Raw genomic sequence first — 65,950 nt, 5'->3', positions numbered from 1 at the left:
TCATAGAATAATTTTAAATCAACACAGAAAAGCCTCAAATTGGGCTTAGAATCGGTGACTTCGCATTTATGGAGATGAAACTGGCCACATAGAGTTAGCAATTTTAATCTGTCGTCCATCTCTTTTGACCTGGAGTCCCAAATAAAAAAACAGTACATAGAATATGAAATTTCTATTTCAAAAATAAATAAAAAATGTGCGGTAAGCAGAGAAAATAAGCCAGGTTACTTCTTTCCAGAACTCCTTGCCATAATCACATTATGAGGTCAACTTTAAGTATAGCAATTCCTTTAACATATTAACATATTTTGTTTCCCCAAAAATTTGTTTTATTTATTTAATTATTTATCTCCTCGCACATTTAATTATTTATTTGTAAAAAATTTATTTATATAGTTATTGATATATATATATATATATATATATATATATATATATATATATATATATATATATATATATATATATATAATATTTTTTTTGTGGACTTATTTATGTATTCATTAATTTGGGTATTTAGTTATTTATTTATTTAATTATTCATAATCGCAGGATAGCCTAATTCAACATGAAACGCGGTCATCCGATGTGCGGAGCCAGACTGTTTGCATTTCATGATAAATAAGTAATGTTACACTAGTAAAACCATTTAACTCCAATTAAACAGGCTAAATAAATTAAATGTTCAATAGGCTTACTCATATCGACATTCGGTTACTAACCTCTCGTGTTGCGTAAGCTAGCTTACAAACGGGAACCCAATGTAAAACGCCGTGCGTGCTGAAGTGCCCACACATGGCCCCAAGGGTGTGAATTCGGAGAACCATATTAGTGAGTGAAATTCAGACCAACGAGTAGTGGGCCTAAAATATATCATAATCCTTTAGTTATAGGAACAAGTGCTTAGCACATAATAACAGACAGGAGGGACCTAAGTCGTCCTGAACTGTATTGCAACTGACTATAATAGCCTGTCAGATAGGCATTAGACAGAAAATAACTTAGCCTGCAGAGCAGAAACTTCCAGGTTGTAAAACCTTATAAATGTAGACGGAGAGGCCAAGCCTGCCGCCATACAAATATCCTGAAGTTAAACCCCACTGGACCAGGCCCATGAAGAGGCCACGCCTCTGGTAGCATGGGCTCTGATGCTTAAGGGGCATTGAAGTCCCTTAGACCTATAAGCCAGCGTGATAGAGTCAACTATCCACCTGGAAAGACTCTGTTTTGAAGTGGCTAGCCCTTTGGTACGGCCACCGAACGAAACAAAGAGCTGTTCTGACTGCCTGAAAGCAGCATACCGCTCGACGTAGATTCTCAGCGCCCTAACCGGGCAGAGAATATTCACGCCGTCCTCGCCATCAGACCCCGGAAGGGCTGACAGTGAAATGACCTGCGCTCTGCACGGAGTGGAAAGCACTTTAGGGACATACCCATGCCTTGGTTTGAGAATAACTTTGGAGTCTTTAGGCCCAAACTCAATGCACGTAGCACTCACAGAGAGCACATGCAGGTCACCCACTCGCTTGACTGAGGCGAGTGCCATAAGAAAAGCGGTTTTAAATGAGGGGCACCGCAAATCCACGGACTGTACCGCTCGCCCTTCATAGCATCTAGGACTGTGGAAAGGTCCCACACCGGAACCATCGGGGGTCTAGGAGGATTTAGTCTTCTAGCCCCTCTCAGGAAGCGGATGATGAGATCATTTCTTCCCAAAGATTGGCCATGCAAAGGTTTTGTAAACGCTGCTATGGCTGCAACATATACTTTGAGCGTGGAGGGGAACAAGCCCTCATCCAGAAGCTCCTGCAGGAAGGAGAGAATCTCCGGGACGCCACAGCTTTGTGGGTTTACGTTATGAGCCATGCACCAGCCGGAAAAAACTGACCACTTTGAAGCATAGAGCCGTCTAGTAGAGGGCGCTCTAGCCTGTGAGGTCATATTCAGCACTCCTACTTGGAGACTAGTGGGTACCCGTTGATGGTCCATGCATGCAGGGCCCATAAATCGGGGCGCGGGTGCCAAATCGCGCCCCTGGCCAGAGAGAGGAGATCTTTCCTCACTGAAACGGGCCATGGGGCTGTGCTTGCTAACTGCATCAGCTCCGGGAACCATGTTTGGTTCCTCCAGTTTCCCTGATCCGCTCGATCACCTGTGGTAACAGCGCTATAGGGGGAAAACACAAAGAAGGGGGCGGCTGGGCCAGCTGTGGGCCAGCGCGTCCCTGTCCTTTGAAAAGAATTTTGGGCAGAGCTTCGTTCAAACGTATGAGATCTAGGATGGGTCTGAGACCGCCATCCTTTTTGGGGACAAGGAAATACCTGCTGTAGAAACCTGCTTCGCTCTGGGTCAGAGGACCGATGTCTATAGCCCCCTTTTTCAGCAGCTTCGCCATTTCGGCATGGAGTAGATGTGCTACTTCCTGTTTTACCGTGGTTTCGACCCTGGCCCGAAAGCGCGGGGGTCTGCGAGCGAACTGCAGAGAATAGCCTCGCTTTATGGTGTTCAGTACCCATTGTGAAACGCGCGGGATCATTTCCCATGCTTTCATACTTAAAGCTAGTGGGAGAATAATGTCTGGGCTCTGGCCGCTGCTGTGAATGAGTGTGTGTCACTGAACGGGCCATGCTTGTGTGTAGGGGTGAACACTGGGAAGTGGGCACATTTCCTACATTTATAACACCTTCGGCGAGAGCCGGACAAACAGATATAATGCTCTTTTTGAGATTTATCTGGGTAGCCGTGAAAACGGCTTTTGAGTACAGGCGAGCTGGTCGTGTGACGGGATCGTTGGCTGCAACGAGGGCAAAGTGGGTTTGGACTACCATCCCGCGGAGGGTGGGCATAAATGTGTGGCTATAGATTCCTCAACCGGAGGAATGGAGAGGTAGCCCTTGTCTTTCGCGCCGTCGACAGTGGAGAGCGTCGAAGAGACTGTAGACCACAGCCTGGCAGAAAATGGCACCTTCCAGCTCTTAGATAACTCTTCGTGGAGTTCCGCCAGGAAGGGAGCGGGCCTTGTGTGAGGCGTCGAGCGTCGATCGGGCAGAAAACAGCTGTCCAGCCTGCTGGGTGCGGGCTGCTCGGGCAGCGACCAAATCGAGGCATTTGAAACAACGCCTAGCTCTTTTAGGAATGTGTCGCGGGGCGAACACAAGCAATGGAAGAGGATATGGGTGCCGGAAAGCGCAGCAGAAACGGCGATGAAGCGACGAGAAGAAGTCGGCTTCTAGGTCTGCAAGGCAGATGGCTCGTCCCCCTGAAGGCCCGTCGACGGTGCGGGCTTCTCCAGAGAGTCAGCGATGTGAGTACTTCGCTGAAGAGGTGAAAAATCAAAGAACACCCTATCTGGACTTGGCTTATATAGAGATAAGCCACGCCCATTCTGGCGGGACATGACGCGCGAGGGCGCCCGCACCCTCATTGGTGCTTACCTCACGAATAGGTTGCAGCAGTTGCCGCAGAGCAACCAATAGGTGCGCGAGCTGCTTCGCCTAGGTCTGCTCTGTGCAGCAATGCGTTTTAAATTATGCAAAATTAAGGAAAATTTTTTTGCTTCAGTATTCTCGAGAAAAGGAGTTTTTCCCATGGCGTAAGCTAGCTTACGCAACACGAGAGTACTCTCGTAAGAGAACTGCTGAACATCTGTAATAAAAATATGCTGAAAACCGAAACTATAGCAAGTGACAAACGAAACGCTGCTCATTGGTTTATTATGCTGCTGTTACAGAAATTTAACAAATAAATAAATCGGGCTAAATAAATAAACAATCAAACGATGAACTACAGTAAAGTCCAATAGGACATAAACTGTTAGTAAACCTAATAGTTATTGTGTTTGCAGATTGTAGTTCTATAATTTCGGTTATCAGACATAATGGGCGATTTTTTTTTTCTATTTAGGATCTACAGAAATCTATTTTACAGTTGACGAGATCGAGTTGGCGACCACTGATATAGTATACCAAAGTGCTGTAGCCTAGGCCTATGAAAATGATAAAAGATGAAAACATAACAAACCCAACAATAAGTTATAAAAAAGCAATAGCCTATATCAAGTGTCTTCCATATTTCTATCTTTGTGGGGGCATTTGGCCCTCAAAATGTGGGTTAAACAAGTTAATTGTATGAGGTGTGATTTGTGCGCTTACTTTGCAAACTTACCAATCATCGTGTCGATCGTTACATACCATGACGTGATCAATGACGTGTAATCAATGACAGCAGTTCCCAGAGCGACAGGGACCCCGACCCAAGATTTTGTTGGACCTGGATCCTCGGAAGCCTTCCTAGCCACGGTGATAGGAAGGAAAAGATGAGATTTTCACACATCTCCCAGTCCCCTCTTTAGTACAGGCGGCTGGGAACGTCAATATTGCAATAAACGAGTCTGTTTTAAAATATGCACACCTGCAAACAAATGCCGTTTTTTCGGCGACCAAAATAAAGCATGAAAAGAGAACTTTTCTGTCTGTAATAATGGTAGGCTGTGTGCCCACTATAAAGTACGCACCCCTGCACATAAGCACTGTTCCCACAGTATCAGTTTTCCCTCCAGCTCACGCTGGAGATGTAATAAATGTAGATCGTGTGCCCACTATGAAGTATGCACCTCTACACATAAACACAGGCCCCACAGTGTCAGTTTCTGAGGCGAAGAGGGTCGACCTCTTCGCCTCAGAAGACAACGCTCGTTGCCAAACATTTTTCTCCAAAGACAGGGACGCGCTGGCCCAGAACTGGCCACACCGCCCGCTGTACGCATTCCCGCTGGTCACGATGCTACCTCAGGTCATTGAACGGATCAGGTAGAGCAAGTGTGCAGTGCTCTTGGTAGCCCCGCTCTAGAAGAACCAGTCATAGTTCTCCGAGTTGACTCAGCTGCTGGGATCAGCCCCATGGCCGATACTGCTGAGGAGAGACCTCCTCACGCAGGCGAACAGGAAGATCTGGCATCCCCGTCCCGACTTGTGGGTCCTCCATGTATGGACCCTCAACGGGTATCCGGGAACCTTCCGGATAAGGTGCTAAATACCATTAATGAAGCGAGGGCGATTTCAACCCGGCGTCTTTATGCTCTAAGGGTACTTTCCTTTCTACCATAGCTTTTGGACGCGGGTCGCACCCCTTCCAAGAAAGTATATGTGGCGGCCATAGCAGAATTTCACACTAACGTGGCCGATCACTGGAAAGCAACAACCTAGTCGTGCACTTCCTCAAGAGGGCCAGAAGCCTAAACCCGCCTCGACCCCCCTCTATACCTCCGTTCAGAGCGCTCTTCCTTCGTCGTAAGACGAAAGAGACACGAACCTACTCTGCCCTGTGCGGGCTCTCAGAGTGTATTTGGAGCGTTCTGCCCCCTTCAGGCAGTCGGAACAGCTCTTCGTATGCTTCGGAGGCGGTCTGTCTGGGTCACGAAGCAGAGACTGTCAAGCTGGATAGTTGATGCTATCTCGCTGGCTTATGAGTCTAAGGGCCTCCGTTGTCCAATAGGCATCAAAGCTCATTCCACGAGAGGCATGGCCTCGTCGTGGGCATGGTCGAGTGGAATACCAATTGATGATATTTGTGCGGCGGCAGGCTGGGCCTCATCGTCCACATTTATGAGGTTTTATAATATGGAACTTCCCGCTTTGCAAGTGAGGGTTCTTTCTGTATGAATAAAGTGTTAAGCACATTTTCACAATTATAAGGCCAGATGTCTGTCTGGTCCTGGGTAAACATGAACTGCGGTTCTATATATCATATAAGAAGGAGAATGGCCCCTTATTTTTTCCCTATATAAGGCTCATTGCTGAACTGGCCATATTAGGACTCATAACTTTACTCTTCTATGAGCCTTGGCCCTAGGCTATAGTATGGGGCGAAGTTTTAAAGCACGCACAACGTTTTGAAAGGTGTTCCCATAGTGTAAGCTACTCACGCAATACGAGAGACCTCTCGAAAGGGAACGTCCCGGTTACTAACGTAACCTTGGTTCCCTGAGAGTTGGGAACGAGTATTGCGTAACTCGCCGTGCTACTGTGCTTTAAGCGCAGCATAAGCCAATGAGCGAGCTAAGGCGCTCAGCTGTATGTCTGGGTTAGGGTTAGGGTTAGGCTCAGGAACAGACACCGGCTCAGGAACAGACACCAGAACAGGAACAGCCACAAGGACAAACACAAACACAGAAACAAACATTGGCTCAGGAACAGCAGACACTGGCTCCGGCTCAGGAACAGCAGACACTGGCTCCGGCTCAGGAACAGCAGACACTGGCTCCGGCTCAGGAACAGCAGACACTGGCTCCGTCTCAGGAACAGCAGACACTGGCTCCGGCTCAGGAACAGCAGACCCTAAAGGTCTGAAGGACATCTCCAGGATCCGAGCTAGAAGCTCTAAATATCAGTGCCGATCAGTGCCCCTCCGGCCACGAGAATGGGCATCTCCCGAACTGTCTCCAACTGGGCAGACGCGGCGTGAGCCGTCTCTGCCCGGGCAGATGTGGTGTGAACCATCTCTGGCTTGGCAGACGTGACCTGAATAGTCTCTGACTGGGCAGACGGAGCGTGAACAGTCTCTGACTGGGCAGACGTGACGTGAGCAGTCTCTAGTATGGCCTGAAGAACGGCGGCCTGCTGGGGCACGGCCTCCAGGCACTTGAGGAGACTAGAGGTCTTCCCCCTCCTCCGCCATCTCTGATGGCAATGTGCCGATTCTGTGCTAGACGAGATCAACGGCGGACGGAGTTCTGGGCTGGACATCACCCAGGTGTCCAGCCCAGGGTCGAGGAGTGATTGAAGCGGAGAGTGGTTCCAGAGCTCACCTCTGGCACCTCCTCTCCTGCGCGGATTCCCGAAAACCTGGCCAGATGAGTTCCCTCAAACAATCCTCCTCTCTCGAAGGAAGGGGCCTCGGGGGACTTTCCCGCCACGGTCTCCTCCGTGATGCGAGCCCACAGTGCAAAACAGTCGAAAATGTTCATTCGAGGGGGCACTTCTCCAGATTGTGACCGCCACCCCTCGGTGGCTTGGGAAGAGGCCCGGAACCCCATACTGCTGGAACTATTCAGGACGAAGTCGTTCTGTCACGGTACACACACAGATGGACAGGTAAGTTCCAAAAGCAGTAATTTATTAAAGGTAATCCAAACTCCAAAGTCCATAATATCAATCCAAGACAGCACAAAACAGAAACAGGCAGACTACAATGTGGTGTGACGAAAAACAACGACTCCGTAACAAACACTAAACAGGCAGGGTATATATACACACAGAACATGACAATCATGATGGGGAACAGCTGAGTGCAATGAACAGTGATGAGCGCAGACAAGGATTGTGGGGAATGTAGTTCCAAAAGTGAATGACACAGTGGAGAAGGAGGACCTCTAGTGGACACCAGGGAACACAAACCCAACACTGTGACAGTTATGAAGATTTCATTGATTTACATTACAAGGTAACAGAATTTTAGCTTAGCTTTTGTCCGTATAATAATGATCAGCAGTGTTTTTTCCTCCTCAAGTGTCTTTTTCTCCTCCATATTTTCCTCCTCCATATTCTCACATATTGTAGGAAATAAGCCAAAAAAGCCTGATCTTTACAAACCATAAAGCACATACACTCTCTCTATCTCTCACTCTTTGGATTTTTTTAATCTAATTATAAGGGTTCAATAAACTGTTCCATTTACAAAACATAAAGCACACATGCAATCTCTCTCTCTTTAGATTTTTTTTCCCCCATATTTTGTTTTTACATGTCTGACTATTATTTCCGACTTTAAAGGCTTAATGTATTAATGAATTATAACCCTGTATTGAATTTTACTGGATTACACTGGGTTTTTAAATTACAGTGGATATTTTTAACATCAAGAAAGGCTATATATGTTATTACCTTGCTTGCACTTTTATAAATTAATTTGGTCCGCAGGTCGATGCTGCATTTCTGGCTTTTCTACTTTGATACAAAGTTGTAAACACGTAGATGACGTTGTACCACATGGAAAGAATAAAGTTGTGAGTTGTGACTATTGCTTTACTGATTTTATGTGTTTTATTATAACAAGAATATAAGATAGCACTTTTCTTAGGCCTATTTGTTTTAGGAAATATGTGTCACAGCTAAAGTTTTGACTCTCTGTTCTCCCTGGCGCTGTCTAGTGCTGAAACAGGACACGCTTAAGGAACATCTAATGTTTTTAGGCTCGTCTAAATAGGCATAGACCAATGGTAGTTAATGAGATGTAAAGAAACCTTCGTTTATATGCAAATCTGTTCATCTGTTGTTGGCGCAAAGTAGGCTATAATAGCACACAGGTCAGGGTTTCAGAATCGGGTTTTCAACAGGCTGAACAACGAGACAGCACTACTGCCCTCCTGCGTAACAGCTGCATCGGCACAATAGCATTCTGACTTTCAGAGGCTCGAGAAATTTCGCCCGTTTTCAATATTGTTTTCCGGCCACCTCAATGCTCCAATGGTCGCGCAACTGCAGGGACGTAACGGTGACGTATATACTCCCAAAGTGGTATTTTAAACAGTCGCTAAAGCGTCCCTTTTAAACGAGGTACACCAGCTTTTCGATTTGGGCAAAACCATTTAAAGATTGAAATCAGACAAATTTACCAACAAAACAGGCATCAAGGCAATAATATTGATAAATAACAGTCTACATGCGACAGTGGTTGAATTTGAAATTCCTAAAATAATTTGAAGCTAAATAAATAAATAATTACTTAAAAATAATATTAATGGTAATAATTTTATAATAACATAAAGTAGCCAAATAGTACACATAAATGAACAAATCTGCACAAGAGGAATAGAAAGCTACAGGGCAGTCAATTCATTGAAAAAAAGGTTCCAAATACCTACATTTATGAATGAAGTCCGAAAAGGTTGTTAACCAGATAGTGTTGTGTACAATTTTTCTTGAGCATACAAAATTTAACTTGTGCTAAAGGGTTTACATGGTTACATGCAGGACATTTTGCTGTTCAACTGAGACCCGAACAGCTTTAAATATAGTTACAGTATAAAAGTGCTCAGTTGTTTCAATGCCATTCTCACAATTTAAGCAAAATAATTTTCATTTTTGGGTGAACTATCCCTTTAGATGTGACAATTTATATTATAATACATTTATTTAATGGCACTTTATGACATGATTCATCATGCTTGATTTTGTACATTTGCACATTTGTACATTTCATTTAGATTAGACCATACATATATTGATATTGTTTATACTGTAAATGTGTTTTAAAGAGAAGAATTACCATTAACAAAAGAAATGCATGAGAAAATGTACATGAATGACTGAAAAACTCACAGGAATGATTCAATCAAGGGTTGTCAGACAGCCATTGATGCTTGTATAATTCTATACACCTCAAGAAAATGTTCAAATTATGTTTTACAGGCTCACAACATGACTGTTGTCGGAAACTACACTAAAATGTTATAAATATTTGATGTAACTACTTTCAACAAACAGAAAGCAATCTCAACAATCAGATATTCATTTGTTTATTTTGGATTGTTGACTGAGTGAGCTGGAATATTTGTCTTTTGTTGCCATTGTTGTGCATGCAACCGATCACTATTGGCTTTTGAAATAGCAATTATATCACTTACTTCCTTGGAGGCTGTGCTTTTGAGGTCTCGCCACAAACTATCAAATTCCCTGGACTGCCTATAATTTTGGTGATCCAATAAATCTATGATCCATGAACCCCCAAGAACCACAAACAAATCAGAGTAAATCTGCTGAAATGTGATGGAGATTTTGTGGAGAAACTTTGGAGTTTATGGATTTCTGTTCATGCCAATCCACAAATGAGGCTGACCCATGTACAACCACGAACACTTCTTTTCATTTTTTCTTCCTTTTTAATGTATTTAAAGCACAAGCAACTGATTTAAATAGACTACTGAAGCAGTTTTTACGATTGTTTATAGATAGCTTAAAGTAGGCTACAGCCTATTAATTAATTTTCAGTAATTCAGGTGGTCAATACAACTTTCTTCAGAAAGAAACTTGTGACAAAGACCTGGCCTCAAGTATAAATATTTCGGTTATATATTTCACTGTAAAACCACTGCAAGCAGGAACAATAACCTAAAATATTGTGTTATGGCCTTGTTAATGTGTGACATAAAAAATGCTTTACTGTCCCTTTAAGTCTGCGCTATTGTCATTGGTCAATGAGCATCTGTATATCGTGTGCGCTTGTGCAGGTTCATTCTATTCCAGGGGCGAGTGTTATTATAAGGCCTAGAATTGAATGCATCTGCATTGAATGAAATAATACTCTGTATAATTAGATATCGTAACAAATGTTTATTTGACGCGTTACTTGCAAACAACCCAATCCGGATAAAAATGGCTGAATTACCGATGGGGAAAGCGGTCACCGCAGGGAAAATAGCAAGCAATGTACAAAAAAAAATTACCAGGGCTCAGGAAAAGGTAAGTCATTTTAATCATTAGATACAAATTTAAATACATCATCTCTCTCTACGCTGATCTCAGTGTTTTATAGCCTACCTTTCAGCACCATGAAACATTTAAGGCCGTCAGTGTTTTGTCCTCTATTAAACGTGCAATGTGCTAGATTCGATGCTCATCCATTACTAGCAAAAAGCCTTCTAAAGTACGCATTTGCCTGGTATATAGTTGCTAATATTTTAATACATTTATGGATTTTGCTTTGTTGAAGGCGCAAGCTCGCTGTTTATGTCATTGCAGTGGGGCTGCTATGGAAACAAATAGAAAGCTTCGCCTGTTACACTGGATTTGTGCATTCGCTTGAAAACCACGAATATCAGCTCTATGTGTGTTTTAAGCTCAAATTAATCCATTTATTGCCTCTGAATCCTTGCATAGCTGTTTTCGTACAAAAGATGAGCGCGGCGGCGATGTCCGATTCGTAAACGAATCGTTCTTTAAATAGAATCTCTTCATTGAATCGGTTCCCAAAACAAGTACGTGCACGAATTGTATTGAAGCGGATCCTGAGTCAACATCAGCACACCGAGAACGGTCACTTTCAAACATGTCAGATTTTTAACGAGCCGAGAACTATATGACAAATGCTATAAGTGAATGTTAGTATTTTGGTATGTTTAGGATTGAATGCCATAGTTTCTATAAGCTGAATCACGGCTACTACAAACTGAACAGATGAATTACAATAAAAAAAACTTTAATACAACTTAATCGGGAGAGACGTAATAAACAGCGATATGTGTCTACATATGGCTTTAGTGAAATGTTTTAGAACATTTTACGTTGGGATGACATGGGCCATGTGATGACGCAAATACGTTTTTAAACGGTTCTTCGAACGAACTGTTCGAAAGAACCGATTTGCGGAAATGAGTCAGACTTTTCAGCTGCATCACGCACTGCTGCCCATCGTCCTTCATCACTTTGATACCTGCGTCCTGACATTTGACAACTCTGTGTTAAATACTCCAACAGATTTTGAAGACTATTCAACTCAAAAAAAAAACAAAAAACTTAAATTGTGGTTAGGGTTAAGAGGCCATCTGGCTTTTTGCAAATTTATTAGTTGTATCCTACCTAGAATGATGTTTGAACGTTATTCGCACCAGCCGTTACTGAATAAGGCGTTCTTCTCAGAGACAAGAAAATTAGATATTCGTGTAAATTTGTCTGATAAACAAATATTCCAGTCAGCCAACATTTTTGAGCAATAGATATGGCACTGACAATGTATTTATAATATATAGACAGCATATTAAATGAAGTACGTGGTCATAGTACTTCGTCTGTCAAATGAGAGCAGAGTAGTCTCTCGGAAAGGAGGGAGAGAGACCGGATCCTTTATCGAACCATTTCGGACATTGTCAGAAAAGCGGTGATAGCCTACTAAATTGATATTTAACAGACATCTTGCAGACGTAAACCTACGTGTGCTATAGACTATATTATGAGAAAATGTAAGTTTTTTTATTGTATTTTTGTATTTTTTATTTATTTTTACCTTGGATGCATTTAAGCCTAAAGGAGACAACCAAAACAAAATTTCATAGTAGGACAATTTACTTGTCTCACTTTGTCTGTCGCTGTCGTTTACAATAGTCTTCTATGTTGTAGACACATTTACAAGATAATGTAGTTTTTTTTAAACTATGTAGTTCTACTCAATGAAAATATGCTATATTTGTATAGGGGTTCTGTTTTGTCATTACACACTGAAGACAACAGTTTCTTAATTAGATATTTAAAAAAAAAAACAAGCAGTACACAATAAGTGTTTTTCACAATATATGAAAATGGTCAATAATAAAATCATCTTCTCTCAGGTTCTCCAAAAGCTTGGCAAGGCAGATGAGACTAAAGATCTGGCATTTGAAGAGGGTGTGATCAATTTTAACAAACAGCTGGTGAGTGTTTTTCTTTTCATTATTTTTCTTCTAAAGCAGTATAAGGGGATTCTTTGGTATTATGCCTTCGGTCTGTGATTGTGTTTCACTTTAGTGTCATGTGCTCACATAGGTGGAAGGTACCAAACTGCAGAAAGACCTTCGGGCCTATTTGACTGCAGTAAAAAGTGAGATTACCAATTGATAAAATTACACACTTAAAATGAACATAAATTGAATTTGTTGTTTTCTTACCCTTGCTGATCCCTTTCTCATGGTTTCCCCCAGCCATGCATGAATCTTCTAGACGTCTGTACGAGTGCCTGGATGACATGTATGAGAATGATTGGTATGGAAGAAAGGATGTGGATTCCATCTGTGAGGTTATTGTTTTTATTCTTTTAAGTATTTTTTAGTAAAATGTATTTTACACTTTTATAGTAATTCAGGTCATTGTCAGGAACTGTGTTGTGAGCAAAGTATACATTTAGACAAACATCTTTGGAAAGAATAATGCATGTTCTTCTGTTTGTTTGTTTTAAATCAGATGTAAGTTTAAAATGTGTAGTATTTCTTCGAAAATGGACTAAAATATTTAAGACTCATTCTGCACAATTCAAAAAATGAAAATGCCCTCCCCCAATACATCTTAAATTGCCTGAACTTTATTTTTCAAAAGAAAATAAGACCATTTCATGAGATCTTTAATGTAAAGAGTAAACCTAATGATGGAGAGTGAAATTCAATTTCTTTAACACTTTCATTGAGGGCAGATATTGTACATGTATCCACTACAGCTTTTCTTCTTTCCATTTTGATTGTTTTAATATCACACCCATCTGTCATTTATTTCACCATGCTGCCAATACAGGAATGAATGTGTCGTCTTTTCTCAGAAAATGTCATTGCCTAAGATTTTTTAATGTTTTTTAAAAATCTCTCATGCTCCTTAAGGATGCACTTATTTGGTTAAAAATGCAGTTTAAGTAGTAGCATTGGAAAATATTATTACAATTAATATTTGTGCTATTTGAATATATTATAAAATATAAATGTAAATAAAATAAATAAATAAAGGGATTTTCAGCAGCCATTCCTCCAGTCTTCAGTGTCACATGATCCTGCAGAAATCATTCTAATATGCTGATTTGTTGCTCAGGTAACATTTCTTCTTATTAAAACAGTTGCACTTGTTTTTAATTTAAATTTTTTACTGTCAGTTCGAATCAATTTAATGCATCCTTGCTGAATAAAAAATTTAATTTCTCTTAAAAAAAAGTTACCGACTCATTTGTGTAATGTAGGTGCATCCATTGTAAATGTCTTGCATGTCTACCATTTTTATTTGATTTCTTTCTATTTGATTGCTTTCTTTGAAAAGAATATTAGGAGTAAGGAAACAGATATGGGAGGTAATTCACTATAAATTAGATTTCGACCCATCTACATCTCCATTGTTTAGTCTCTAGTTTATAAACATGTAAATGCAATATAGTTTTTCAGCACAGTAACTGCAAGAAACAACACAAAAAGTGATACTAGATTTAGCTTAACTAGTTTTATAACTGATCCAGCTGCTCTGTAGTTGTCTCTATAGATAGTACTTGTCTGTGGGAATGTGGGGGTGTTCAACAAAATGTATTTAAGATGGTTTTGTACCATTCTGATCTTTTGTGTCTATTGTTGTGTGTATAACAGGATTCAGACCTCCTTTGGACAGACTTCCATCAGAAACTTGTGGATCATGCGCTTATATCCATGGACACCTACCTGGGCCAGTTTCCTGACATCAGAGTACTAAGATCCCATGATGATGTTGTGGTTTAGCTTGCATACCATGCTGTGAATTTCCATTTAATATCTGAAAAATTCTTTCTAGGCCCGTATTGCGAAGCGTGACAGGAAGCTGGTGGACTTTGACAGTGCACGACACAATTTTGCTGCGGTAAACAAAGGCAAGAAAGGAAAGGAGGGGATTAAGATCACCAAGGTATGGTCCTTCGTTTTCCAATAATATTTCAGTGCCAAAAAATTAAGGAATAAAATCCAAGGCATTTATTTTTGATTGTTCTCACTTGTTTTGTATATAGCCGGCTTCCTTGCTGGAGAGGGCCGCCCCGGGTTGGGCTCAGGGGATCCTGTCCGCCCATAACGTGGCACAAACCAGCCTCTCCAGGGGTCAGGTGACACACTATAACTAATGCTACTATATTCTGAGCTGTGAAAAGAGCTAGCCAATATTTTGATTCCCTCTCCTTCATTCAAGAGGACAATATCATCTTGCCAGGCCAACACAAATAAGAATCTGGTTCTCGCTTAGTTAGATAAAAGGAAAATGAAATGAAATTCCATGCATATTTGGGCCAAATAAATGACAAATCATACAGGGTAGGTGAGGCAATTCATCATGTTTGATTTAGCTGTATTCAGGTCAATCTTTTTCAACAGCTAAAGCCTTGTGGGTGAATACGATTATTGAATTTCATGTCATGCTTTGATGTAATTTTATGTGTTTATAGGCAGAGGAAGAGCTGGAAAGGGCACAGAAGGTGTTTGATGAAATTAATATAGATTTGCAGGAGGAACTGCCATCTCTGTGGAACAGGTGTGGATATATTACTGTTTACTCTCACAGATCTTCTTTGGATTTTTTGTCAAACACATTTCACTACTGGTATTTACTGTCCACATTGCAGCTTAAGCCGCGGTCACGCTAGACTTTGAGCACACAAAATTTCTACGGACACTTCAACTGTCGTGATATGATGTCAAACTCTGGTGTACATAAACTAATAAATCCCGACGTGTTTCCCATTTTTTGTGCCATTTGCATCAGACATTAGCCAACGGTCCCTGGGCATGACGTCTGAGACTAGGAAGAACCTGTCTGACCGTCATGTAAAACAACCTACATCAGGACTGCGTTTCCCAAAAGCATTGTAAGCCTAAGTAGAACAATTGCCACCAATTGGCTCTACAATCAAATTAGGCTCACGATGCTGTTGGGAAACACAGCCCAGATCATTTTCTTTATGTGAAATTTATTGGCAGATAAATGTAACCCCAATAATAGACTGGCAATCAACAACGCATTCAAATAATTGCACAAATGTGCAAATATTGCAATAAGTGGAGTATGTGTCTGTTTTTTAATTATGTAGAAGCCTGACGATCTGATTGGCTCTTGCCATTTTTGTGTGCGATATGCACCAGATTGTTTGTAAATGGTCCATGGTTATACCATCTTAGACTAAGATCTGTTGTCATCTTATGGGGGCTGAAATTGTGTCTGCTTTCTTCCAGTCGTGTTGGCTTTTATGTGAATACATTCCAGAGTGTGGCTGGTCTGGAGGAGAAGTTTCACAGAGAAATGGGAAAAGTAAGTGTAACAAATCCAGTGCAATACCATTAAATGACAGATCATTATGGTTATGTTTTGTATATAACTTGTTTAAAATTTTAATATATTTAATACATAACATGTTATTTATTCCCGTGATGATGAAGCTGAATTTTCACCATCATTACTCCAGTCAATGTCATTTAATTCTTTAGAAATCAATATGCTGTTATACTAATATTCTAATATGCTGATTTGCTGCTCAAGAATCATTTCTTATTATTATCAAAGTTGAAACTGCTTAGTATTTTTGTGGAAACTGACACATTTTCTTCAGTATTCTTTGAAAGTTTGTTCTCTCTCTCTCTCTCTCTCTTTCTCTCTCTCTTTCTCTCTCTCTCTCTCTCTCTCTCTCTCTCTCTCTCTCTCTCTCTCTATATATATATATATATATATATATATGCACACACTCACCTAAAGGATTATTAGTAACACCTGTTCAATTTCTCATTAATGCAATTATCTAATCAACCAATCACATGGCAGTTGCTTCAATGCATTTAGGGGTTGTGGTCCTGGTCAAGACAATCTCCTCAACTCCAAACTGAATGTCAGAATGCGAAAGAAAGGTGATTCAAGCAATTTTGAGCGTGGGTCTGAGTATTTCACAATCTGCTCAGTTACTGTGATTTTCACGCACAAACATTTCTAGGGTTAACAAAGAATGGTGTGAAAAGGGAAAAACATCCAGTATGCGGCAGTCCTGTGGGCGAAAATGCCTTGTTGATGCCAGAGGTCAGACGAGAATGGGCCGTCTGATTCAAGCTGATAGAAGAGCAACTTTGACTGAAATAACCCCTCGTTACAACCGCTCGTTACAACCGAGGTATGCAGCAAAGCATTTGTGAAGCCACAACATGCACAACCTTGAGGCGGATGTGCTACAACAGCAGAAGACTACAAATTGTCCACTACAAATTGGAAAAAGAGGCTACAATTTGCAAGATTAGCTCACCAAAATTGGACAGTTGAAGACTGGAAAAATGTTGCCTGGTCTGATGAGTCTTGATTTCTGTTGAGACATTCAGATGGTAGAGCCAGAATTTGGCGTAAACAGAATGAGAACATGGATCCATCATGCCTTGTTAACACTGTGCAGGCTGGTGGTCGTGGTGTAATGGTGTGGGGGATGTTTTCTTGGCACACTTTAGGCCCCTTTGTGCCAATTGCCAGCATATTATCATTCCAGTAGGATAATGCACCATGTCACAAAGCTCGAATCATTTCAAATTGGTTTCTTGAACATGACAATGAGTTCACTGTACTAAAATGGCCCCCACAATCACCAGATCTCAACCCAATAGAGCATCTTTGGGATGTGGTGGAACGGGAGCTTTGTGCCCTGGATGTGCGTCCCACAAATCTCCATCAACTGCAAGATGCTCTCCTATCAATATGGGCCAACATTTCTAAAGAATGCTTTCAGCACCTTGTTGAATAAATGCCACGTAGAATTAAGGCAGTTCTGAAGGCGAAAGGGGGTCAAACACAGTATTAGTATGGTGTTCCTAATTATCCTTTAGCTGAGTGTAGCTGAGAGAGAGGTAATAGTGATTGTAAAATATTAAGGAAAAACTTCTGCATTTCAAAAGATGTTTATTTTCTATTTCATTTTTTTTCTAACAGATCAATCAGAATCTGAATGATACACTGGATAAATTAGAAAATCAAGATATGTCCAGGTCAGTCAAATTTCTATAATGCAATATACATAAAGTTTCATTGAGAAGCACTGAACTGTATTTACAGAAAAAAAAATTACACTTGATGGTTCATTTTTGTTCATTTTGCATCATAATGGTCTCTAAATTGTGCATATTATAATAATTAGTATTGGTATAATTACACTCTATACAGTGTATATACAATTAAATTAATGAACAAACCACAACACCACTCTCACAGAAAAACAGGTAGCCAAGGGGTGAGGACATCAACAGCCCAGAAGAGGTAACAGGGGTAGCCCTAGAGTGCTGTTTGTGTGAGGGTGTGTTTGTGTGTGTGTGTGTGTGTGTGTGTCTCTGCATTCCGTCTTACTGAAGCTTTTTCGTGTCTTCAAGTGTAGCCATTTCCAGCAACAGTTTTGCATTTTGCAACTATGTGTTTTAGATGATGCCTTCACAGTACGTTTGAGTTCACTGCATGAGCAGAATAACTTTGCACAGGAAGCAACTGCGTCTCAGTCTGCATGAAACATTTTTTTGTAATTGATACTATCTTCCAGTGTAGTTACAATATGTCAGATCTGGCATGGAAGTATCCCAGATAGACGTTTGGCCACATCTAGGGCTTGTAGTGTGAAGCCCTGGTTCTTGGATTGAGCCAAATGAAAGCATGACACAGATGAGCTCATCATAGCCATGTGACTGTATTTAGATCATTATCTGAATTTTTAGCTCCAGTGAAAGAACACAAGATGCCAATCACACATTGAGCCCAGGAGGACCGCCAGCCATCCCCAAATCTCCGTCTAAGGTACTTTATGCATTTAGAAATCACCATGGCTTTTGTATTTGCAGTGTACGATAATTCTGCTGACACCTGTAAACAATATTGCAGTGATTTCTCATTTCTCATGGTCAAACATATTTCTTATTTATATGTGTTTCCAGCTAAAGCCAGCTGTCCCCCCGCCTCCTAAAGCTACTCCATCAAAGGATCTGAAGCAGGAGAGTATTATCAATCTATTTGGTGAGGCTGCCACTCCGAACATCAGTGTCACTTCGCCAACACAGGTCAGCAGTAATTTCTTCTTTTGTAATCCTGATCTCCAGGCTAATACTGCTACATATGATGGTATCATGTGAAGACTAGCTTTCAATTCATGAGATGGAATTTGAATTGCAGGATGTTGAATTTGAGTTGGAATGACAGGGATTACTATACTTAAATTCAATAAATGTTGATGGTATAAAGAAAAGCAGGTCACTTATCAGGTATTCTTTTAGATGGTTTCCAGCTTGTAGCTTGCTTAATGTTTGGCTACATTTGAAGACTTCAGGGTAAATTGGAAGTGTTCATCCACCATGGTTATAAAATGAAATTACTACGCAAAGATGCACTAGTCCTTAGCACCTAAGAGACATGTCCGTGAAAAACAAGAAACAGTTTATTTGTGAGGAGAACAATCACATGATTATTTTCTAAAATCAAAATAAAACTGAACACCTCAATATTGCAATAAATCAAGGTTGACACAACAGCCTCTTAAACATCTACAAACACTCAAGTCTCAGTTAAGCACAAGTGCTCAAAAAGGGCATAAAGTAAACCAATATACTTAAAAGGTAAGTGAGAAATAAAATAATGTTGAGTAAAATTAAATTGTCAAAGCCTACTTGCACTGGACGGCGATTCACAACTACTTGCTAATGTACTTGCATTTGCTTAAATAGCCATGTTGACTACATTGGGTGAACAAGGGCTAAAGGCACAATATCCTTCAATGCCCGGTACATGGCGATATCGCTTCTCTTGTAGCAGAAATAAAATGCAGCTGAAAAAGTTAGGCACCATGCAAAATGCATAACTCATCACAAATGTTTTGGAGTAAAGAGCACATTGTTCAGATATTTATTCAAAAAGGTTGGCCTTGTCAAGTAGAGAGTAAAAGTTGCTAGTATCTTTAATCCTAAGAAGTAGCCAAAAATCGAATTAATTACAGTAACTAATTACATTTACTGAAAAATACTTTACACTCTTTACACCACTGCAGTATGATGCCCCAGCCACTGCTAATCTGCTGGATATGGATCTGGACTCACTTCAGGCCGCCACCACCCCAGCCGCACAGGTCTGACAGAATTAAAAGAACTTGAGCTAATAGATTTAGCTTATTACGGTGTTGTAGTACTCGAGTCCAGAAAAGACCGGACTCAGACTCAAAGATCATATTTTCTGACTAGTCGAGACCAGCTTATTTAAGTCCAGTCCAAAATCTCTTAAAATATGGTCTTATCCAGACTTAAGTACTATGACACCGGCTTATAGTTTATTTTATGCATTATAATGTCTTTGTATGTATATAAGTATATGTCTGCAATGGAACTTCAGTGTAAATGCCTCTTAGCCAAATGGACAAATGGACTGTTTTGTCCAGTCATTAATTTTGCTGTGTGTGTGTGTGTGTGTGTGTGTGTGTGTGTGTGTGTGTGTGTGTGTGTGTGTGTGTGTGTGTGTGTGTGTGTGTGTGTGTGTGTGTGTGTGTGTGTGTGTGTGTGTGTGTGTGTGTGTGTGTGTGCATTTTGACAGAATTGGGATCCATGGGAGGTGAGTGTGATTGTTTACTCGAAGTTGTAGTGTATACCAGCATATATAACCTTTCCTTTTAATTCAGACAGATTCTTAAACTACTTATTTAGCTTTTTCTGAAAGCCATATCATTTAGTATATTTAATGGTAAGCGAAATTAATCTGCCTTTGTCAAACAGTTGCGAAACAGCTATTCCATTAAATTTCCTTTCACTCTTAAGCTTTCTTAAGTCTGTCTGTCCTGCTTTAACTGTCCATGATATTAATGTTGCACGTCCCACATCATAGTGTGTTCGGCTGAAGAAATGTGTGTTTTACACTCTCTCTGGCTCCTCATTCTTTCTCCACTCCGGTCATGCTTTACCCGGCTCCCACATGCCCCCTTCCCATCATTCCCCCTCACTGCCCTACTTACCCCCCCCCTGCCACATGTAGCATACAGAGAAGGAAGCCGAGGTACCTCAGACATGGGACGATGATGGTCCTCAGACTGTGCACTCTGGCTGGGGTGATGATGGTACCCAGGCTACCTGGGATGATGATGATGGTAGCCAACCTGTGCATGCTCCGGCCACATTCCCCACCTGGAATGATGATGAAGGCTCTCAGCCTGTGCAGGGGAATGACATTGATTCTACCCAGCAGGCCGAGGGGTGGGACAAGGATGGGGCTCAGGTACAATCTCCTAGAGCTAGCTGACAGGAGCTGAGCTGCGCTGTACTGAGGTCCTGCTGCTGTTGGCATCACTGGATGAAAGCAAGAAGATGCTTAGCATGGCAATTGGGAGAATGCTGGTAGCAGCACTAGTAGCAGTAGTAGCAGTAGTAGTAGTAGTAGTAGTAGTTGTAAATGCTTCAACTGGGTTTGATATGTTATGAGAATAGCTGTGTAATCTGCATCTTTTTGTTCTCTCTTTCAATTCTCGGCTCTCTCTTGGTATTTCTACCTTTCATTCTTCTATATATTGGCCCTCTTCTTCTTTATCTCCTGGTCTTTCCTTTTTGCAGGCCACAGAACAGGCAGTTGTTACAGAACAGGCTGTTGTTACAGAAGAGGCAGTAGCCGAAACTGTAAGTTATGTAAGTGAACAAAATTAAGCACAGCATATGGAAGCAAAATACTCGTAGAAAAATCTGATAATAAAACCCAAGGCAAGAGACTAAAGGACAAACAGGAATACTATGTGACCCAAAATTTAAGGAAACATACACTACTGTTCAAAGGTTCGCAATCAGTTAGTAATTTTTTTTGTAAACAAAAATGTATACTTTTATTCAGCAGTGATACATTAAATTTATCAAAAGTGACAGTTTATAATGTTGCAAAATATTTCTGTTTCAAAAAACTGCTGTTCTTTTGAACTTTCTATCCATCAAATAATCCTGAAATAGATCATGGTTTCCACCAAAATTTAAGCAACAAGACTGTTTTAAACATTGATGATAATACGAAATGTTTCTTAAGCACCAATTGAACTTATTAGAATGATTTCTGAAGAAAAGATTACAGGGATACATTACATTTAAAAGTGTATTTAAATGGAGAACAGTTATTTCAAATTGTAATAATATTTCACAATATTACTGTTTTTGATGAAATAAATGTAGCCTTGGAAAAAATCTTTCTGTGAGAGACTGAAATAAGTGCTCCAACACTTTGGGTGAGCCGAGTTCAAGTTCCAGCTCAATGTCTTTTCCCAGTCCAATTCCCCTATCTTGTCTCCCATGATTTTCTGTCTGTCCTTCTACTGTCCTATCTAAATAAAAAAAAGCCTAAAAATATTACCAAAAAAAAAAAAAATTATTTCCTACCCCAATCTTTTGAACAGTAGTGCATGCTGATAATCAGGTGAGGGCTCCCTCTGGTGGACCGAAGGAGTAGCTGCAGCTCCACCATCTGACCTAAAGACATGAAATGGTACATTAGGGACTCTTGAGCGTGTCAGGCACAAGTGGAACACTTTCTTGTTTTGATGGTAATAATTCATATAATGCGATGAAAGCTATAAATATATGTCTTTGCTTCCAGACTGCAACAGTGGCCACAGATAGCACAGAGAGTGTAGAGATGCCAGAAGCCTTCCTGTTCAAAGTGAGTAAATTATGTTTTCATTTAACTAACAATGGTCTGTTAATCAGAATTTTAAGCAGAAGAAGTGAGACATGTATTTTTGTGAACATAGGTGAAAGCAATGCATGACTACAATGCCAATGACTCCGATGAGTTGGAAATGAAGGCAGGAGATGTGGTGCTGGTAGTGAACTTTGAAAGTCCAGACGAACAGGTTCGTATAGTTGTTTAATTTGTGATCTCAGTGGTGTTAGTTATGATCACCTAACTGACTTTGCGCTTACAGGACGAAGGGTGGTTGATGGGAGTCAAAGAGTCTGACTGGATTCTGCATAAAGATCTTGGGAAAAAGGGAGTCTTTCCTGAAAACTTCACCCAGAGGATGTGAGCGCCTGTGATCAGCTTGATCTGTGACACTGTTCCCCCCTTCTATATTACTCCTTTTTTCTTCCTTTGAAAATGCAGACAAGATAAACTACTTTACCAACAAATGCACCGCCACTGGCTATCTGCTGGTTATGTTTGTAGAAGTTGTTTGCAGGTTAGTCAGTGCGTTGGTTTGGGTGTCCTCACTCATATTTGTCATGCTTTAACTATAAGAAGATTGGATCAACCTTTGACAAAATAAGTGATAGTATTTTTTCTAGCCTTTTCTAATAGAGGGAGTAACATATCCAAAGTAAGTCCTTGCTGTAAATGTTTTTAGACTAGCCACTCTTAAGCATTGTCCCATTGTGAGTGAAAAAGTTTTAAGTCATATCTCATGAACTCACAGACTGGTGAGAAAAACAGATAGTCTCTTAAATCTGATACTGAGGACTATTTGAGCAGCATGATATATAATGATGTCACAAGTGGAAACAAACAGTATTTCTTTTTGAATGGTGAATACCCAGCTAACAATGATGTGTTCTAAGAATGTTTTGTAAGTGTTCCCATATATATATTATATAACCAAAAACATTTACGTTAGATGCGATTAATCGATTTGACAGCACTAATACACACACGCACACACACACACACATTATATAAACACAAACTTTTATTAGATTTGACAACACCAATATATTTTTGTCTGTTTTTATATATATATATATATATATATATATAATATAATAAAACAATTCTTGGTTATGCCAACATTAAGGGAACATTCTGGGAACTTTTCATTTAAAAGTAACAAGTATAACGTTTAAAAAACATTAGATGAACGTCTAACTGAAACGCTTCCGGGATAACTTTGAAAAAACATTCTGTTAACGTAAATGGAAGAATGATTGTTCATAACTTTAGAGAACTTTCCAGAATGTTAGCCAAAAGTTCTGAGAACGTTCCCTGTTAACTGGGTAATTGTTTCCATTTCTTCACGGGAATGGAGTTTGACTGCTCTGTCAAAGATCTACCAGCACCATTTCTGCATGTTTAAATCAGGAACAAACTAAAAAAGTACAAATAAATCAAACTAATATAGTTAAAGGAGTATTTTTTCCATCTCATTAAGAAACAATGACCATATACACTCGTTCCATATGCAGTTAATGTTGACACTAACAAGGCTGATGTATTTAACCCCAGACTCTTGCTCAGGTTGAATGTTAATGAACCTGTGTGCTGTTTCTGACCCTTAGCTTTACTCTATACGCGATATATCACTGTCCACAGATGTTTTTGATAAAGCCATTTCCGATATTAATATTTGATTAATACTACACTGTGCAAACGCAGTCATACACATGATTTATCTCGGTCATTTAGTAAAATGCAGTTTATATTCCGTGAAGGAGAATTTCTTAACATGTAATGCAATAAGCTCTGCACAGATTTTTAATTCTTTATTAATTGTATTCATAGACGTGTCGGACATTTTGGCAAAGTGTGGATATTATTAATGCTCACTTGTGGGAGTTTTAATAAAGTGCAACATGCAAAAGTGACTCAGAATATGCATAATATGACTTCAGTCCACTTACACTGTATTTATAGTTTTATTTTTGTACATTGTGAGACAAATGCGAGTTAAAATTATTCTATGTGCCATGAACACTGGCTTATAACTGGGGTCTTTCTCAGTATTGTAAACTCTGGTCTTTTCATGTCTGATCAGAATTTACCATCCTTCCCATATAGCAACAAGAGCAGAACAGGTTTAGTGTATCTGAGGTTATGAACTTTGATGAGGACCGAACTTAAGTTGGTATGGCAGAGATATCGATTCTCCAGTCATCTGTTGCACTGAATAAGAACTTGTTTGCTTTTTGTTTGGTTTGTTTGTTACTCCTGAACTTTCTCTAATTGGATGTGTCATGTGACCCAAGCTTTCGGGGGAGTTCTTGCCACGCTTCACCAGTTTTGAGGCAAGTGTGTGTTTGCTTTTTGTACCCTGTACTGAGAAATCAATGTGATCAGTATAGAGACTGATTACTGAGTTATTCAAGCTGCCAATTCATCTTTAATGACCTCTCGCTCAAGCTCTTAATTAAATCGAAAGTCCCCAGAATGAGTGGGCAAACACTTCCCCCTCCTGTATTTGAGCGCAGTTATGATATTTGCTAGCGTTGTTGCATTTGTAGCCGTGAACATTGTGTAGTTTCGTTGGGTTTCGTCACTAAAGATACAAATTCTCTGAACATATCTATATCTGTAATTAGTGTGAATGTGAACGAGGCATGCTTAAATCCATGAGCAGTGTGTCTGTGTGTAGTGACTTGATGTTTTCTTGCTGAGGTGGCCTGGGATACCAGGGTCACTTTACGCCACTGTAAGCCATGAGTGTATCATTCTACAGTCCTGTATCCTGCTGACTCACCTATGCTAATAAACATGGATTTAATCCTGTAAGTTTTCCACTGTTGTGTCTCGAAGCTGTTCACATTTAAATACACTATGCTGCAAAAAACGAACCTCCTATTTTTACCTTACATGTGCTTTAGTATGTCAACAAGTCAAAATAACAGCACTTCTGTGAGGTTTAACATGTACTTTAAAGTAAAACTTTTTATTTTTTCCATTATTATTATTAAGTGCACTTTTTAAAAGTGATGTTTAAAAAAACATAGTGAGTGTACTCGTTTCAAGTACACTTAAATGGTCTTTTATTAATATTATATTATCTGCAAGTACTGTTTTTTTAAAGTATACTTTTAAGATTTGAAGTGCACTACAAATGCACATTCAATACAATTCTTTTTCACAAGGGTATGTTTAACAGTGGATTTACAGTGGCAAGCATAATCACTCATTTTCTCCAGAGGTCCTATCAGCTTCCCAAGCAAAGCTGTTGCAATAATCCATTGTTATTTTAAGTCAATAGGAAGATAATGATTGAAAGAAGTAATGCTGATGAAAAACTGCATGTTGCATAACTGTGTCAAAGGCCATCATATGAGGAGGAAGTGGGAAGACAAGAGGAGAAAGCTTACATTGTAAACAGTGGCGGGCCAAATAGCATTTTAAGGAAAGACGAAGAAGGAGGAAAGAAAGTCAGAAATAATGGTCAGGACTGATAGATGTAAGAAACTGTGTACATGTAAAGAGAAACCTTTGGACCCGGAAAAGCCTGGAGGAATGGAAAGAATAGATGTGGATTGCAGTCCCTCATTATTGCTGAATATTGCCCTTGCTCTCCAAGTAAGTATTTTTCTTTTACAAGTTGATAAAGTCATATAACACTAGAGTACAATTAAAGCATGCTCTTAAATTCCTGCGTGGATGAACAAATTGTTTTTTTAAACGATGTCAATCTTGAGCTCTTTTGGCAATATTCTGTCATATTTTATAAATGGTGACATTTTAAAGTCATAACCTACTACTTAAATGTAAAGTTATCAAAGCAAACTTAGTGAACATAGCAAAAAAAGAGTAAAAGTCTGTTCCCCCCCCCCTCTGTCTCCATGCAGCATGTGTTGGTGCTGTCCTCTCTCTGTGCATTGGTTGTTAGTGCACTAATTCAGGACGTAGACAAGGAAAGAATAGTGGCCTACGTGCTCTTTTACTCAGGTATAGCTACACTACTGCAGAGCTGGATTGGATCACGGTGAGGCTACATTTACCTTGTTGCTTTCCATTTAAGTTGATACAGTTGTACTAAGGTACAAAACAATCTACAGGATTAAGTCCAATGTTTCCTCTGTTCTCAGTTTGCCATTGATCCAGGCTCCATCTTTGGACTTTCTGATCCCTGCCCTAGTGCTGCTATATGCTCAGTCAGGTCAGAATGGTTGTGGCCAGAATTAAAATGAAGTCAAAGACAATCTAATAATGTACCCAATTAAACACACTAACTTACCCAATTAAAGCTACAGAAATGATCATTGATGCTCATTTTATATTTTGCTTGTATATAGCACACTTGTACATTCAAATTCATATATGTATATATAACATATAATTCATATATATAACCATTATTCCAGTCTTGAGTGTCATGTGATCCTTCAGAAATCATTCTAATATGCTGATTTGATACTCAGTTACTATCAATGTTGGAAATAGTTGTGCTGCATAACATGTTTTTGGAACCTGTGATACTTTTTTCAGGATGCATTGATGAATAAAAAGTAAAAAAAAACAGCAATTATTTAAAATAGAATTTTTTTTTAACAACATAAGTCTTTGCCATCGCTTTTTATCAATTTAACACATCCTTGCTAAATAAATGTATTAATTTTTTTCACAAAAAAAAAATTACTGACCCAAAACTTTTGAACAGTACTGTATATTGTTACACAATATTTCTATTTAAAAAAAAGACTGTTCTTTATAACTTTTTATTCATCAAAAAAATCCAGAAATAATCATAGGTTATAAAAAAATATTAAGCAGCACAACTGTTTCCAACATTGATAATAAATCAATAAATCAGCATATTAGTATGACTACTAACGGATCATGTGACACCGAAGGCTGGAGTAATGGCTGATGAAAATTCAGCTTTGCAATAACAGGAATAAATTATATTTTAAAGTATATTCAAATAGAAAACCATTATTTTAAATTGTAATAATATACAATGTACTAATAATTGTAATAATATTCACAATTTTACAGTTTGCATAAGAGACTTCTTTCAAAAACAGTAAAAATAGTAATGTTTCCAAATTTTTAACCGGTACTGTATGTATATATATATATATATATATATATATATATATATATATATATATATATATATATATATATATATATATATATATATATATTAACGTATCTTTATTTTACGATCTGTGTACTGTTGTAGTAGTTGCTGTTGTTTCTGTGCACTGTAAACTTCTTGTCACCAAGACAAATTACTTGTGTGTGTAAACATACTTGGCACTACATCTATACATTTTGATTCACATTCCGAAATCTGATTGTAATGGTATTGTGTGGTAGGGACTCCTGTGGCCTGCAGGGGTCAGTGTATTGAAGCAGAGGAGCCTGTGGCCCCAGCACACACAATAAGAGAGGTAGAGCACAGTGCTGTCCGTGGTGCTGAACATTCAGACCACCCCTCCATTGTCACACTGTTCTGCTGTACTGCATAGTAACTTCAGCTTCCACTTACCAAAAAGATTTTTATTTATTTTATTTATTTATTGATACATTCATATTTCATCTTGATCATTTCATATCATCTCGATTTGTGTGTGTTTGTTGGTGCTTGTCCATGTGTGTGTGTGTGTGTGTGTGTGTGTGTGTGTAGTTGAGAGGCATGACTCTGGTTACAGGTATTGTGCAGTTTGCCGTGGGTTTGACTGGTCTGAGTGGGTTTGCTTTGGGACGTTGTGGACCATTAGTTCTGGCCCCTGTCCTTTGCATTTTGGGATTTTCCATCTACAGGGAGGCAGCGCTGCTCTGTTCTGACCACTGGGGCATGGCTGCACTGTAAGGACACACTTTTCTGAGGTCTTTCATATGGTGTACTCGAGTGACTATATTATGTACTTACATAAAAAAAGAAAAACTGTTCAGTACAATATACTTATTGTATTCATGTTGTATTGCAAAACACATTTGCTGCTATTGAGGTGGATATGGTAAGATTAGGGACAGGTTTAGTGGTATGGGTAGGTTTAAGGTTTAAGGGTGGGTTAAGGTGTAAGGGAAGGTTCAACAATTTAAGGATGTAATTACAGAAATAAATTACAGCTGTAATTACATGCAGGTAATTTTAAAATGTAAATACTATGTAAAAACATGTATGTACACAATAAGTGTAACTTTAATTTAAATGTTAGTGCATAGTAGTCAAAAACACCTAATATAAAGTGAGTCCATTCAACTTTTATTTTGTTTGTACTGCAATCTGTCTAGGAAAGAAATAGCAGTGTATAATGTTATTAATTTGTGGTTATTTTTTATTGAGTAATTGAACAATATAGAGATATCCTGTATGTGATAATAATTCAAGGTTAAATCAGAATAGTTCCAAGAATAAATGTTTACTCAATGTGCAACATGGATACACAAAGCACTCTAAATACAAATATCTTCCTTTCTTTTTTTTAGGGCAGTTATTCTTCTAGTGATCCTCTCTCAGTATCTGCACTCCTTTCTGCGGCTGTCTGTGTTCTCGGTCTCCAGGAGACTCTCTGTGAGTTACATCAAGGGATGTTGCTCAAATTCAGAATGACTTAAAGGTGCACCAAGCAATTTCTGAGAAACACTGTTGATATTTGAAATCAACCCAAACAAACACACCCCTCGCTTCATTGCTCCGGCCCCAAAATTCATGAACACGTAAAGCAAGAGTGGATGTCTCTTTATCATAGGGCTGGGCGATATGGCTGAAAACTGTCTCATGATATAAGTGTTTAATATTGGTCGATATTGATAATTATTGATATTTTTTATGAACTATTTATATATCGGTATCGTTTTATCGCCCAGCCCTACTTTATCATAGCTAATTTGATCTGAAAACAAATTTAAGATGGTGAACGAACGACAAGGAAGAACAAAAAAATTAACATACAGTACACAGGAGTATATACAAGCAAGAGTTTGTTGTTATTCGCCAGCAGCACACCAGCTCCAGACAAACAATGACACTCAAAACTGTCCTGTACAGTTAACATTACAACTACAGCCTCAGCGTCCATTTTCAGGCCTTCCCGCTTGCGTCTCTCCAGCGCTGGAAAGCTTTTCTAATACTAACACGGGGCCTAAAGCTCTTGCCCGGTCAAAACCCTCCTTCTTCAAGGTTTATTACTTTGACCATTTCTTTTTTGTAATGTCTCTCAGCCATCTCTCTTTCTACAGTCTTTCTTCATATCTCCCTCTTGCTCACTCTCTCCTCCCCCATCATGAATGACACGCCCCCCTACTGCTGATTGGCTCACTCTTTCTCCTCCCCCACCATGACTAGACACGGCCTCTCACTGCTGATTGGCTCACTCTCTCTCCTCCCCCTTCATGAGTAGACACGCCCTCTACTGCTGATTGACTACAAGTGTGTTGTGGCTCTCGGTCCGATCAACTTACACCGGTGTTTCCCAGAAATCGCTTACTGCACCTTAAAGGCTGGAATGCACTACAAGACTTTTCAAATCTGAACAGATTTTAAAACACTAGGCATTATACACTTGGTGACTTTGTAACAGAGAAACACTGGTTACAGAGAAAAACTGGGCATACACTAAACGATTGAGGATCACACACTACCAGACTTACTGTTCGCTCTGAAAACAACAAACGGATGGAAAAACACCATTCTAAAGTTGGTTAAAAATATCATACTTGTTTGATATACTGTGACTGGATGGATTCATAGTCTGTTCCCATCATACACTTTGTAATTTCCTGGGAAATGAAACCTGGCTCTGACTTTCGGCCACAAGCATCGACCTGTCCAGAGTATAAATCAGAGGGAAATTCTGGGCAAAAGTCGTGTAGTGTATTCAAGCCTTTAGTTTGACTTTGAGAGCCTTTGCGGCACGTGTTTCTTCACAGTTGTGTGACTTTCCACAAAAGAGAAGTTTGCTGTCTCTTCCAAAACCAGTGTAACACAGACACCTTCACTCATGATATATGGGGTTTCCTGTTGCACTGGTTGTCAAGCTCTTTTACCGCTTTTAACCTGCACATTAGATTGATGTTTTGCCTGTAAGAAGATTATGTCATTGATCTGGGCAAAGTTTCCCACCAAAGAGGTGCGTTGTGTTACAGTGATCTTTGGCTAAAATGTTCTTAATTTAATATGGGACTGAATGTTGTCAAAGGTTATGGGAAACAGTTCTAGGATTTTTATGAGTGATCGTAAGCTCGTATTGGAATCTTGCTTTTGGGAAATTCTTATTGGTTATTATTCTGTGAAGTGTCTGACTGTCTGGTTATTATTCTCATCCGAGTCTGTGCAAATCTATTAATGTGGGGATGTTTGTGTGCAGCCACACCTAAAAATTTATGAATTTGATGTATTTATCAATGTTAATTTATAAATATAAATGCTAATATTTATTAGAAATGAACATGAACTTAAGATCGGAATATATTAATGGAATATATATAATATAAAACAGATTTACATTTCTGTTGAAAAGTTTGGGGGTCAATACGTTTTTTAAGGAAATTCATACTTTTATTCAGCAAGGACGCAATAAATTGATCAAAATGAACGTAAAGATATGTTATAAAATATTCCTATTTCAAATCAATTATGTTCTTTTAAACTTTTCATCAGAGAATCCAGGGTAAAAATGTATAACAGTTACCAAATAAATAAATAAATAGGCAGAATTTATGATTATAACAGTAAGAAATGTTTCTTGAGCACCAAATCAGTATATTAAGCATATTTCTCACCAAGGATCATGTGACACTGAAGATTGGAGTAATAATGCTGCAAATTTTGCTTTTCCATCACAAGAATTAATTACATTTAAAAATATATTCAAATATGTTAAATTAAATTGAAATTGTAATAATACTTCACGATATTTCTGTCTTTACTGTAATTACATCCGATAAATGCAGTCTTGGTGAGCATCATAAAGAGACTTATTTAAAAAATATTTAAAAAAATTACTGACTCCAATCTTTTGAACTGTAGTGTACATTGCATTATATATAAAATTAAACTATGTGGCATCTGCAAATAAATTACCTTTTTTTTACTTCACTACAGACATTTTTGCAATTAATTTAAAAAATGTTTAGTCTATGTATGTAAATCAATTACATTCATGCACTAATGAGTCTAAATACTGTTGTGGTTATTAACAAATACAGTATATTGTTCCTGCTCTTTGTGTTCGTCCTGTGTATATATATAGGTACTTCTATCTGTGATGGTGAGCTGGGCCGTTTGTGCCGCACTGGTGCGGTGGGGTCACGTCCATCTTACCTCTGTGACCCAGATGCTCTCAACAATCAGAAACACCACCTTCATTCAGTCCACCAACAGTCCACATTCATCTGACTTTGTCTTTCCTAATATCTCTGTACCCTGGCTGGACTTTCCTCTTCCTGGTAATATGAATGATGTTTTTTTTTCTCTCTTTTTTTAGTTGCCTTGAAGGTATTAACAGTGAAACTTTGTCATGAGTTTCAAATTTTCCTTCTTCTTCAGATGTTTTTTGCTTCTTGTATACTTTCAGCCTCATCACTCCCTCTGCTGTCTGGAAAGAGCATTGCAGCAGGAGTGGCTGGAGGCCTGTCTGCAAGCATTAGCTCTCCAGCTGTGTACGTGATGGCAGCTCGGCTCCTGAAGGCTCCTGTGCCCCCAGCACATGCCTGTAACAGGGGCCTGTGTGTGGATGGCATGGGAAGTGTGATCGCTGGCCTGATGGGGGCGCCACTAGGACTGTGCAGCAGTGTGTCTAATGCATGTGTTATTGGGCTCAGCAAGGTAAGAGTCTGTTGATGCATTTCACACTGGTATTGTGATTGCTACGTTTGCCTAAAACGATCAAGTCTTTTGCTGTTTATTACAACATCTCTTAATTATCCTTATGATGTGTTTTTCTCTCACAGTCTGGGTCCCGGAGCACAGTGCAGCTCGCCGGGGTGTTGTTGTTAATTCTGGGCGTGTCTCCTCAATTAGCACAGATGCTCTGCTCTGTCCCTCTGGCCATACATGGTGATTGTTCATTTATAGTTTACTCAATTAAATGGTAAAAATTGCTGGTAACAGTCAGGGGTGCGTTTCCCAAAAGCATTGTTAGCCAATGGTTGCAAGTGCCGTCGTAGTAACACTGTAGTTGTAGTTGAGGCCTGAAGGAGTTTGGTTGGTGTTGTCGACGACATGTCGAGAAGAGCTGAAAATCAGGGCGTTTTGTGTCCGACACACGCTGTAAGCAGTAGACCAATCACAACAGACTGGACCATCTGGCCAATCAGAGCAGAGTAGGCTCTCGGAAAGGAGGGGTTTAGAGAGACTGAATCTTTTATCAAACTGTTTCAGACACTGTAAGAAAAGAGCTGATGCTACATTGTATATTATGAGAAAATAAAAGTGTTTTTTGACCTTGGATGCATGTAAACCTATTGTATGTAGGGTGACCAGACGTCCTGAAATCTAAGCTGCTGTCCCGAATACCGAATCCGGCCCTAATTGTCCCGAAAATTATACTAAAGCAAATTCTTGAGTAGTTATTGTCTGATAAAACATTAAAAACTGCCCGTGGAGGTTGAGTCGTCCTGCAGCCAGCCCCCGCCGGCTGCTTATTGGCTGCAGCATCTTTTTTGTTTCTTTTTTTGAAGTTCTACAAAGATACTGTAGGCACGAATTTAGATATGCATTGATAAGCTAATTTTCATTCATTTGTGTCATTGACATGGCTGGTATACCAGAACACTCCGCTAAAAAGCAAAAAGGTCTCTTCAGGTACCGGGAGGAGTGGGTGGGGAAGTATCCATGTATCCCTAGTAGGCCTAACCACCAAACCCCCACCCATCCATGCCCCGCCGTAATGCGAACACCTTCCCCAATTTCAGCCAATCTCATCTTGTCACCCTAATTCTAGGAGACCTCCAAAACAAAATTATGAACCTTTAAAAAAGCATGGTAGTAGACTTTAATAGTTGTCTGGCACTTTATAGCTTTAAAAGCGTGGGCTTAATGTTTGCTTGTGCTCGTGTTCTCTCAGGTGCTGTGCTCAGTGTGACCTACACACTTGCTGTAGCAACAGGCATAACTTATTTCCAACATGCTGACGTGGATTCAGGACGCAACATTTTCAACATCGGCTTCACAATGTTTATGTCATTAGCCCTGCCACGCTGGTTCAGACTTCACTACAGTTTTATACAAACAGGTGCTAAAACCACAAGAGTGTATTTTCTCCTACTGTGTGTAGTGTTATTGTTACTCCTAATTTTGATTTGTTGATTTGGACATTTAATTGAAAGAATTTTCATCTTCTTGTGTTCAGGTGTGGCCAGTGTTGACGTTCTTCTTCAGTCTTTTTTAACCTTACCAGTTTTCTTTGTGGGGGTTTTGGCTTTTCTACTAGAGCACACTGTTTCAGGTAAAACAACAGAGAAATGCACTACAATTCAAAAGTTTGGGGTTGGTACAATTCTTGGAAGTTTCTTAAGCTCACCAAGGCTGCATTTATTTGATCAAAAACACAGTAAGAACAGTAATATTCTGAAATATTATTACAATTTAAAATGCAATTTATTCCTGTCATGGCAAAGCTGAATTTTAAGTCTTCAGTGTCACATGATCCTTCAGAAATCATTCTAATACGCTAATTTGGTTCTCAAGATACATTCAATTTGATGCATAAAAGTATACATTTCTTTCAAAACGGTAGTGTGCAGTGCATATTCAGCACAAAAAAATAATCTTTGTTTTAATGTATGTGATTTTTTGTCATTCAGGGACTTTGTCTGAGAGGGGTTTGGCGAGACATGACGTTCTGTCTCTCGCTGATCAGCAGCAGGGATTCATCCCAATTCCAGACGCCATGTACGACCCGCCTCGGCCTGTGATGAAAGTGCTGGAGCTGACCGGCTTTAAAACCGTCCTCTTCTGTGCCTGCAGAAGCCCAGCTGTTGAAGAGGTGCTGGTGACAGTACCAGAGATGTCTAGCTTATTACCTGACAAGGATGCCCGTGTTGGCAGTGGCTGAATTCCTGCAGCTTAGTCCATATGTTATTTTCATTTTCAAATGTTATTTATCTTGTCTTTTTCTGGTTTGGTTTTTATAAATTTGTCAATGACTGGTACAGTCTTCTATGACTCAAAGGCTCCCCACTGTCCAACACAATTTTTGATTAATTTATTTAAGTCATTTTTATTAAGTTAGATTGTTTTAACTTATTAATAATAATATATTCATTTGACATTCCCTGATTGAGAACTACTTATTAATAATAATATATTCATTTGACATTCCCTGATTGAGAACCACTGTATTAAAGGATTTGTTCAAACAAAAATGAAAATTCTGTCATTAATTACTCACCCTCATGTCGTTCCAAACCCGTAAGACTTTTGTTCATCTTCAGAGCACAAATGAAGATATTTTTAATGAAATCTGAGCAATTTCTCTCCCTCTGTTGAGAGCTACGCAACTTCCACTTTGACGCATTAAAAAAATCATAAAGAGAACGTAAAACTAATCCATATGAATTGAGCGGTTTAGTCCAACTTTTCTGAAGAGACTCGGTCACTTTATTTGATGAACATATTTCATTTAGGCTTTAATTTAAAATTAAGATCAAAGTGGTAGTTGCATAGCTGTTCATGGAGAGTACAGAAATGACTCAGATTTTTATTAAAAATCTCTTTGTGTTCCGAAGATGAACGGAATTCTTACGGGTTTGGAACGACATGAGGGCGAGTAAATGATGACCGAATTTACATTTTTGGGTGAACTAACCCTTTAATACACTATACATTTTTCTTCTTCTGAGAGCAGAGCAATTTTGTCAAGAGACAAAAAAAAAAAGACAAAGGCATATATTTCTGTAATCTTTAATTCTGAAAAATAGATCTTTAAATAGTTTTACAAATATTATATAATTTCTGACATCTTTAAGTAAAATGTAAATAATGCCACAAAACAGATAAATACAGTAAGTTGTATGGGAAATACAATGAGTATTACTGCATAAAGCACACATAAGGACTACATAAACTGGCATAAACTCTTATAACATTGCTACACATTGCACAGTAATTTCTTTGAATGAAGCCTTCATAAAAGTACTCAAAACCCTTATGTATGCTAGATGGAGAAATACAGTGTACAATGTGACCATTAAATACTTGATTAAGTTGGGAAAGACACCTCTACCTTTACAGTGCGAAACATGTAAATGACCATATGAATGAACGCAAGACTGTAATTATGCACCTGAAAGTATTTTCCTGATGTTTTAAAGGCCTAGTTTTAACCCAGTTGTAAAGTAGGTGTGTTTGTGTGTACCTTCCAGCCTCGTTTCTTTTCTAACACAACTTCCTCCTCCGTCTCAAACCTTATCAGGCCGCGTTGGTCTGATCTGATCACCTGTGGTTGAGTCACTGCATACCTGAGTAAAGAAAATTCATCTATAGTTTCCTCACTTCAATGGCTATAACTATGTGTTTAGTGAGTGTGTATGTGAGTATAAGAGAGAAAGAGACTGAATAAGAGATTGTGTGTGCGTCTTGATATATTCGTGATAATGTTCCAGTGTAGGCAGTATAGTAAACCCATTGAAAAGTGTTAAATATGGGTTTTTAAGATCAATTTTTTCACGTCCATGTCCGCTTCCTCAAATGAGGGTCGACCCACAGAATAGCTGCATCCTTCTAGTTTTTCCAGGTTTCTAGTCTATTCAGGGTCATAAATGACATTCGTCATTTCGTTCTCTTTTAGATCCTTCCAAAAACTTCATCTAGTGACATTCTCATTCCTCATGCTCGTTTCATCTGTCATTGTCCATCATGCTCCAAGGATGGAAGTGTGTTGGATCTAGCACATGAGTCCCAACCCAGTGCAGCAGTGAGGAATACCAGTGTATCCCCACAGCCTGATGTCCAACTGGCCCTCCCCAGTTATAAAGTACCCTGAGTGGACCAAAAGCCCAGTGAGCCAGCCAGTGCTGGTCCACGGCCGCGTAGCAGGAGGAGACGACACTATTGACCACCACTGTGCCATGGCGGGTGAGCGGAGCGAAAACGCCCTTGTCCTCCTGTATTTGGATCCTAGTGACCCGGGACAGATATCCCTCCTGTCCTGCTCCTCGTGTGGACACCACACACTGACCCGGCAGCACATTACTAGCAAATACAGATTTCAGCTCTGCACTCAACACAGGCCCTGAGCAGTTCCCTTCTGATACAAACAGGAGATGGGCCGCCGTCAAGCTCAGTTTAGCACCAGAGTCTGTCTCGATGGTGTAGAACTGCTTCTCTGCGGAAGGATCGCGATCCAGGAAGGCGATGACTTCGCTGTAGATGAGCATCCCACTACCGTCGCTTTCTGATGATGCGAGTACTTTCTCTCCAGGCTGTAAGCGGTCCATGGTCTTCACACTTCCGTCCTCAATGGTGACAAGAGCCGATCCGGGAAAACAACCGCCGGTTTTAGCAGCCACAGAGTTCTCTGAAATGCACATAGAGAGAATATAATGGTTGAAATGAGCGATAAAATTGCGTTTTTTGCTCTAGTGCAACTCCTTGATGGCATATGTGCACAGTAGCCTAAGACAATTCCAAAGGTCATGTGTTTATTAAAGATTAAGTTTAGGCTGTTTAAATGGCACAATACCTTCTTCAGATTAATCTTCAATCTTTAAAACGCACACACCCAAGCACAAACACATTCCCGCTCTCATTGTAAACCCATAAAAATCCAATCCAACTGAAAGTTGCAGTGGCAAAATAACCTGGCGTGTGTAAGCAAACATTTCAAGCGCCATCCTTCAAGCTAATTCGTTTTTGCTTTTCGCACGACTCCAGTCAGTGGGTAAAAATGCAATAAAAGCTAATAAATAACCATCTCGGCTCTATGACTCCTGTCCGAAACAAGTGACTGGGGTCTGGAACTACGCAATGCACTACAAAAACCAGTATGAGTCTCAAGTCTCCGTGGAGTCCTACACAAATATTTGGGAAAGGTAAGTACCAAGGCCAGGTGATAAGACAGGCTGAGATAAGACATCTGAGAAAGGGGACAACAGAGTTGCCGTCTGGAAAACAAAGAAGTTGGTTAATCATTTCTTAGCACTTTGGCAGCCAAGCCAACTTCTTAAGGCATATTCTCTATCTTTCTTAAATACACAGATACATATTTTCCCTTACGCACTTCATAAATATATATATAGATAGATAGATAGATATGTGTGTATATGTAGCCTATGTATATGAAAAGATGGTTTTGTTTATCTCTGAGCTTTGCTTCATTTTGCTTTATGTAAGAATGTGATTTTTCAGGCACTTACCTCAGTGTAAACATAAGGAAGAACTGTACATGAAGTATATGAAATATATTATATATATTTTCTGGTAAACTGCACATTTCTTGTTTATATTGAGGTCAGTGCCTGAAATCTGGCAGTAACTGTTGAAGAAGCCAGCTGAAGAACACACCTATAGGACTTTGATAAAGCATAAGCAGACAAAAGGTCTTGCTTGTGTTTGCATGCTCTATCAGACAGATAACAGAAGTGCCTCACAAATGTCCACACACGGGTCCCATTCCTCTCTAGCTGTGTTGAAATACTCTACAGACCAAAAAAAATAAATAAAAAAACGGACATTTTAGGCCATAAATCTGGGTCATAGCCAGGCCCAAAACGAATCTACAGAATTTACATTCTGTGGAATTTTGTGAAAAATATCACATTGATGAAAAACAAGTTACAAATAAACCATAATAAATATTATGAAGGAAGATAATTATTGCTGTATTTTTGGCACAGATGGGGGGGGGGGGGGGGGGACGTGTGTTATATTATGTGCAATTTTGAAAATTCAATAAGTGTTGTAAGGATGAGAGTTGACTGAAAATGAATCTTTCTTAGATTCTAAACTGGAAACAGATATTTTAAACTCATCTTCAACTAGAGCACAAAAGCCTGATTTGCTGTGAAAAAGGTATTTTTTTTACCATCCAAAAAAATAAAAAGATAATGCAGGTCAAAAGAGAAAACTGCCTGAAGAGACAATGAAATACTGAATGGGTGCACTTCAACTTTCCTGGTTGTCTGACCAATAATTTGGTCTCTGGTGACTCAGGTAGAGGTAGGTGTTTAAGGTTTAATGATGTGGTCTGTTACCTGTACCTTCATCCCAGGTCTACCACTTATCTCACCCAAGTTAATGAGAACTGACCAACTTAACCACAAAAGGACACACCTGATTTAACTGCACACTGAACGCATATGAACCTTTCAGTCAGGAGTCTCTTTATAGTTCAAACACCATAGATCAGACTGGATGCTTTTCTACCATCAGTCATAAACCATCAGTTTCAAGAACACTCTGGTACTCTGGGTTCGGTGCCCTCCCCCCGGACAGCACGCCAAATACGCATTAAACTTTACTCCCTCTAATTGTATGGAAGTGTGCACTCGTGAAATTGCTTATTAATGAAAACCGCTCAAGATAAATGAAGTCCATGGCTGAATGTGAAATCATATTATTCTACACTCTTGAAAATAAAGGTTCCAAAAAGGGGGGGGGGGGGGGGGGGGTCCCAGTAATACCATAGAAGAACCATTTTCGGTTCCCCAAAGAACCTTTCAATGAAGAGTTCTTTAAAATAACTATTTATTTCTTCTATAAAAGAATCCTTTTCCTCTGTAAAGGGACTTTTGTGCATTGGAACGTTTCCATGGATGTTAAAGGAACAGTTCACTTCAAAATGAAAATTCTGTCATCATTTACTCACCATTAATTTCTTTCAAACCTATATGAATTTCTTACTTCTGCTGAACACAAAATTAGATATTTTGAAGAATGTCGTTAACCAAACAGTTGATGGGCCCCATTGACTTCCACAGTATTTTTTCCTACTATGGGAGTAAATGGGGTCCATCAACTGTCTGGTTACTGGCATTCTTCAAAATATCCTCATTTGTGTTCAGCAGAAGAGAGAAATTCATACAGGTTTGAAACAACGTGAGGGTGAGTAAATGATGACAGAATTGTAATGTTTAAGTGAACTATTCCTTTAAAGGTTCTTCATGGAACCATCAATGCCAATAAAGAACTGAGTGTATATAGTACATTGGATTCACATATTATTTTACATATGGTTAAGTGGCATATAGTTGTAATGTAAATAAACAGAGTGGATTTCCATAGTCTCAGCCCTACCTGACTTGACGCTGCAGTGGATGTGAGCTTTGGACTCATAGTTGACCCAATCAAACCCGGCCTCCACCGCTAGACGTGCCAACATGCCATATTTACTACGGTCACGATCTGAGGTGGTGATATCGACAGCTCTTCCTTCATAATGCAGTGACTCTTCAAAGTGATTGCCATCTTCATCCCAACCCTCGGTCACCCTGAGCTTCACCCCGGGCCACATGTTCATCACAGAGATAGCCAGAGAGTTCAGCTTATCTTTACAACGCTGTGAATGCAACAAGGAAAGAGGTTTAGACCTGGATCACACAAGTGGAAGATGATGGCGTGGAGTTTTGCAAGAAATACGCAAACAAGACAAGTTATAACTCCAAAGGGCAAAACAGACTGAATGACAAATAAACATACATCACAGGGCAAAGACAAAAGAGAGGAAGAATTGATACAAATGACAATGAGTGCTGTAAAAAGAGAACACATTATTCAGAGCTCTGCAATTTATACTGTAAATGGTCATGGATCACCTTTTAAGCAAGGTGAAGTGTACAGATATAAAGCCACAAATATTATGTGAAATAAATCAACAGGCTTATCTATAAATCGTATTTACATAAAGATGCATTTGATCCTTTTTAAGTAACTTTTTAGATATTATCATGAGTGTATGTTTATGCTGTTTTGTGTCTTCCTTGCGAAACTTTATTTCCACTGTATTCGCAGCAATTAATAGGTTTGCATTTATAAATTAGCATTTGTGCATATATACTGTAGAACTAATTTCTGTAGTCCTACTTTTTCCACATTAACATGTCAGACTATATGCCACAGTTTTTGTTTTTAACCCAGGCACCTCTCTTTTATGCCTGAAGAATTTGTTTTCAAAAGCGCCCACGCAAAGCATTACATAATGACAAATGATTGAATCACAAGGAGAAGAACTGAGTGATGCTTCAAACCGCAAATACTGACTTATTTTTACCACACCACAGGTATTTTTCAGCGACCAAGGTACAAAATGTGTCCAAAATGTTGAGTGATTCACTTTTACTCATTTAACCAAGCCACATTCACCACCCTTTATAATCCACAAGACAAATTTGCTTTTAACAGCAAATTCGAATTTCAGCATGGAAACAAGTGTTCATTGCCAAAGCACAGATATACTGTAACTATAAACTCAATTTCAGGCAATATCTGTTCCATGATTTGGAGAGGAAATAAGAGTCATAAGTTCAAATCCATGAGTCATTTATGATTTATTTATAAATTGCTAAAATTAACCACTCACTAACTGGAAAGTTTACTTATTTTGAAACTATGTCTAATAAGTCAACTTAATATATATATTTTTTATTTTTTTTTACATAAGAGTGAGTTTACATAAGAAATACGTTGATTCTAATTAAGTTATATTGATGGTGTTAGATGATTGATTGATTGACGCTGGAAAAGTATGACATCAAAAATTGTTTCTTTATCGTTTGCATGCAAAACATGCCTTGTCATTTAGAGCCCTTGCGTAAAAGCGGACAGCACATGAACATATCAACAACTTTTTTGACAGGTCCAAGATTTTCCTTGGATGGGAAAACGTGTATGCTTCAACGAGGATCTTCGTAAGTTCAACACAGAACTGTTAATTCTTTAGTCGTTATAGTAAACACTCTATTTTCTGCTTTAAAGAAACCAATATGCTAAGAATCTGCAATAACATCAATAAGCAAATCAAGCCGTTTGTTTTAAAAGCATACGATTCTCTTCTGAACCCGAGAACCATCAAAGAAGCGATTCGAAGAGACAACCCGCTGTCAGCAATCAATTCCTCTGAAAGCTGTGAAGATCGATAAGAGCGCGTCGGTGGGACTGAGCAAAGGGCACACCGCTAAACAACAGGTTTAAAGTGCTTGCAATCGAATCAAAACCATTGTGTGTGTTTCTAATGGGCAGATAATTGAATTCATTCCAGTTGCATTATCCAAGTGTCCTCACCTGCGTCATGTGTCGATCCGCACCTGTGTTCTCTTCATCTTTGAAGATGATGTCGGGGTTGTAGTTCGGGGTGAGATCTTTAAAGCGCTCCGAGATCCTGGTGATTTTGCCATCGTGTCTCCCACTGGCTCCCAGTGTCTTTTCGGCTACATTTGGAATAAACTGCTTATAATTAAGGGGTGTCAGTTTCTTTGGAGGCCGCCTTTTCCCATGTCCCCTCCCCGGCCCACAGCCCTCGTTAACAGGTGCGAAAATCAGGGCGCAGCCGACGAGGAGCCCAAACACCACGGGGAGACGCATTCCACCCCAACCCGCCGGGCACTCCGACACGGAGTGGTGCGGTGGCACAGCTCGCCGTTCAATGAGAAACTATACCCCCCGCAAGATCCTTATTCCCCCCCACGGGGTAAAATATGGGGAGGACAAAACCTCTACTTCTTTATCACCCTTATCCTCGCCATGGTCCGTGCGTAAAAGTCGCTTTGCGCAGAGGCTGTCATGGAGAGACGCCGGAGAAAAGATCCAATGATACCAAGTGTTAAGTGCCCATCGAATGCGAAACGTTGGTCTCTCGAAAAAATCAACGAAATGAGAGTGAGCAGGCAAGTCCATTTATTTATCTAACAGATTCTAGAAGAGAGATACAGGGCGACTCCGACGCACACTGGGAGAGCTGTCAGAGAGACTGCTGCGGCTGCTGTCTTTGAATGAGCACGTCCTTTGGCGCACGTCAAGTGATCTGAGTTGCCCGGCGCACTGAGACCGCACCCTGCCAGTTATTTGCCCCTCTCTATCCCTGCCTGCCACTCCTCCCCATGGGTCACATTGGGTGCGTCGTATACCCACCGGCTCCCTTTAACGCTTCACAGCGCCTGGCTGGGCAAACACAAGTCTCGGGGAAGAACTGTGGACTCAGACTCTCCCATTCATAGATCCACAAATAGAGAGCGAGCCTGGCTGCTCCTCAAACAAACGGGAGCAACTGTTGCCCTCCCTTACCTGATACGCTTAAGGAAACACAGTAGACTAACCTGGCGCACTCGGCTGAATGATTTATCATTCATTGATCAAAACAGATCCGTTTGTTTAACCGTTCAGTTTTGGTGACAGGTGTAACGATGCTGCTTATGAGTCAAAGTGGATTTTTTTTCCCTGATCGATTAAGTTATTCTAAATTAGATCAATTAAAAGTCGAAGTGGTGCTTAAAGTAATATGGTCTAGACTGTATAAGAGATAATGCTGACATTCTTAAAAAAGAAAAATGTTTGCATAAGTAGTTTGGCAATGACAGTGGTGATAAGCCACAAATCAGTTGTGTAGCCCCTCATAACGGTATGTCAGATCATTAAACAATAATTATATTTTACTTATTAAATGTAATAACTCCATATTTATGACTTAATTTGTGATATTTACATGTATTCATTCAAGTTTACCATAACAATTAAAAAACAAGGGTATATTCATAGTTTTATCCCCAACTTTAAAAGGGTATAACAATCATTAAATCAAAATTTTAGTAACAAAAAAATTTTTTATATATATTTATTATTTATTTTATTTATTTATTTTTGAGAGAGAGAGAGAGAGAGAGAGAGAGAGAGAGAGAGAGAGAGAGAGAGAGAGAGAGAGAGAGAGAGAGAGAGAGAGAGAGAGAGAGAGAGAGAGAGAGAGAGAGAGAGAGAGAGAGAGAGAGAGAGAGAGAGACTGTAGAAATTGTAGAAATGGTAGACTTTAAAATATGTATGAGCCTGACCTGGACAGAAAGATCATATTTTAAACTGGATTTTTTTTGTTTCATCTTGGGCATCCTTTTTTACCCTGACCCTCATGTGAATAAATAATAGCCAAGACAAGCATTTTGACAATTCATTTGAGCTGGAAAATTTTTTTTTTGTGTTGCATATTCCAGATTCCACATCAATTGCTCAATGGTTCTTATTTGTATCAGATATTATGATACAGAGCTCCAGTGTGTGCTGGCCTGTGCTGAGGTAATGGGTAGTGGTGGGACCTGCATGAGGGGTTCACTGTTCAAAATTGAAGATGAAGCTGGTAAAGTCAGTAGCATATAGCTTGGAAGACGGTTACACAGGAGCAGCTCTATTCTACAGCACTGAGAGAAGACGCTCCACTTACACAAGTGATGACTGTGTGGATAAAACCAGCGGTCAGCACCTTAAGAACAGATATATCCACGACACTCAAACTCTGTTCAATTTCTCTTTAAATGAGGCAAAGGAAACAGACCCAAGTCTTCCAAATTAGCTCTGCAAATATTTGCTGGAAAGGGGCTAGTGGTTTTGTCCCCATTTCAAAAGCAAATTTAACAGACGTGGTGTTTGGTGTTGATTTATTTTTTAATTATTTATGTCTGTAAATATCAAAGTATTTTAGGTTTGGGTTTTGGTGTGTCCTCATTTGGAACAGGGAGTTAAAGAGAGTAATTGAGCGGGTGAGGAAAACACTACTGTCGCTCTTTCAATCAAACTAACTGCCACCTTGACCACTTGGTACAGGTCAGTGTGAAACCATGTGGCCATCTTACCCATCCCTCATTCCCACCATCATGGCCTAGTATATGTTCCTCTAACTATTCATTCAATAGTTTGTTCTTTCCCTTCTTCCTTCATTCTCTCTCCTCCTCTATTCCTTTCCTGCCAGTCGTTTTAAAGCCTTAAATGGTTATTTATGTCAAACTCTACCTGTTTTTATACCTCAACTGGACCAATAAACATGTTTAATTGATGGTCAGTCCATCACAGAGCTAACACACATAGACATACACATATCAACACACACATGTTTTTGGATTGTGGGGGAAAAAGGAGTATCTGGAGGAAACCCATGCCAACATGGGGAGAACATGCAAACTCCACACAGAAAAGGCTCCTGGAATCCCAGGCTGTGTGCAACAGTGTTGCCCACTGAGTCACCCGGCTACCCTGTAACGGATTAATCTGAATGTATATTCTTAATATGAAATAATCACTTCAGTTACAGTCACTAAAGTATTTAAGAACTTTTGCAAAACTCTTCCCTAAACTAGAGAACATATTTCCACTATCTCACCTTTCACAGATAGATGGTTTTATCTACTGATGCACAAGTCCACATGAGATCCAGGTACACTTAAGCAGTACCAGCATGCATAAATGGAATGCAGTGGATGAACTTGTTTTCAAATTTTTGCATCTTGACTCTGGAGGTCACAGAGACACAATTACAGAGCGTGTGGATCCCACGGAGCGTGTCCTCTTGTCTTTGATGGATGTAAATAAAGACATGGCTCCTAGCAGGCCTGGTTATTGAACTTGGCTGTTGACAATGCCTCAGAAGTGGTCAGATCCAGTCAGAAATCCCTTCTGCCTTCAAGAAAAGAGCCCATGTCCTTAAATGCAGCACATCAGCGGCTGTTCCCCGTCAACCGGGCGATGGCAGTGGTTCAGACACCAGCCCAGGCTCTTTTAGCAAGAGTCCATTGATGTAGCAGAGTTATTAATTTGTCCTGTGAAATAAGAGGACACCCGGGGCAAAACAGAGGGAGATGGGTGCCTTTCAAATAATGCCAGCCAGGGAGCCTTTCATCTGCTGTCAGTGGGGTGAGTGAACTGGGTCTGCTGGGTTCTCACATGGGCACCAGGGCTACCCACGGAACTAACCAACAAAGGGTGTGCAGGAGGGACAGGGAGAGGGAATGCTGAAGGAGAGGAGGAGAAAGAGAGCGAGAGAGAAAGAACATGGGCAACTTGGTGTTTCTCCACTAATAACTGGTAAACAACTCTGTTTTTAGTTGTTTTCGTCCTTCGGAATGGCGTTCTTGTGGATTGTGGTGGGATTCGGTGTTCTGTGAGCCGCTCTTTCCCTCCCCTCAAGGTAATGGCAGCTTTTTTTCCCTCACCACTTCCTGCTGTCCATAACAACCTCAGGGGAAAGAGGGACAGCGCCCTCGAACTGCATGATAAACCTCATAGGGTCTTAACAGTCTCCATACTCCACTCATTCTTCCTTCGGTGGAAGCTGAAGGCGATTTCGCATGTAATCACTGCCAGAAAAAAAAATGTGCAAAAATTTTACCTTTAGGGGTAAAACACTTGGGCATTACACTTCAAGGGACAACTTTGTACCTTATTTATCCCTAAAACAGGGGTCTCCCATCCTGCTGGAAGGGCAATATCCTGCAGAGTTTAGGTCCAATCCTAATTAAACACCTGAACCAATTAATAAAGGTCTTCAGGATTTATAAAAACTTACAGTCAGTTGTGTTGGACCAGATTGTGCTAAACTCTGCAGGAAAATGACTGGACACCCCAGCTATAAAAGGTACATATTAGTACCTTAAAGTGGTAATATGTACACTTACTAACATACTAACATGTACCTTTTAGGGTTAAATAACGTACAAGGATCTCCATTTGAGGGTACTGCCCTAGTGACAAGCTGTTGTACCCCTGAAGGGAAATCTTTTTGCACACTTCTTTTCTCTGAGAGTGAAAGGTGTGTTCCATTTTGCAGACTTCTTCATTGGTCTATGCCATATTGTAGAATAAGATGTGCTGACTGTGTTCACACTGAAAAACGCCAATATTGAGACAAAGGTACACTAGATGACATGGTGTGGTGTTTATGTGCACAGTGCAGTACATCATTTGGGACACAACTTCAGTTAAGGGCACCTGAATACCAAGTTCACTGAGCACTCATGACGACTGAAGACTCTGGAGGCCTCTATTTTGATTGGACCAGAGACAGGAGATGTCACAGAATTATTTCATGCCTGCAAGGAGCTGTGCAGCGTCAATGTCCGATTACTCCATTCCTCCACATGCAGTGAAGCACAAGGAGTGGTTGGGGCAGTCACAGCTGGAGCAAGCAGGGAAAAAATAATACCAGAGATGTATAAAAGCAGAGGCTAAAAGCAGACTGAGCTAAGCCGCCTGCTAAAAAAATAAAGCACTGCCCAGGGGACAGGCACAGGGTCGGGCAGTGTGGACCGGACTCGCCACAGCCGCGTCTCCACACGTTAGTGCTCCTGCCAAATGGCTGTAATTGAGGCCTAAAGTCAAGAGCCCTGAATAACTCAATGCATCAATAGCAGCCTGTGGGACCTCCCCCCTCTATGTTTCTCTTTACCTTCATAACCGACCTGAAACCGCTTTTTTTTTTTTTTTTCTATGGTTGAGCTTGAACCTCACTCACCTCCATGGCTGTGGTGACCTTTACTCTTGGCTAAATATATTGTAAGATGATGAGATGAAAGTTGGGTTTCAGTATTTCTGTTTTTAGAATAACCTCTGTTGAAGCTTTTTTTCAAATGTGGGATTAAAGAATTTTTGTTATCAACTGATGCAGCACGTTTTTAAATCGAATTAGAATGTATTGCTTGTCAACCAGAATTCAGGTAAAGATGTCGCTCTGATAGTGGCCTATCCTAAAAGAACTCAGAAAAGTCAAATCTAGTAACAATAAATATTGATAACAATAAAGTTGGCAATTATGTGAGGATGATGTCCAGTTCTGTGTGCGTAAGTGATGGCTGTGGAGGGATTCATGCTAATGGCAGCGTTTAAAATGAAGTAGGACACATGCTGTACATTTCTGCCTGTTTATTGGTCCTACTGGGTTCTTCTCTCAGGCTTCAGAGGCCTAGACTGCTTTTTTCCTGCACGCATGCCACAGCTGTGGTCACTGTGGTGATGTTTCACTGCTCAGAATGGATTCACCAGCTCAAAAACGTTCTTATTATATTTATATTTTACTATACCGCTACTGCCCTTGCCAGCTGTGTACTGGCTAACAGCCTGTTTCCTTTAAATAGGCTGTGACAATATGATTAAACAGCTAAAATGAAGGTAAACATCAACATTCAGTGCCCAGTATTGACATAGAGCCCATGAGCAAAAAAAATTTGATTTTAGGCCTCAATTTTTGCTTAGAGGCAAGACAAGGAAAAAGGCAAGAACACAAATGAGTGAGATATTAAGTTTGATATTATGACAGAAGCTGTCAAGCTTGTTTAATTGTCACCATACCTGCCATTGTCAGTGTTTTTGTGCATGAAAGAGATCAGATCTTCATGAAACTCGTGGATCTATTGAAAAAATGCGAAAAATCCCTTGCTTTGTTCTGAAAGGTGGTGTTACAATCGCAGGACGAGAAGGAAAAAATGAAAGAATGACGATAAGTGAGGGAGAGGACAGAAGGGTGAAGGACAGAAAGGTGAGAGGGAGAGCATTGCGCAATAATGCGAGGGGGGAACGGCGAGGAAAAGACAGAACAGATCCTGCGTGTCCATGTTGTATGGGTTGTCTCGTGATCTTCTGTGGGATGCCGCTGTCACCCCGGCTGTGGCGATCTGCTGCGGTGCTGCTGCAAGCTTCAAAGACTGCAGGCCTGCCCGCAGCCCAAATTACAGGGTGCTTGCTCGGAGATGGGGACAAGCTAGCGGAAAGTGTGCGCAAGTGCACACACTATACGCTTCAGCAGGAACAGGCTGACATGGATGAATGGAGGGATAGCATCCTACTTTCATCTATCCCACAGTAGTCTCTTTCTCCCGGTCGATCTGTTTGTGTCTGTCTCTGTCAATCCACGGCCCAGGCCTGGAAGGAAACCGTTAATGCTGTAGATGTAGCCCATCTGGGACGGTAGCTAGGATGTCTGGGCCTCCTGACTGTATATTTCTCTAGGCCCCTAACCTTTTTTAAGGCAAGTTTAGACAGAGATGTGGTCTGGTGGATGGTGCACGACACGTGCTCCAACACATGGTGCTTATATGCTTATATGAGTTCAAATCCTGCTTGAACAATTTTCAGATTGTATCAATTACAATTACAATATTACAAAACTATGTTTCTCAGGATTTCCTCTCATTTAAGTTTTTCTCATTTTAATTATTTTCTCCATATCTGAACACCTCCCAATGTTGTATTTACTGTAAATTTCAGTAATTTCTTTCTCTGCAGTGCCATCACATTGAGAGCCACAAACACATACTGTAGGGTAGATTGAAGAACTGTTCATTTCAAATCAGTCAGCCTGAGACCTGAAACATTTACACTTTTAGTGAATTATTGGGATGCTAGGACACACTTTATTAAAGGGTTAGTTCACCCGAAAATTAAAATTCTGTCATTAATTACCAGTGTTGTGCAAGTTACTTCCAAACTGTAATACATTATATATGACTTGTTACTGTTATTTAAAAGTAATTCATTACCTTACAATATTACTGTCTCAGAATTGTAATGCGTTACATTACTCCTGTATTACTTTTGAGTTACTTTCACCAAAATAACTATACAGAAGTAGAACTTAACATTCTAAAATGACTAGGGCTGTAACGATATGCGATATGAAACCGAAATCGCGACACTCAGATCCACGAACCTGCAGAATGGCGACACACACCTTCCAACTCCCAGCGTTATCCATACCGTCCAGATCCAATATTCTACCACATCTTTAAATTAGGCCTACTATTAGTATTATTTGAAGTTAACTTAACATTATAAAATATGTAGACCTACACCACAAAACTAGTTGAGGATAAATTATTTAAAATTTGGGAATTCCAGCGTTATGGACATGACATTTGCAGACTTGCAGTTAACTTATATAATTATATAAATTCTCAGAAAATGCATTAATACCAAAATATTGAAACGTCTGTTTATCCATAGTCTCCTCCCAGAAAGGAGTCCAGACATTAGAAAAATATCAGTCTACACATGCGTTTTATATTTAATATTAGGGAAATTGACAGTCATGTGTGACAAAAAAATCTTTAACTTTTAGGAGGCAACGATTTTTTGTTGTTGTAATTCTGTGAATTGCACTGCGCAAATCTAATGAAGAAGGGTTGGATCTCCACAGAACATAAAATATTCATTTTATTTTATTTTTCGTGTTCGCATTAATGAGGAAAAAATAATGTTACAGACGTGACAGTTCTCCGTTACGGACGCGACCGCTCTGAAGCGGCACTAAAAGACTGCTTTAAAACTTTCACAGACACCTTACACAGAAGACACGAAGCCTTTCTTTAAAGTGAATTTCGTTTTGTTTTAATTGTACGGACCTGAAAAATATATCTATATTGAAATGTCTACTTGTAAACAGAACAATTCAAAACGAAAGAAAACAGACTGCTCTCTGCTTATGGAATGAAATGTGCATTTCTCTCTGGTGCATTCACTACTGCGAAGATCGCGAGTCAGCATCGTCAACTTCAACTTGACTTTATTAATAAACAATCAACATGTCTCCTTGCTATATTTGACATATTCATAATCATTGCTTTTGCCGGTTCTTTGTGACAGCTTTTAGGTGCTTTATCGGCAGCGCCGCCGCCCTTACATGAACGCGTCACCACGGCATCAAAAACATGATTGCGTGATGAAAACATGAAAAATACCACATAAACATAGCCTAACTGTTTAGAAAGAAAACAGAACGAATAGCCTAATGCGCATACGTCCATCTCGCGGATGTAGTCTTCTTAATGCCATCTTCACCATTAGCCGCTTTTCCACTGGCCAGCGCGAGCAAAAATAAAAAATAAATCGCTATATAAATATATCAGACGCTGCCATTTAGTCTTTAATTACAGACTTGGACCTCACACGCGGCTATTGACTGACCACGAACAGTTAATTTAGCCTACTTGCATCTTTCATTCGTAATGTCTGGCGGTCTTGCTGTTTTTTTTTTGTTTGTTTGTTTGTTTGTTTTACAATTAAAACTAAAAGTCTGTTGTAACGCAAGCCTTACCGAACATGTACCGAGTAAAATATTACTGAAAATTGATTAGTAATGCCTTACACTACTGCGTTACAGCAAAACGTAATATGTTACTGTAATGCATTACTTTTGTAACGCGTTACTCCCAACACTGTTAATTACTCTCTCTAATGTCGTTCCAAACCTGTAAGACTGAAGATCTTTTTAATGAAATCTGAGAGGTAGTAAGGACATCATTAAAGTAATCAATGTGACTCCAGTGGTTTAACCTCAATTTTATAAACAAACGCGAATGCTTTGTTTGTGCAAAAAACATAATTTACCGCTTTATTAACAAAATATTAATTTCCAACGCCCGTTCATGAAAGCACCACGATGCATGCGTGTTGTGTTGAGTGTTGACGCGAGAGCAAACGCTGTTGAGTGAATTTTCATTTTTTGGTTAACTATCCCTTTACTCAATGTAACACATCTGGAATGCAAAAAGCTCAAATCAATGTTTGTTATTTCATAAGTGTAATATGTGATTTTATGTAAATTAAGCAAAATATATAAACATCTAAAAGTCATATTTTGTCCTAATATTTAATATAAGGAATTGGTCAGAAGGGGCAGCGTGAGCAAGTAGGAAATAAAAAATTGAGTAATTTGTTATCCTAAAGGATCTTGCTGGAAATATTGTGGCATCCTTGGATCTGTGGGCCCCTACATTAAATTCCCACCTTTCACCCAATTAGCAATGGCCCTCAGCCTACTGCTACAGGATATAGTCAGTTTGTGGTTAAATCTACCTGGTTATTTCCTCAGTTTAACGATTTAGTGGACACCAGAGGATTTCTGCAACATCCTTTCATCATTCCTTAAAAGACTGTCATTCCGCAACTCTGTCTCAGTTGCCCTCTTTAGTAAGCCATTAGCACATGCTGTGACGATGAATCAGTTCATTATCACGGCCACATCTCAGCCTGGACTGTTAAATGCTGTTTATGATCAGCACAGCAACATAGTGGTCCTTTTTTTTGCTAATTTTATCCTCTTCCCTGTCTGTCTTCAGGTCCCCTCACATTCCCTGTCTCAGCTATATACAGAGGGAGACCCACAGGCCTGCAGTATAGCTAATCTGACCACAGGTAAACACTGTCTTACCACAGACATGCTCACTTAGCGCTATAATGGACAAAAATACCACACTGCAATGAATGCACACTCACACATCAGTGTACACACATTCACTTTAAGCAGACTGACTGTTTGTTGCTCTCAGAGAGAGCTTATATCATTCAGGTTTTCCAAGAAACACCACAACTTGATTCATGACACATTTTCTGTCCTCATGGTTTGTGTATATATCCTGTGCCTTACAGTAAATTTTCCCATAGGAATTTGTCTGAGGCAAAGTTTGAAAGGTGAGAAAGCGACAAAAAGAGGATTTACACAAACACAAAATTAGATGAGTGATAGAGATGGGGACGGTCAGGATATTTACAGCCAGCTAATATTTGCGCACATATGTGATTTATTGTTATTTCTTTATTATGTTGTTTAGCAATAATCAGTTAGCATGTCCTGCAATTATATATTTGAACTGACTTACTTTCTTCTGTCGAACAAAAAAGAAGAATCACTACTATTCAAATACTTTTATATTCTTTAAAAAAAAATAACAGGAATAAATAACATTTTTAAATATCAGAATAGAAGGTTATTTTGAATTGTAATAATGTTTCATAATATAAACTTTTGTACTGTATTTTTTATTAAATAAATTCCGCCTGAATAAGCATTAGAGACACCAAAGTGTCAGTATCTCATGGTGAGGAATGTTTCTGTTTTTGTCAATATAATGAATATCAATGGTGTTCAAAATAACATTAGATCACATTGACTTTCATTGTACGGACAACATTTTCAAAATTTGTAGTCCACAGAAGAAAGAAGGTCAAACAGGTTTTGTAAGGACATGAGGGTGAGTAAATTATGACAACATTTTCTTTTTGGGGTGAATTATCCCTTTAAATTGCTACAAGAAAGACAAAAAATCATTATGGAAATACTAAAGAAGACCGTGCTGTAATTAAAATAAATAGATTGCATAACCAAGTGAATTAAAAACAGCCAAACTAATTAACAAGCCAAGATGTAATATTAATTGTTCTATCGGACTAAAAGGAGTGGAAAAATCCACTTATATTTTCGGATATCAATAAATGATCAAACTTTTATTTCCGCATATAGATATGGGTGGAGGTGTTCTTTGCAGACTCACAATTGAAAGTCGAATTCACAATAGGAAGGAAAGTGGAGGGGACTCATTGAACAAACTTCATGTTCACAAAAAGATTAAAATCTGAAGGAAGTAATAATGGCAACTCCCATGCAGCCGCTAGAACTCATTGGTACTCTTGTGCTAGCGTGTGCTAACAGTCCCACCTCAGACACAATTTGTCATCGCTAGCGATTTAAAACAGGCGAGTGCAATCAGTGACCAGTGTACAGATGCACTGAAACCAAAACATCGCTCTGTGATCTTCGTAGATTTCAAACGTCAACAGAGGGGGGTTCAATCACGCTAGATTTAATTCTTCTGTAGGAACAACAGAATTCACCGGAATTGCAATTTAATCTGAATCTATAATAATGACTAATAGTATTGTCTCCTATTTTTTCAGTCAACATATCTTTTATCTTCACAGAAACACCCTTCCTGGACAAATTATACTTTAGAGAGGAGTAAAGAAGGGGAAGAAAAGGAGAAAAAAAATCAAAAGCATTATAAAATAACATAAAGGGAAGATTGAAAAAGTGATTGAAGGAGACGGGAAAAGGCTGAGAGAAGAGATTAACAGAAATAACCTGAAACTTAAAAGGATAAGTTCATTTTGTGGATGAACTCGATGATATTGCAGTCTATGAATGCATGTGGAAAGTTCTGGGAATGAAAGGTATAGCCTGAGTGGGACTGATCAGTGATGTTATATGAGCGAGAGCCAGAATCACTTGCATTGCTCAGCACTCCGGCCCAAAAGCGCACATTCCCACATCCCAGCGCACCACTTTAAAGAGTGTCCTGGCTGCTCTGGTTCGCCACTCCCTGAGGAAACTGCAACTCTAAAACGGCAAATATCAATACATTCATTATGCACTTTATATTTATACATTTATACTCATGCTTTTATATAATCCTTGTATTTTGTTGCTAATAGTATTTTTAGAGAGGAGTTGCAAGGCCGCACTAGACTGGCAGAGAAACTGTATGTTTGTCAAGTGGCTATGCAAGACAGAGAGAGAGAGAGAGAGAGATTAGGTCCACTGTGGTTTTTAAAGGGCAAATGTGATGGGCGCCCTGGTCAGTTCAGTGCACAGCTGTGTAGGAAAGTAACAGACTCGATCCAACCCAGCTGTGGCTGCTGGTGTGCTGCTGGCACGGGGCATATCATTAACCCATCTGTAACAATCCGAAATGGTTTCTCACACCATTTAAAAATAACAAAACTAATGACTGGAATGAGATAGAGGAGTAGCCAGCTAAGAGCCAAGTGTGAGTAAAAAAATTGAGTTAGTGAATAAATAATGTTGCTTTATGTGTCTATTGGCTTGGTAACCTTATTAAAGAAACTGCACTGTAATATATGATTTGCATCAACTATAAGAAAGATTATAAATTATTATAAACTGAATCTCACTCATATAAGTTACCTGACTGTTTTAAATCAAAGACCAACTAACCATTTACTAAAGTTTACTTCACTTTAACCTCAACCTAAAGCTACCTAAAGTAGCAAATAGCACATGAATTACCCAGCTAACAAGGAACGTTCTCAGATCTTTGGTTCTGGCAAGGTTCTTTTAAAGTAATAAACAAACATTCTTCCAGTAAAGTTAATAGAACTTTCGTTCAAAGTTATCTGGTCTTTAACAATGTTCTCAAAACGTTAGAATAAAAACATTAGGTATCACTTTATTTTGATGGTCCCTTTAAATAATTTATTAATTGCTTTTTTTATTGACAATGCTTGAACAGCTAGTAATGAAAATTTAAAAAATGAGACCTTCCCCGACTTCCTAGGTTGTCCATGAATCTCTGTATACTGATTTGTATGTATAATATAAAATATAATAGCATTGTAAAATAACAATATAATATGTAACAATAATGTTCACATTGGCTTCATAAATTAATTTAAAAACTAATTATAAAGCAAAACACACCTGATTTACTTTCTTTGTTCTTCATTTTCAAGAAGTTTAAAAACCTTGCCGTATTTTTGTGTAGTTAAATAAGAGAAGGTATACCATCATCTTGCTCCGTCGTAAGTGACTTGAATGGACCTGATGTTATATAGACTTCAACTAGTAAATATAAACTTCCCAAAAGGACTTAACGCACCATCCCTTCCATTCAGCAGCGTGGACAGCATTGAGATGTTTGTTAAAAGAAGGTCTAATATATTGCTGCAAAGGTATTTCCAACTTCTTTTTACGAAAAAAAGAACTTTGCCGTGAGTATATCTGTCAGGAATCAATCAGGCTCATTCACATCCACAACACAAAGATCACACTAACCCGAATACTAATAACCTGCACCTGTCGTCAATCCCAGCAATCACTGAGCACTACAAAGGAACACACCTCACTTCCCGTTCCTGTCGAACCTTGAACTAGGAAAGACCATCTAACCTGCTCTCTGTGCATTTCAGACTATTGTTCCCGAACTGTTCCAGTCTGTTTCCACAGTACACCCTGGTGCTACTTACCTGTCTCCCTCGTCCTGAGATCCCTCATTCTCCTTGGTGTCCCTGTCCTGCATTCCTTGGATTGGATTTCATTCCACACTTAAGCCTGCTGTTATCTGCAAGAGATAACATGGATCCTGCGAATCCTCTCAAACCCCGTTCACACCCAAATCAGTGACCGGAAAAGCCTGGGTATGTGAAACACAGAATAAAACCAATCACGTTAAGAGTAGGCTGTTTGCATGAAGAACCATTTACTCCTATGGTATTAGAAAATTCCACTTCCGCAATCATTCTTGGTAGACCCTGGCTCATCCAGCATAATCCCAAGGTTTCATGGAAGAACGGAGATATTCTGCGCTGGGGTTCTACCTGTTTTTCTACTTGCTTCCCAAAACTTCCAAGACCTGTCCCTTCTTCACCAAAAACTATCCCCATCACAGAGATGTCTATTGAGAGCCCTTGAGAAAAATAATCCCCCCCGGTTATACCTCCTTTGCAGACGTGTTTAGTCCTGAGAAAGCCTCTCATCTTCCTCCACACAGACCTTGGGATTGCGCGATTGACTTGGAACCTGGTAAATCGGTGCCTCGCGGTCACATTTCTTCACTCTCCATCCCAGAAAAATGAGGCATGGAAGAATATATACAAGAAGCCTTAAATCATGGGTACATCCATCCATCAACTTCTCCAGCAGCATCTAGTTTCTTCTTCGTGGCCAAGAAAGACGGGGACCTAAGACCTTGCATTGATTACCATTGATTACCGATTCCCTTCAGTTAATTACTGGTCACCATAATTACAAGATCATCATAAAGTTCCGATACCCGCTTCCTCTCGTACCCACATCACTCGAACAACTACGAGGTGCTAGTATCTTCACTGAGCTGGACCTCAGGAGTGTGTATAATCTTGTTCGAATATGGAAGGGGGATGAGTGGGGATGAGGAAGACTGCATTCATCACCCCCTCAGGCCAGTACGAGTACCTCGTTATGCCATATGGACTGGTCAACGCCCCTTCTGTGTTTCAAGATTTCATGAATGAGGTACTCCGTGATTTCCTCAACAAATTGGTGATTGTTTACATCGATGATATTCTAATCTTCTTCCAAAACGAAGCTGCACATCAACGACATGTCTCCAGAGTTCTCCAACGATTACGAGATCACTCCCTCTTCCTAAAAGCAGAGAAATGCCTTTTCCATCAAAAATCAGTTACCTTCCTTGGATATATCGTGAGTGAACAGGGGGTACAGATGGACGATGGAGAGGTCGCAGCAGTCACTTCATGGCCCACACCGCAAAAGAACTCCAACAATTCCTCGGCTTTGCAAATTTCTATCGCAGATTTATTAACAACTACAGCACCATAACTTCTTCACTTACCTCTCTTCTGAAAGGGAAACCAAAGTCACTGTCCTGGAACCCTGTAGCAGACCATGCCTTCCAAACTTTGAAAAACAAATTAATCTCAGCTCCTCTTCTACGTCATCCTAACCCAAGTCGATGCCTCCATGACTGGAGTAGGTGCCATACTTCTCAACACCAGAAGAATGTCCATAAACCCTTTCCCTGTGCATTCTTTTCAAAGAAGTTGTCACCAGCTGAACAGAACTACGATGTAGGTAACCGGGAACTCCTCGCCATTAAACTGGCTCTGGAAGAGTGGAGACATTGGCTCGAAATGGCGCAACATCCATTCATGGTACTTACCGATCATAAGAATCTGTGGTATCTCAAAGAAGCCAAAAGATTAAACCCACGTCAAGCCCGTTGGGCCTTATTCTTCACCTGGTTTCACTTCCACATTTCCTATCGTCCAGGAACAAAGAACATTCATGCGGATGCCTTGACCAGACTTCATGCTTTTCCAGACACCGTTGACGAACCCGAATCAGTCCTGCCCCCTACAGTTTTTGTTAACCCTATTCTATGGGACATTGATGATCAGATCCAAGAAGCTACGAGACAAGAACCTACTCCACCGGAATGCCCTGACACCCTCACGTATGTTCCAAACGAATATTGCCTAGCTCTCATCGAATCTGCTCATTAGTCAGTCGGTACGGGCCATCCCGGGGCAGCACAAACTTACACCCTTCTACACCAACCATACTGGTGGCCAGGCAGGTGAAAGGAAGTACAATGTTTCATGCAGGGATGTCAAGTTTGAGCTGTCTCGAAGATTCCTCATCACTTACCTTCTGGGAAACTTATGCTTCTACCCATTCCTCAGTGGCCATGGTCACATCTTGGCATTGATTTCGTTACTGACTTACCTCCATCAGGAGGCAACACCTGCATTCTCATTATAGTCAATAGATTCTCCAAAGCCTGTAAACTGATCCCCTGCCAGGTCTCCCTACAGCTCTTGCGACAGCCAAGAACCTCTTCAACCAGGTTTTTCGAGGACCCCAATTTATCTCTCGGGTTTGGAAGGCTTTTCTCTTCTTGGAGTAACGATAAGCTTGACTTCAGGGTACCATCCTCAGACTAACTGAGAGAAAGGTTCAAGAGATAACTCATTTCCTCCACACCTTCTGGCAGAATCATCAAGACACATGGAATCAATTCCTCGCCTGGGCAGAATACGCCCAAAACTCCTTGCATCAGACCACCATAGGACTAAATCCCTTCCAATGCTTCCTTGGTTTCCAGCCGCCGCTGTTTCCGTGGTCCGGTGAGCCTTCTGAAGTCCCTTCAGTTAATTACTGGTTTCGAGAAAGTGAAAGAGTGTGGACTGATCACCATCATCTCCAACAGGCCATACGCAGACAAAAAAGATTTGCGGATGCACGACGAAATGACACGCCCACGTTTGAACCTGGTCAACTTGTCTGGCTCTCGACACGAGACATCCGTCTACGCCAGCCCTGCCGTAAATTAAGCCCACGATATGTCGGACCCTTCAAAATTCTCCATCAAGTCAATCCAGTCACATATAAACTCCACCAATTCAAGATTCACCCAGTTTTTCATGTGTCACTCCTGAAACATCACTATCCTTCTGTTCTTCCTCCCACCACAAAGCCTGATCCTGACCACACACCTCCCATACCTACCATTGAAGCAGTGGCGACTGCTTGTCTTTCAAAGAGGGGAAGCTGTATTAATGAATGAATGAACAACGATCTAAAAAAAGATATTAAACTTGACGGAGGAAATGTGGGATTTGGGTTAAACTGAAACAAGGAATGTGGTGTATAATTGTGTGAAATTTATTATGAAATTTGGTTAGCAATTTCACCAAGCAAATACCAAGAAATAGGTTGCAGCAGTTTGCCTTTCGACTACACTTGCAAAATCCGCGATGAGACTGAGCTCGAACAGCTTCAGACCCTTCGATCATCGATCGAAGGGTCTGTCAAAAGACTGCATCTCCTTTTGATTGACAGCAATTTTGTACTATAAAAAGTCGCTGACGCTGAAGCTGTTCGATCTCAGTCTCATCGGGGATTTTGCAAGTTTAGTCGAAAGACAAACTGCTACAACTTATTTCTTGGTATTTGATTGGTGAAATTGCTAACCAATTTTCATCATAAATCCTCCATTCACCCCAGAGAAGCTGAGCATCCATCGGCGGGACATAATCGCAGATTTATCCAATGACCATCTAGTTTCGAAGCACTGAAAAAAACTGTTCTAAGCAGCCTCATTGAAGTCAATGGATTTGCTAGGCTTCAACAGGGAAATGCACTGTGACTCCGGGAATGTATGAGAAGGAAATCGTGTCAGCCGACCTGCTGTATGTAGCTGATTCTGAACGAATTCGTCTTTGAGATGAACGTGTTCTAACACAATAGTACATATTTGACCATTCATTTTTTAACATTATAGGGGAAGCCGAGCTTCCCTTGCAGTCTTAAAGAAATCCCCACTGAATCGAAGAGGACCCCATCTATTCCGTCCATGAAATCCTGGACACCCGACGTCAGGGTGGTCGTTTAGAATACGTTGTCGATTGGGAAGGTTATGGGCCAGAAGAACGATGTTGGGTTCCCCGAGACGATATCCTAGACCTGGCTCTTCTCACTGAATTCCACCAACAGCATCCACATCGACCAGCTCCATGACCTCGAGGCAGACCACCACGACGTCGGGGTCCTCAGTCCGCTGGTGCGGACCCCTCGGGTAATGTCAGGAATCAATCAGGCTCATTCACATCCACAACACAAAGATCACACTCACCCGAATACTAATCACCTGCACCTGTCGTCAATCCCAGCAATCACTGAGCACTACAAAGGAACACACCTCACTTCCTGTTCCTGTCACACCTTGAACTAGGAAAGACCCTCTAACCTGCTCTCTGTGCATTTCAGACTATTGTTCCCGAACTGTTCCAGCCTGTTTCCACAGTACACCCTGGTGCTACTTACCTGTCTCCCTCGTCCTGAGATCCCTCATTCTCCTTGGTGTTCCTGTCCTGCGTTCCTTGGATTAGATTTCAATCCACACTTAAGCCTGCTGTTATCTGCAAGAGAAAAGACGGTCATTAATCAGTATTATTCTCACCACACCTGTTTGTACATCTGAACTTAGAATTTAGGGAAAGTTAACAAGGTTGTTAGAACATATTTTGGTTGGTAAATGTAAAATTAAGTAGAAACGCTAAGGTAGTATTTTCTTGAACAACTCTAATAATCTTTATTTACAACTTCGAAAAACCATTCTTAATTTTTTGTATGGCACAAAATACCATTTCAGGGCCAATAAGGAATTTTCAGGTAGGCCTAATGTACATTTTCTCAATTCACTCATCAATGGCAAGTGTGACAAAATTTTGGAAATTGGATGAGAACCTTCTGTTGAATCTCGACACATGCCGTTTCAGTCTCGATGCGCTGCATGCAGTAGCTCTCTCAATGGACAGGTTTGCATCACCTCTACAAGTTCACATCATCAAACAGCTTGAACATTTATTGACAGGCTGTCTGTAAATTTTTAACCTGTAGAATAAAGGGAAGAGGGCAGAGAGAAAGAATGAGTGAGAGAAAGCACGAGCAAGCAAGCATTATAATCAGCTCTGTGGCTGGACTGGCCTCTCGTAGCCCTTCCTTTCTGATAGCTGCACAGCCTCTGGTCCACTGAACTCTGAATTGCAACACTACTTTGAAAAAAGCAAAGGAAGAAGAAAAAACATACACAAACACAATGCAAACCAGTTTTACCCTCATTTCCTAACAACTTTGAGTCAGAAATAGTTATGAGGCAATGTAGTTAGCATATAGTAGGGATATAATTTTAAAGGTATTTTAGTGTGTGTGACAGACAGTCTAGTGTACATGTGAAGGTCATTTGTCATGGAGAGCTACAGTGTTTGTGAAGCTGGAATCAATTATTTCTAGTCAGTACCAAGACAGCTTGATCACTGCATAATTGTATTAAATTATGACTAGTTTCTATATGTGTGTAAAGCTTTATGAATATTCACTTTGATTGTGGAAGAGCTGATTGTCTGATGGGTGGATAATGGTCACAAACAGCATAAAAGACAATATTTAAAAGCTTCAGCAAGCGCTCACTCTAAACTATAATGATTGATATTAATATGGGAAACTCCACGTACACCTCAAAAGTACAGACGGCTCCAGTATCCCATCAGGGGGTCTGTCCAGCAGAGCAACGGGCACGAGGGGAGTGATATTTACACTCCGAGACTCCAAACATACTCATTCATTGTTCATGTGTTTATTGTGTTGAGCACATAATTACTTTAGCTGGCTCCCAAAGATTTTGCTGATTGTTCATATTGTTTCATTGAATTTAATTTAAAATGGACCTAAACAAACAGTCAGTGAGTGAATTTGCCTGCTAATGGAGAGTAATCTGCAGTGCCATTTGTCAAAAAGGCCACAGAGTTCGCCTGAAGCGACACTTCACGAGTCTGCAGAGTCAGTTATTTTTTTTTCTGATGCTTTGATAATATAACATTATTTAAATGAAATTTTACAGGAATATTATGACTTCAATTTAATTTTAACTGTTGACACCGCATCTGTGGCTAGAATGCACCCCTCAGTTTTTCGAAACAAAGGAAAAATACAATGGAATTTTTACAGTGGGAATCTATGGGGCATATAGCCTACAGAACCATGAGAAGATGTTTAAAATATAAAACTGTCACACTGCACTAAAAGTATAAACATAAACATTACACATATTAGCATGGGACTGGTGTAATAGAAGCACTTACCAAGCTTTTCTGTTCAAAGTTATAACTCATAAAATGACTCTGAAAAGCTGGCAAACTGGAATACTTTGCAAGACCCATGACATCTATGCAAGAATACAAAGCGTACTCTTTTTTTGTAAGGGGTCAAGTACACAAAATGTATCTCTCTCTATTGATGACCATTCAAAATCATTTATGTATAAGTAGGATTTTTTTCCAACAATTTATACAATTTATACATGTATAAATATACAGTAAATATACATGATATACAGTAAATCAGCACATATAGTAAATATTATAGATGATGTTTTGCCAGTCACTATTTTTTTGTTTATTTGTTTATTTTTTTGAGGACTCTTAAGGGGTAATTCACCTGCTGGCAAGATGGGCTTTTATGAAAACTTGGCTGTTTATGCAGTCGAAATGTGAAAAGAAAAACAAAATATTGGTGTTCCCTTTTGCCAAAAACTTTAACACCCATAATACACTTTTGATATTTGGTGCCGCCCCGACTGTCAATGGGTGGAAATACAAAAATGCGTAAGTTTGATATGAATAGTACAGCCATGAAACTCTGATTAGTTGTTTCAATTTCACTTCCACAGTCAATCGATTTGTACATATCCATTACACAACGCATCCAAACGAATACAATAACTATGTGTGCTATGCAAATTCTTATTCCCGTCCTCCACCTCCCCAGCACCACCTGCCTAGATCTGCTACAAGGGATCTACCTCTCTCTAGCAGCCACAGCATGTTCGCATTCATTTTATGTTCTGAGCATTTAGCAGAACCACCAGATGTGCCAAGAACAAATGTACACAAAATGACAAAAAACGCATAATTTTGCATCATCCGACGGATTTTTGCAGACAAAAAAACGGGGAGATCTGAATGCAGTTATCACAGAGAAAGAGTATTGTTAATTTACATGCATTACCGATTTGTAACAATACAAAGCCGGTTGAAAATCTGCAAACTTATCCCTTGAAACTGTGAAATGGACATTTTAATTTTTCATGTTACCTTTGATGTCACAGCTCAGGATAATCACTAGTAGAGATTTTGGGAATGAGTTTTCTTAATGTGCAATTAACACTCACATGACAAGTGATTTTGCCCACAAACATGGACAAAACTGAGTGCCCAGAAGGCTAACAGATTTCAGTTCTAGTACTTTACATTAATGCGTTTACCCTTCAGTGTATCTGCCTCTAAAGACTTCTGTTGTAAGAACATTACTGCATATGCATAATTCATTTGTTTTTACTAACTGAGGGATGGGCCCAAATCATTTTCTGTGGCCATAGCACACCGATAAACAAATAAACATTTCTTCTCACTTTACCCTAATTAATCAGCAGATCCCAGTGGGCTTTATCATAGAAAGTAAGTCACTGTATAGACACCTCAATGATTCTGTGATTTTCTGACTTAGCTCACTCAGAGTTGGATGGACAGCAGCAGCTCCGTGTACAGGAAGGCAGAATAACTTCCCCGCACCCCAAATGAGGCGACAAGTCCAGAAGGAGGAGGTGATGGAGGAGGTGATGAAAGGAGCTGATTTATTGCTCTCATACACCTGTCCCAGAACCTACAGGGCCTGCCCATCACCATCTCACAGAACAATATCTCACAGGAAAACATGCCATTTTATGATGTCGCGATTTTGTATGAATTTATATACGTAATAGTTTTTAGAAAAAAAATATGGTCTACCCCTAAACTTACATATAAACATTACTGGGGTGTTCGCAGATTGTTCAAATTCATACAAACTTCACAAAGTTACGTATTGCCAAGAGATTGTGTTGGCCTGCCCCAGTCAATGCATCCCACCATTTGATTGTGTGCATTTTAAGCTTTGGTTATGTTAATCATCACTGCTTAATCAAGGTATTTGCTTGTTCCCGGGCCCGAGTAAATCAAGGACTGTCGAACCTGAAAATAAACGACAATGCCCTGAAATGCCCATAGTAATACATTGATTGTGGCCTTTGTGGAGAAGTAGGTTTGGAGGTGCAGAGCAGAATCAGAGGAGAGGTGCTGAGAGGCCGGCCACAGTGAGCACACAGCTCTGTAGTACAGCTCCAAGCAGGGAACAGGAGGGGGTGTGTGTGGTTTCGGGGGGTGTTGGGGTTTAAAACTCCCAGCCTCTAATCCTGACACACTGTCTCCACCAATTAGAACTCCTTCAAAAGGCGAAAGGGGAGGAAAAAACAAAACCAGAAAGCCAGCGAGGGCATATTTAGTAACATTTTGGCAAGCTATAATTACATGTATGGCTAACAGAGAGATTTAACTGCTTTTTACCCATTGATTGACAAGGCAGAGAACTACACAGTTTCAATACAAGTCTGCGGCAGCCAGACACGCAGAGGGAAGACTGGGACAAGTCAGTTCTTTGCATTTAAATTAATCAAAAGAGCTGTGCTTTGTAAACACTCAGAGAGGGACAGAACAAATTATTGCTTTAAAAATTGTCTACCCTGGTAGAGGTAAATATTTATGGCAAAATGAACTCTCTTTTGATCATGTAATCTAAATGAAAACACCGAACACTAGCTGTTGACAGTAAGGCTGTTGGGTCGGCAGTGTTCAGAGGGTTATAATTACCGTACAGGTCAATATTGACCGTTTGGAAAAGTGTCACTGTAGGAGATCACAGAAAACTAATTTCTTAAAGAATCTATTCCTAACTTATAATAAACATAGAGATTCGTGTTTGTGTGATGTGTATTCAGAATCTATTCATGGAATTACAAACCTTACAGAGATAAACAAAGTCAAGAAATCTGTGAAGGTCCTTTCTTGTGTGACAATAAATCAAATTTTTGCTCATCTTTCATCACTCTATATTCTGTTTTCTCAGGATAGGCTGAAAAGTGGTTAGCAGGGAAGGTAGGACGATCAGTTTCTCCGGAGGACAGGTTAACCACGTTAAACAACCTAGAAAAAAAGACCCCTTTTCCAACTTTTCACTTCAGATGAGGGAAAGTTATTCTCCAGAAATATCTCTCTCTGAACTTTGATGATGAATGTCCTTTTTCATTCATCATATACATGTAAAAACATTGACAGTGAGCTGTCCTAAATGTCTGTTTGTGTTCGGGTCTGTAGAATAAGTTTATCATTATTACAACAAACGTGATTCAGGATTCCCTGGGAGAGGCAGAGAAAATAAACTATGCTGAAGACACCATATTATAGGAAAGTAATTTTTTTAAAAAATAAATTCTGATTTCATGGAAAGAACGACCATTGCTTCTAAACTGGTAGAAATAGCATTGTGACTGAATTCAGAGTGATTTGTGCTCTGTCAGGAAACCCAATGAGACACATGAAACCAAATATTCAAGACTGGGGCAAAAAATGTAAAGGTTTAAGGAATAGTTCACCTAAAATTGAAAATTTCAATGAAAACAATTTACTTACCCTGATTTCATACCAAACCAGTATTACTTTCTTTCTTCTGTAGAACATACAATAAGATATTATGAGAAATGTATTTGTTTTTTTTTCAATGGTAACTAGAACCGTTTAGTTACCAGCATTCTTCAAAAGGTTCTCTATAGAGTTCTTGACTCAGTTTAAAAATAACTTTTAGGTTGCACTTTATTTTACAGTTCTACTTACGTGTACTTACCTAAGAAAGTACTGGGTAATATAAGGTAACATGGGTTAAGGTTAGGATTAGGGTTAGTACCTATTTATTACCCAGTTATTGTAATTACTATAATAAGTACATAGTATGTAGTATGTAGTATGTACATGGGGAACAGGACTGTAAAAATAATTTTTACTGAACTATATCTATAAAGAAGTGGTCTTTGTAAAACTGAATATTGTGAATTTGGTTCAAAGGTTACAGCTTTGTACAGTGAATAAACCATTATAAAATTCCGAAATTCATATTTCTTTTATGAAGTGAGAATTTTTTTTAAGCGAATTTTAATACGCAGTTGTACGTTTATTGCCAACTTATTCTTCAAATCTTTAAAATCTCACTGAGCTATGTAAGATCATAAATGTTATCTTTTTGGGAAATAGTTGACACACATACTTTGATCAACAGCATATATCACATTAAATGCTGTGTTGTAGAAAACTGTCGGACTACACAAGCACACACTCTCGCCACATTGTCCTGTCAGAAGTGAAGAATTTCCAAATCCTGATAAGGGTCAATAAGGAAGTTCGGGAATATCAAAGGGTTCCCGTACAGTGTGAGTTGTTTACTTCCCTGGCAAAAGCCTGACACCAGCCAGCCGTCAGACGACAACGTCAAAACAGCAGCACACGCCTCGTGCGTACATCCCGTAAACGAGCACCAACACCCATATAACAGAGAATTCCAAAGCTCCCCAACCCCTCATTTCCTCTGCGAGCTGACGACCTGTAATCACACTTGGAGAAACCGCCATACTTCATTACTGCAGTGATTACACCAATTAGCAGCATGTAGGGAGTGGCCCACAATGCCCAGCGTCACCGCCAGACTGCTCGCTTTCCCCACAATCCGATATTTGTGGGAAGTTTCTACTTTGCAGTCGATCAGAACATAGCTCTGCAGTCTTTTGTACTGGTTTATGGCCACAAACATGGTGGAGTAATGAATAAAATATGTGTGGTGTCCCATGACGCTGTCTGTGGAGCAAATATGAAATTTCATGGTAACATTTTAGAATAATAGTCCGTCATTAATAGGTAACTATGTGTCACAGTTTTGTTCAGTTTGCCTTAGTTATCATGAACTTTTAGTTTGTTTTCATTCATTCTCATGTGTTCCTTTGTTTGATTTTCCCGCCACTCCTTTGTTACCATGGTCCCTGTCATTATGAGTTTGTTTGGTTCAGCTGTGTTCTATTGATCATTTTGTTTGAGTCACTATTTAAGTTGTACCCTCACGTTCATTCTCTGTCTGGTCTCTCTTACGATTATGTGTGTTGCCACCTTCGGTTTACCT

At 39.7% G+C, this 65,950-nt stretch overlaps 3 protein-coding genes across 9 annotated transcripts; 2 read left to right on the top strand and 1 right to left on the bottom strand.

Annotated features, from left to right (window-relative positions):
- The first annotated feature begins 10,175 nt into the window (after positions 1-10,175).
- Positions 10,176-58,493, top strand: bin1a (bridging integrator 1a). Of its 7 annotated transcripts, none has more exons than XM_077215094.1 (20): positions 10,212-10,457; positions 12,320-12,400; positions 12,513-12,567; positions 12,668-12,762; positions 14,078-14,173; positions 14,259-14,369; positions 14,470-14,562; positions 14,899-14,984; positions 15,683-15,758; positions 17,406-17,461; positions 17,685-17,729; positions 18,176-18,254; positions 18,392-18,514; positions 19,495-19,572; positions 20,031-20,048; positions 20,466-20,705; positions 21,038-21,100; positions 22,059-22,121; positions 22,213-22,314; positions 22,387-24,941. In XM_077215094.1, exons 1-20 carry the CDS (start codon positions 10,371-10,373, stop codon positions 22,486-22,488), a joined length of 1,749 nt encoding a protein of 582 aa, XP_077071209.1. In that variant the 5' UTR covers positions 10,212-10,370; the 3' UTR covers positions 22,489-24,941. The 7 variants fall into 7 exon arrangements, 6 of the variants coding, with proteins under 6 accessions (XP_077071212.1, XP_077071209.1, XP_077071208.1 ...); XM_077215093.1 differs by having other exon boundaries at positions 21,038-21,109; XM_077215096.1 differs by lacking the exon at positions 10,212-10,457 and adding an exon at positions 11,842-11,953 and having other exon boundaries at positions 21,038-21,109.
- Positions 25,426-35,436, top strand: slc23a3 (solute carrier family 23 member 3). Its single transcript, XM_077216819.1, has 12 exons — positions 25,426-25,730; positions 26,000-26,136; positions 26,240-26,310; positions 27,477-27,550; positions 27,787-27,968; positions 28,593-28,677; positions 31,358-31,553; positions 31,682-31,932; positions 32,058-32,163; positions 33,173-33,340; positions 33,458-33,553; positions 33,912-35,436. Exons 1-12 carry the CDS (start codon positions 25,593-25,595, stop codon positions 34,160-34,162), a joined length of 1,755 nt encoding a protein of 584 aa, XP_077072934.1. The 5' UTR covers positions 25,426-25,592; the 3' UTR covers positions 34,163-35,436.
- Positions 34,999-42,266, bottom strand: ihha (Indian hedgehog signaling molecule a). The gene is made up of 3 exons (XM_077216820.1): positions 41,326-42,266; positions 39,343-39,604; positions 34,999-36,625 (listed from the first exon to the last, which is right to left on the bottom strand). Exons 1-3 carry the CDS (start codon positions 41,623-41,625, stop codon positions 35,946-35,948), a joined length of 1,242 nt encoding a protein of 413 aa, XP_077072935.1. The 5' UTR covers positions 41,626-42,266; the 3' UTR covers positions 34,999-35,945.
- Positions 58,494-65,950: the final 7,457 nt, after the last annotated feature.

This window comes from Siphateles boraxobius, unplaced genomic scaffold (genome assembly GCF_051911475.1).
Source record: "Siphateles boraxobius isolate OS27281-9 unplaced genomic scaffold, OSU_SipBor_1 7, whole genome shotgun sequence".
Classification (NCBI taxonomy): Eukaryota; Metazoa; Chordata; class Actinopteri; order Cypriniformes; family Leuciscidae; genus Siphateles; species Siphateles boraxobius.
This window is presented reverse-complemented; position numbering and strand designations above follow the sequence as displayed.

Bases quoted from the DNA above. Each gene is read 5' to 3' on its own strand.
- bin1a (XM_077215093.1), top strand. From the start codon at position 10,371: ATGGCTGAATTACCGATGGGGAAAGCGGTCACCGCAGGGAAAATAGCA. The intron at 18,255-18,391 runs GTACTTTATGCA...ATGTGTTTCCAG, and splicing joins TCCCCAAATCTCCGTCTAAG to CTAAAGCCAGCTGTCCCCCC. The intron at 22,122-22,212 runs GTGAGTAAATTA...TTGTGAACATAG, and splicing joins CAGAAGCCTTCCTGTTCAAA to GTGAAAGCAATGCATGACTA.
- ihha (XM_077216820.1), bottom strand. From the start codon at position 41,625: ATGCGTCTCCCCGTGGTGTTTGGGCTCCTCGTCGGCTGCGCCCTGATT. The intron at 39,605-41,325 runs GTGAGGACACTT...TTGCATTCACAG, and splicing joins CGGATCGACACATGACGCAG to CGTTGTAAAGATAAGCTGAA. The intron at 36,626-39,342 runs GTAGGGCTGAGA...TGTGCATTTCAG, and splicing joins CCACTGCAGCGTCAAGTCAG to AGAACTCTGTGGCTGCTAAA.
- slc23a3 (XM_077216819.1), top strand. From the start codon at position 25,593: ATGGTCAGGACTGATAGATGTAAGAAACTGTGTACATGTAAAGAGAAA. The intron at 26,137-26,239 runs GTGAGGCTACAT...CTCTGTTCTCAG, and splicing joins CAGAGCTGGATTGGATCACG to TTTGCCATTGATCCAGGCTC. The intron at 26,311-27,476 runs GTCAGAATGGTT...ATTGTGTGGTAG, and splicing joins GCTGCTATATGCTCAGTCAG to GGACTCCTGTGGCCTGCAGG.